Source organism: Lycium barbarum, chromosome 5 (assembly GCF_019175385.1).
Source record: "Lycium barbarum isolate Lr01 chromosome 5, ASM1917538v2, whole genome shotgun sequence".
In the NCBI taxonomy this organism is placed as follows: Eukaryota; Viridiplantae; Streptophyta; class Magnoliopsida; order Solanales; family Solanaceae; genus Lycium; species Lycium barbarum.
The window spans coordinates 59,914,238-59,986,326 of NC_083341.1; the positions used below are offsets into that span (position 1 = coordinate 59,914,238).

General features: G+C 40.8%; 1 protein-coding gene across 1 annotated transcript; it reads left to right on the forward strand.

The window, feature by feature from the left end:
- The first annotated feature begins 14,919 nt into the window (after positions 1-14,919).
- LOC132640882 (glucan endo-1,3-beta-glucosidase 6-like) lies at positions 14,920-24,374 on the forward strand. The gene is made up of 2 exons (XM_060357680.1): positions 14,920-15,837; positions 22,994-24,374. Exons 1-2 carry the CDS (start codon positions 15,491-15,493, stop codon positions 24,096-24,098), a joined length of 1,452 nt encoding a protein of 483 aa, XP_060213663.1. The 5' UTR covers positions 14,920-15,490; the 3' UTR covers positions 24,099-24,374.
- The last annotated feature ends 47,715 nt before the right edge of the window (positions 24,375-72,089 follow it).

Sequence of the window (72,089 nt, forward strand, 5' to 3'; positions counted from 1 at the left end):
CAAGTATTTCAACTCTCAAATACCTTAAACAACATAGAAATATCATAAATCTTACCTTAGATGTCGTAGGGACAAGCCTTGGTTGATAATACTCCACTTGAGCAAAAACCCTAGTTCATCTCCAATGAGATTTCTTGACTTGTATGATCTTTAATGGGTTTTCTTACACTTGATTCACTTGGTTTATGTCGTTGATCACTAATAATCCTTGAATTCTTGTGGAATAAGTGTAGAGAGATATTTTAGAGAGAAGGGGTGAAGTGTGGAAATGAAATAATAAACTTGGTCCCCTTTTTAATAACCCAAAATCTGATCTGGAATGAACAGTCGTCGAAAGTGCAACAGTGGTCGTAAACTCAGTTTACATTCCGTATTCCAGTTTACGGGCCATATTTCGTGGACGTATTAAATCATAACAGAACCAGAAAGTCAGGCTGAGACATGGTGATTTACGAACACAGTTTACGGGCCGTATTTCAGTTTACGGTCCGTATTTCAACCATTCAAGCATTTGACAGAAAGTTGAAGTTTTGGAAGTTGAAATACGACCTAGCAGTTTACGACCCGTAAACTACTTTACGGTCCGTCTTTCATTTTATGATAAACTGGCCAAAGTGCAAATCTGTAACTTTCCATATTTTCAGAACCTATAGTTAGTCATTATAGAGCATAACCTATCTCTTATTACAATTGCCTTTGGAATCTTACTTAGGGTCGTCAAACGTCGTTCCCTTCTTATTAAAACATCGTACACGTTATGCCATTTGTTAGCCTATCCACTGTACGTTCGCGGGGAAATTTTCAAGGTGTAACAATGTGACTTGAAATGTGATACAAAAATACCCACAGTATAATATGAAGACAATGCTGCATGCATAGCTTAATTAAAAGGAGGCTTCATAAAAGGAGAAAGAAGGAAGCACATTTCACTAAAGTTATTCTTCAGATATGATCTCCAGAAAAATGGTGATATTAATGTCCAACAAATTCGTTCAAGTGACAATCCTGCATATTTGTTCACCAAATCTTTCCCAACATCAACTCTTGAGAAAATGATATTCAAGATTGGAATGCGAAGACTCCGATAGCTGAATTTTGTTCTTCATCAGGGGGAGTGAAATACGTGTTGTACTCTTTTCCCCTTAACCAAGGTTTTGTCCCATTGAATTTTTGTTGGTAAGGTTTTTAATGAGGCGGCTCTCAAAACATATTAATAGATATGTGTACTCTTTTTCCTTCATTAGGACCCTTTCCCACAAGATTTTTCCTAATAGGGTTTTAACAAGGCACATCATCTAATTAATGGTCATCCAAGGGAGAGTGTTGTGGATTGAATGTCCACCAAGTAAACTTGGATGGCAAGAAAACTTGGCCACCAAGTTTTCTTGGGCCCAAAGCAATTCCTATTTTCCTCTTATAAATAAGAGGTCCATTTTTAGAAATTATATAGACATTGAAATCTCTTTTAAGTTCAAAAGCTGAATAATATATTAGTCTCTCTCTGTATACTTATTTTGGTGTATTTACTTTATATTCTTTATTTTATAACTGTTTACCCCGAATTTGGATAATCAATTGAATTTATAAATGAGGTATAGGATATGTGGTTGAGCTTTAATCTATTTTGATTAAGAGTAAATGGACTAGGATCAGCTATGAGTAATCTGAATAGTAATTGATGGTTTGCAACAAATGCGTATATTAAATAATATATGGTACTGTTTGATTGAACAAATCTAAAGAAGAACACAATAAATCCGGACCAAAATCAGGTAATAAGAGGGAGAGTTTTATATATTTTGCTATTACAAATGTTCTAGATCTGAAGAAGCTAACCCTTAAAAGTAGGGTAATGGCCCCTATTTATAGTTTTTGCCTTATGCGCCTCATACAACATAAAGCCCTTTTGAATAAAGAAAAACCCTAAAAGGATAAGGTTGGTCGTACGGTCTGACACCCGTACGATTGGCAGTACAATGTGGAAGAACGGTCTTGACGCGTGGTAATTGTGTAACGGATTACCCGGACCAATGGCCACGAACGATCAACCGAGCCAACGATCATGGTCAACTCAGCTATGGAGAAACCGTACCAAACAATGTTCTTCGCTTTCTTCAGTTCAAGCACTCCTCCGGTCCCGAAAGAAAGTCTTCATGCTCGTGCTTGCTTCTTTCTTCCCTCGGTCTTCCGTCTTACCGGTTTAGCGTATTTCCAATTTTTACCGTATACAGATAGTCCCCACACTTTCCGGACCGTAGTTTTACCGGAATAACGGGAAGTGGATGAATCAAAAAATCGGTGGTTCCATATGCTTGTTCTCATCTTTTCATTTTGGCGGGAACAGTTGCGTCACGTCCCTCTGTCATCAGTCACGTGTCTCGCACTGAATGGTCAGCTCTGATAACCGCCGTAACGCACGTCGGTTCAAGTCACTTCTCATTAATTATGGGACACGTGGCACTCTCCGATTGGCTGGGATCTACAACCGCCTCGATGCCATGTCTATATAATGTCTTCTTCAACTTCACTTTTTCATTTTACGATCCATTCTATTTCATCATCTTCATTTCTTCTAATCACCTTTCATCTCATATTTCTCGTTGATTCATTTCTTGTATTACGTAAAAGGAAACAACTTTGCCAACTTCTTCACTTAGCCATTTTTGTTGAGTGTGCTGCTGCTTCTTCTTACTCTACCATTTTGAATTTTTTCTTCACTGCTCCCTTACTCCATTTTCTTCCTTTTAGAATTTGCTAAATCTCCTTCATAACTTTCAAATGTCTGCTAACACCGAAACCACTTCCCATGATGTTCCCTCGGTTTCATCTCAAGGAACCGAGCCAACTTCTCAACCTAAGGGAAAAATCACCTTCGAGCCCACTGCTTTGGATATTGTTCCGTCCAAACCCAATTATAACAAAGATTTCGAGGTTGAGAAACCTTCTCTGGTTTCCGATAGAGGGTATGATATGAGACGATATCCCTCGTCCATTACTGAGGACAAACTCGATCTAGTCCGGGCTGATTGCGGATGGGATAACCGTCCAGTTCAATTTTTTGCCCCCGAACCAAATGAATCAGTCACCGACCATCGGGAGGGCTTCTTATACGTTTACACTTACCCTTTCACCCTCAAGATCGACCCCCCGATCAATCCAGTCATTTTGGAGATGTGCCGGACTTACAATGTTACCCTGGCCCGGATTGGTCCGATTGTCTGGAGGACCGTGGCCTGCCTCCGGCTGTTGGCCAATAATTCGAGAAAGGAGTTCACACTTGCTCACTTCATCCGGTTATACTCCCCGAGGTTATTCCGTGGAGGTGTAATAAAGCTTGCTAAGCAGAGCCGGAACCCTATCTTTTCGAACATGGACGAAGATAGAGACCGGGGTTGGCTGGAGCGTTACGTCCGGGTGAGGACCGCGGACGTTATCCCGGCCAACTACATGCCCTTTCCGGAGAGATGGAATGACAACCGTAAGTCTCAGTTCTTTTAATGGTTGCTTTCGAATGCTTTATCAAACATTAGCCTTTTCACATTCTCACTACTTGTCCTCTTCTTTATACCAGCCGTGGCGTGGATACCTCCGGCCGTCCGGAACATTAACGAATGGGTTAACGCTCTACTTAGTCAACATACCCACGAAGCACGGACATGGGGGCTCCTGTCGCGTGGCCGATGGGTTGCCCAGAACCACAGTAATACTTTGCTTCCTCCATCCGTATTTATTGCATCTTCTACCCTTCCCTTTTGTAACACCTTCGGTTTTCAAGTTTACCCAAGGGCTCGGTAGACCCAAGACTGGAGTCACTGGCTGAACCCGCTACGTCGGCACCCGAGTTCGATTCAGCGGGTACATCCCGCATCATTGCAGCCGCCAATAAGAGAAAAAGGCCCTCGAACAAGGGGCAGAAGCCGAAGAAGAGGGCGAGGAGCATCGTTCGGACTCTTAGAGATGAAACAGAGCCCGAGCTCCTCGTTCGGAGGATCGGTGTGACCCCTTCCGTTGCCTCTATTCCGGAGGAGGCTACCATCGTTTCATCACTCCCGTCAGCCAGGGAAGTACCTTCAGCTCCGGCGTTACACATAGGTGGGGAAGAAATTCATTACTCGACTCCTCTAAGGTCGATTGAATTCGTCGATATTTCAGGTGATGCTTCCTCTTAAAAAACCCCCCTGCAAAGGACAAGGAGACCCGAGAAGGCACCAGCTGCCGAAGCCGGTCAAAGGGCTGAACCGGTCCCCGAGGTTGAAGTTCCAGCGGATGTCAGTCCACTGCCTTGCTATGAGACTGCTGCAACCTCTGAGATCCCTACCTTTGCCGAAGCTGCTGAGGCCGTTCCGAGTTCTCCAACCCCAGCTTCAAGGTTGGATGATTTTGATGACATGTTCTTGGACGCTCCTCCTGCTACCGGGAAAGCTGCCGGTTTTGGACATGTTCCTATTCCTCGGGCCACGAGGGCATCTAGCCGGTCCACTGAGACCGGTGCTAGGGATAGCTTGGTGCGCACCTTCCCGGCCCCGAGCATGGAACCTAGGAGGACAAGATCGGTTGTGATCACTGTTCCCGACGACTGCAGCTTTTTGTCTCGTCTGGTGGGCTTTGCAAGCTACCTGAGGCCCCTTGTCTCGGACTCGGACAAATGGAAGATGAACAGAGTCCCCTGGAAGTGTCTCATTAATGAGGGTATGCACGTGGGCAATCGAGTAAGTTTATCATCCATCCTTTACATAATTCATTGAGAATTTTAGTTTCTCGTTTATTCGAGTTTTGACTTGCTTCTTTTACAGAGTGTGGTGCTCGTTAACGAAACCTTCGTCCGTGCTCAGCAAGAGGTTGACGATATCAAGGGCCAACTGCATGCCCAAGGTCGAGAAACGGAGAAATTTCAGCACCTTCTGCGGGTGAAGGAGGATGAGTTGAACCGAGCAGTTACTTTTTCCAACCTCCAACCTGAGCTCGATGCGACAAAGGCCGAAAACCTTTGATTAAAGGGTGAGCTGGCCGAGATGGTCGAAAAGAACCGGCTTCTAGAAGCGGACAAAGTCGGCCTTAGCCAGGACAACGCTCGTTTTTCCTCAAGGCTTGGTGAGCTCGAAACCACCATCTCTCAACTCCGGGGGGAGCTGGACTCGGTCAAGTCCGATGCCACGAGCATGGCCGAGAGGCATCGACTGCTCGAATCTGAGAGTGCCATGTACAAAGAGCGGATGAGGGTGTTTTAGCAGAAAGCAGAGGACAAGGCCCGGGTATGTGATGAGCTGAAAACCGAGCTCGAAGACACGACTCATGCTAATGACCTTCTCAAGACTGAGCTCGAGTCGGCCACTCAAGTCCAAAGGGTCTTCGAGGAAGATCGGGATGAACTGATGGCAAAATTAGCCCAGGCTGAGGCCGATTTGGCAGAAGCCCTTCGGAGCGTGGAGGCTGCCGAGGCTCATACTATGATATCTGTGGAGTATGAACGGTGGAAGTCTCGGAGGATCACCCTTGAGCAAGCCGGGCATGGTTTTGCGGATCTTCCGGCCCTGATACTCGAAGGTAAAAGGGTCGAGGAAGAAGCTAAAAGAGCTCTCAATGTTGACTCCGACGACTCCGAGCGGACAGTGTCCGAACACTCCAGATCCAGCCACACCGAATAGACCTGGGCCTGTACTTAGCCTTTGTTTTTTGCTTTTGTAAGGGTTTCCGGTGTAAAAACCTTTGTACAAATGGAAGATACATTTTTCTTTTCTTTATTCTTTTGTTTGAATGTTTGTTATGACTTTTGCCCGAATTGTCGGTCCGTTTTAAGGACATGCAGACTCGGAGTCATTATTTCGGACTGCGCCTAAATATCGACTTTTCTCTTCGTCCGGTACGTTTTGTCCGGGAATTTGATGAAGTTTTTTGCCCGTGGGACTTATCTAATGCTTTGTGAATTCAGACGTCTCCGAATCACGATCGGCATTTTTTTAAGGCCGGTATTTTTCATCTATTTTTTAGGGCCGGTATTTTTTTACAGCCTTAGAAAAATTTGATGTAGCAGTCCCCGTTCGAGGGAGTTTAAACATTTTGGCTCGGTTCATTGTGACCTTGTTGCCTTTGTCAAATTTCAACCGTAGTGCCCGGAATAGGGTATATGAATGAAGCGATGCCGAAACAAGGTGATAATCACCGGGGTAGGGTGTTTTAACAAAAAGATATCCGAAATATCGTAATCCGAATTTTCGATAATTTTTGTATTGCAAGTTTTTTGTACATGCATGATATGAGAATTTGTTTCCTTCTGCTTTTGCCGTAGCAAATACTAAATGGACACGATTCATTCTGATCGTTTGGTCCTTACATCGAAACCTAATGCAGAAGGTCCGGTCTTAGTTTTGCCGTAGCAAATATTGTGTGGACACGATTCATTTTGATCATTTGGTCCTTACATCGAAACCTAATGTAGAAGGTCTGGTTTTGATTTGTTAAGTTCCTCCGTTTTCCACTAACCGGGGTGAACCTCGATGTGGATACAATAGTCCCCTAGTGCTTATCCGAGCTGCAAGACCGAGTAAGCGCTATTAAGTCCCCACTTGTAGGGTGTGACCCCGAGTTTCCGGGTGTTTGTCCTTGTCTTTGTCAAGTAACACGTTGTACTCGTTGCCTCATTAAAAACCTTGTCGAAAAACCCATTTTGGGACAAAACCGTACTAAGAAAAAGAGTGCAACACGCATTTTCAAACCTAGATCCTAACCTTATCCGGCACTTCCTGCAAAAAAGAAAAAGGTTAATAGATAAACACGAGGTGTTTGTACCTTAGCAGTAGTATCTCTTCAAATGAGCCACATTCCAGTTATTGCGCAACTGTTGCCCGTCCATAGATTCCAGCTGATACGATCCTTTGCCCGTTACCTCGGTTATCTTGTACGGTCCTTCCCAGTTCGGACCCAATTTTCCTTCGTTGGGGTTCTTGGTGTTCAAGGTAACTTTCCGAAGCACCAAGTCCCCAACTTGGAAATGCCAAAAATTGGCTCTCCGATTGTAGTATCTTTCCATTCTTTGCTTCTGGGCTGCTATACGGACCAACGCGCTTTCGCGAAGTTCATCCGTGAGATCGTGTTTTACGGCCATGGCCTCCTCGTTTGACTCCTCGGTGGTATACCTAAACCGGAGAGTCGGTTCACCAACTTTTACAGGGATGAGGGCTTCGGCCCCGTAGATCAACGAGAAAGGTGTTTCTCCCGTGATTGATTTCGATGTGGTTCTGTAAGCCCACAATACCTCCGGTAGTACTTCCCTCCAGTGATGCTTTGACGCTTCAAGTCTTTTCCTCAGATTTTGAATTATCGTTTTGTTCGTGGATTCCGCCTGTCCGTTCGCACACGGGTGATAGGGAGTTGATACGATTTTCTTGATCTTTAGCCCTTCAAGGAAACCATTGACTTTGTCGCCCACGAACTAAGGACCATTATCACAAGTTATCTCGGCAGGGATGCCGAAACGACAAATAATGTGGTCCCATATGAAGTCAATGACTTCCTTTTCTCTAATTTTTTTCGAAGGCCTGCGCTTCAACCCATTTGGAGAAATAGCCCATCATAAACAAAATAAAACGGGCTTTACCTGGTGCCCATGGCAATGGACCAACAATGTTCATTCCCCACTTCATGAAAGGCCAAGGTGACACCACCGAATGCAGCAACTCCCCGGGCTGATAAATCATCGGAGCATGTCTTTGACACCCATCACACTTCCGGATAAAATTCTTCGAATCTTCCTCCATCCGGTTCCAGTAGTAACTGGCTCTGACGATTATTCAAACCAAGGCTTCTGGACCGGAGTGGTTGCCGCAGGTCCCCTCGTGCACTTCTCTTAAAACATACTCCGCTTCGTCGGGACCCAAACACTTGGCCAGGGGTCCGAAGAAAGATCGTCGATACAATTGACCATATACCAAGCAAAAATGCACAACTTTTGTCCTTAATGATCGTGATTCTTTTGGGTTATTCGGGAGCTTTCCATCTCGCAAGTAGTCGATGTATTTGTTGCACCAATCCCAAGTTAAACCCATTGTGTTTATTTCAACATGTCCATTTTCTATCGCCGAATTCATCAAGTGCACGGTAGTCCCGGGGTTGATTTCTTCCCCTTCGACCGAAGATCCCAAATTGGCCAATGCATCGGCTTCGCTGTTCTGCTCCCTCGGTACATGCTGCATGGTCCATTCTTTAAACCGGTGTAGTATCACTTGGATTTTTTCCAGATACCTCTGCATCCGTTCGTCCTTGACCTCGAAGACGCCGTTCACCTGGTTAACGACCAAAAGAGAATCGCACTTTGCCTCGATTATTTCGGCCCCCATACTCCGGGCTAATTCCAAACCTGCAATCATAGCCTCATACTCGGCTTCATTATTAGTCAATTTAACAGTTCTAATGGATTGTCGAATGGCATCCTCGGCCGGGGTTTTAAGGACGATTCCTAGCCCGGAACCTTTGAGGTTCGAGGCTCCGTCCGTGTGTAGCGACCAAATACCCGAAGCTTTCCCCGAGGTTAGCAGAAGTTCTTTCTCAACCTCGGGGACCATAGCCGGGGTGAAGTCCGCCACAAAATCGGCCAAGATCTGGGACTTGATGGCCATCCGATGCTTGTATTAGATATCATATCTGTTAATTTCTACGGCCCATTTAGTTAGTCTACCCGATAATTCCGGTTTGTGCATGATGTTTTTTAAGGGGTAAGTAGTCACTACACATATCGGATGGTATTGAAAGTAAGGCTTGAGCTTTCTAAAAGCACTTACCAAGGCCAATGCCAACTTTTCCAAGTGGGGATAACGGGTCTCCGCATCCCCCAAAGTTCTACTCACATAATATATAGGGAACTGCGTACCTGCTTCTTCTCGGACCAAAATGCCACTTACCGCTACCTCGGAGACAGCAAGGTAGAGAAAAATCTGCTCGTCCGCTTTTGGTGTGTGCAATAGCGGTGGGCTGGACAAGTACCCTTTTAATTCTTGTAAAGCTCTTTGACACTCCGGTGTCCAAACGAAGTCGTTCTTCTTCCTCAGTAAGGAGAAAAAACGGTGACTCTTGTCCGAGGACCTCGATATGAAACGACTCAGCGCCGCTATCCTTCCGATGAGCCTCTGCACTCCTTTGACGTTATTCACCACCTCAATATCCTCGATGGCTTTGATCTTGTCCGGGTTGATTTCAATCCCCCGGTTTGACACCATGAAACCCAAAAATTTACCAGACCGGACACCGAAGGCACATTTTTCGGGGTTAAGCTTCATGTTATCCTTGCGGAGTACATCGAAGGTTTCCTGCAAATGCTTTAAATGGTCCTCTGTTTCCAGGGACTTGACCACCATGTCATTAATATAAACTTCTATTGTTTTCCCTATTTGTTCTACGAAAATTCCATTAACTAGGCGTTGGTAAGTTGCACCGGCATTTTTTAATCCAAAAGACATGACATTGTAACAGTAAGTCCCATATCGGGTAATAAAGGACTTTTTCTTTTGATCCTCTGGGTGCATCCGGATTTGGTTATACCCGGAGTAAGCATCGAGAAAACTTAACATCTCATGCCCGGCCGTTGCATCGATCATTCTGTCGATGTGAGGCTACGGAAATGAATCCTTCGGGCATGCTTTGTTTAGATCTTTATAATCAACACACATTCGAAATTTATTACCTTTTTTCGGCACCACTACTACGTTGGCTAGCCAATCCGGGTATTTTACCTCCCGGATAGAGCCTATTTTTAAAAGCTTCGTTACCTCATCCTTTACGAAGGCGTGTTTTGCCTTTGCCATGGGCATTCTTTTTTGCATCACCGGGGGAAACCTCCCGTCTAAGCTGAGCTTGTGAGTTGTTACTTCCGGTGGCACACCTATCATACCTATATAGGACCAAGCGAAGCAATCGGCATTAGCTATAAGAAATTTAATTAAGTTGTCCCTGAGCTCCGAGGTTAACCCCGTGCCCAGGTATACCTTTCTGTCCGGTAGACATACGGACAAGGTGATCTGCTCCAACTCCTCAACTGTTGACTTGGTCGTATCCGAGTCATCCGGCATGACGAATGATCTGGGTACACCGAAACCATCCTCTTCATATCCCGGGTCCAACCCCGTGTGCTTTAGTTGCTATTTGGCGTCCTTTCCCCCGGTTGAATCTTCTTCCTTTTGATCCGATTTTTTGGACTGAGGCGTCTCTTCCTCGACCGTGAACATCTCCCTTGCAGCGGGATGTTCACCTCGGATGGTTTTTATCACCTCCGTGGTCGGGAATTTCAGCAACTGATGTAATGTCGATGGCACGACCCTCATGTTGTGTATCCAAGGCCTACCCAGCAATGCATTATACTTCATATCTCCTTCGATTACATAGAACACTGTTTGCTGGATAGTACCATCAATGTTAACCGACAAAGAGATCTCCCCCTTCGTGGTTTCGCTCGCCATGTTGAACCCGCTAAGCACCCGGGCTACCGGTACGATCTGATCGAGCAGCCTTAGCTGTTCGACCACTCTCCACCGGATGATGTTGGCCGAGCTACCTGGGTCAATCAAAATACGTTTAACCTGGGTTTTAAAAATAAGTATAGAGATTACCAATGCATCATTGTGCGGTTGAATGATGCCTTCTGCATCCTCGTTGCTAAAAGAGATAGAACCCTCGGGTAAATAATCCTGGCTGCGCTTCTCACGCACAATAGAAACCTTGGTTCGTTTCATCACCGACCCTCATGGGGTATCGGTACCCCTGATTATCATGTTGATTATATGCTGAGGTTCTACTGGTTCGACCCGTTTATGGGTCTCCCTTTCCTTATAGTGGCCTTTGGCTCGTTCACTTAGCAATTCTCGGAGATGACCATTCTTTAGTAACCGAGCCACCTCCTCTCTTAGCTGGCGACAATCCTCAGTTCTGTGCCCATGGGTTCCATGATATTCACACATCACGTTCGGGTCCCGTTGGCCTGGGTCTGACCTTAGTGGTCTCGGCCATCTTACATCTGCAATACGGCCAATAGCCGAGACGAGGCCCGAAGTATTGACATTGAAGTTGTACTCCAATATCCTCGGCAAGTCTTTGTTGCTGGCCGAGCTTCCGACATCGTTCCTGAATGATAGACATCGACTGTTCGACGGGCGCTCGGCCCTTTTATCACCTCGCCCGAAGAAATGACTCGGGCCAACCCTAGATTTTTCCGACCTGAAGCTTGGTTTTGCCGAATGAGAGTATGGCTGATACCTTTCCCTCGATGGTCTAGCCTCCGGTTCGTAATTCTTTCGCGATCTCTCCGAGATTTTGTTCATGTTTACGGGCCCCGAGGGAAGCTCGAGTTGGTCATCCTCTACCCGAATCTTTGACTCGTATCGGTTGTGGACATCCGCCCAGGTCACAGCCTCGTATTCCAACAAGTTTTCCTTTAGTTTGAATGAGGCCGTCGAGCTCCGAGGATTGAGCCCTTTGGTGAAGGCTTGGGCAGCCCATTCCTCCGGAACCAGAGGGAGCTCCATTCGTTCCCTTTGGAATCGGTTGACAAATTCACGCAATAACTCGTCATCCCTTTGGGCTATACGGAAAATATCCGCCTTACGGGCCTGTACCTCTTTGGCACCGGCGTGAGCTTTTACGAACGCATCGACGAGCATTTCGAAAGAAGTGATTGAATTCTCGGGCAGATGGTCGTACCAAGTCAATGCTCCTTTTAACAGAGTTTCCCCGAACTTTTTCAGCAACACGGATTCAATTTCATTTTCTTCCATATCATTGCCTTTTATAGCGCAGGTGTATGAGGTCACGTGTTCGTGAGGGTCCGTTGTGCCGTCATATTTCTGGATATCCGGCATCTTGAACCTCTTCGGGATTAATTTTGGAGCCACACTCGGAGGAAAAGGCCTTTGGATGTACCTCTTCGAATCCAGCCCTTTCAAAATAGGCGGAGCCCCCGGGATTTGATCCACCCAAGAGTTGTATGTTTCCACCCTCTTTTTGGTCGAGTCTACCCGCTTCACCAATGTTTCGAGCATTCTTAGAACTTCGGTGGATGAACCATCTCCGGATCCATTGCTCTCAACCATTCGCGTCTGGTCCCTTCTGGGTTCAGCAACACCTTTCTCCCTTTCCGGGGTCGTTTTATCACTTTTGTTTTGCAACTAGGCTATTGCGATTCCTTGTTCGGCAATCGCTGCTCTCTGTTCCTGCAACATTTCAAAAATTAAACGTAAGTCAATATTATCATCCGGGGTATCCGGTACTTTCCGGCCTTGAGTCCGGGACAAAGTAATTGAATTGTGAGTATCTAAAGGATCGGGGGCCGGAGGGGCGGCATTCTCTTGATTCACGGTGTTTTGCTGGTTAAGGCTCTCCCTCAAATTAACGGGGTTCAGATCGGCGGGATTTGCTGGTAATCCTTGTGGCCCATTGTCTTCATTTCCGGCCACAATCTTGTTGTTGTTGACGTGACCAGATTGTCCACTGTTAGCCATTTGGTCCGTTTTCACAGAGACGAACAAAAGATTTTTTCGATTCTGACGGGTAAGATAGAAACCAAGATCAAAGACCACTATTATCCTAGCCCCACGGTGGGCGCCAAACTGTTTACCCCAAATTTGGATAATCAATTGAATTTATAAATGAGGTATAGGATATGTGGTTGAGCTTTAATCTATTTTGATTAAGAGTAAATGGACTAGGATCAGCTATGAGTAATCTGAATAGTAATTGATGGTTTGCAACAAATGCGTATGTTAAATAATATATGGTACTATTTGATTGAACAAATCTAAAAAAGAACACAATAAATCCGGACCAAAATCAGGTAATAAGAAGGAGAGGTTCATATATTTTGCTATTACAAATGTTCTAGATCTGAAGAAGCTAACCCTTAAAAGTAGGGTAATGACCCCCTATTTATAGTTTTTCCCTTATGGGCCTCATACAACATAAAGCCCTTTTGAATAAAGAAAAACCCTAAAAGGATAAGGTTGGTCGTACGGTCTGACACCCGTACGATTGGCAGTACAATGTGGCAGAACGGTCTTGACGCGTGGCAATTGTGTAACGGATTACCCGGACCAACGACCACGATCAACCGGGCCAACGACCACGATCAACCGAGCCAACGATCACGGTCAACTCAGCTATGGAGAAACTGGACCAAACAATGTTCTTTGCTTTCTTCGGTTCAAGTACTCCTCCGGTCCCGAAAGAGAGTCTTCATGCTCGTGCTTGCTTCTTTCTTCCCTCGGTCTTCGGTCTTCGGTCTTACCGGTTTAGCGTATATCCAATTTTTACCGTATACAATAATAATAATAATAATAATAAAAAGAATGAAATAGTTAGTGCAAGACAAACATGGACTAGCCATTCACGATCCGCCGTTAAACGTGATGTAGCCAGCCGACTTGAAAGCGAAGTGTAGGAAAAGAACAAAAATAACGGCGTTAGTTCACCGTGAGACACGTCATAAGTAGGGCTTTGCACGCTGTTTTTTTTGCAGAAAATGCCACTACTTTTCAGACAAAAAGTCATTTATCTTGAAAAATGTCTCTTTCTTCTCCTTGCCCTTTTTCCTTTATTTTCTTTCTCAAGGGTACTTGTATTTTGCAGTTATTATATATATATATATATATATATATATATATATCTGTGTGTGTGTGAGCACACTTTGCGATTATTTGCTGCTGTTTATTTATACCTTTGGTAATTGTTTTTTTCCCATCTCTTGTACTGGTCATTTTATTATTAGTGAAATGTTTATCACTTCAAAAAATAAGAAGATATTAATCTGCTTTTAATTTTAGCCTTATTACTTTAAGAAGGCAGATATCATTAATTATTCCTTTAAGGGAGAAATAAAAATAATTTTGTTAAATATTCCTTATGATTACACTATAATATGATTTTCTAAATGATTTTTAAGAAGTATAATAGGAACATACAAAAACAACGGATGGAGTATAATAATGTACTAATATGAATACATGATATGTGTGCTCAGGGTGTGTACTTTTTTTTTTTTTTTATCACGATTTTTTGAAGTGTAGAGAAGATTTTAATGTGTACTTTATATATGCACCCATTTATTCTTGATGACAACATTTTAGTATATCGATGGCAGATTTTATAAATATGACTATCTAATTTATTAAAGTCCAAAGTCCCAAACCGCAACCACAACGTGATATATCTGTCCTTATTCGCCACATCTTTTTAGTATATCGATGACAAAACGTACGCAAGTTTGATATAACTATGTGTATTCCAAAAAAAAAAAAACGTAGCTTTTAATATATTTCAACTAAAGTTTCTACTCGGTTGATTGGGGCAGTAATCTGGAATATAATATCGAGTGATCTCCATTTTCATACGGTAATTGAAGTCAAATTGAAACAAACTAGGTGCTCACTTTCGATATTAAATTGGAATTTCATTTATTCATTATTTGCCTATTGATATTAGCTAATGCTGGTACAAATTTTATATAAAAACTTTAGTGTAGTAAGTATTATTTATTCTATATAGGAGGTGAGATTTATCTTATTTTGAAGCAGATTATGTGAGATTTATCTTATTCTGAACCTGATATAATCATGAGATAATCTATTACATATAAATAAACAAAAAGATATGATGGTGAAGAGGGGCGGAGTCAAGTGTAACCGAGGGAGTTCATCCGAATCCCCTCGGCAGAAAATTATAGTGTATATAGAAGGTTAATTTTTTTTTTAATGTATATATGGTAGGTGTTGAATCCTCTTGGCTTCTTCGTATGTTTACTTCTTCATATTTTTTAACCCCCTTATAGAAAATCCTGGCGCCGCCACTTATGGTGAACCACTATTTCCCTCCTGATTCTTGAAAAAGACAACTCTTTTAGAACAAACATGAAATGAGACCGTCCCGACCTTTGTCTCTGCTTTTATTATTCACCCCAGATCACCCTAACAAGTACATGTGCATTTTAGCTCACTCTATCTCTCTCTCATAAGTCATATCTATGTTTCACCTTCATTAACTGGAAAAAATATCTAGTAGTATGCTTATTCATTCCATTATGTTTATGACTACTCACTTGGGCCATTCCCTATTCTTATAGATAAGCCTCATTTGTTTGCCTTTTTACAAGGAAAAAAAAAGGTTCTTTTTAGCTTCAAAAATTGTTGAAACATTACTCAGCTTTGGTATCTTTCTTCTTGCCTTTATTACCCCTTTTCTTGATTTATTCCCTCTTCCACTTCTCTCTCTCCTTGTTCGCTAAAATTTCTAACTTTTTTCTCTTTTCCATTCTGTTCTTGATAGTAGTGGAATTACTCTATGCACTTCTTGTATTGTTTGAAACTACTTTTGAGCTGTAAACAAGAATCTTTTTCATTGCTGTCTCAGATTTTCTTTTTTTTTGAGCTTACAGCTCATTTTAGTTGTAGAACAATAGTTCATACTCTTTAGTTTAGTTAATAGAAAAGGAAGGACTGAACTGTTTCTTTATTTTGAAGAAATGGGGTTGTTTTCATTTTCAAGATTATTATTTGGGGTGTTATTTGTTGTAGCGTTGTTATTGTTTTCACCAGTAGTGAGTGGGATAGGTGCAAACTGGGGAACTCAGTCAACACATAGGTTGCCACCTGAAATAGTGGTGAGGTTGCTTAAAGATAATGGGATCCAAAAGGTTAAACTATTTGATGCTGATTATGAAACACTTAAAGCTTTGGGTAAATCTGGTCTTGAAGTTATGGTTGGTATTCCTAATGACATGCTTTCTACTTTGGGTAGCTTGAAAGCTGCTGAGAAATGGGTTTCTAAAAATGTTTCTGTCCACATCTCTAACAACAAAGTCAACATCAGGTGAATATCACTTTACTTGCTCATTTTTACTGTAAAGTTTTGTTCTTTTAAGTTTTATTTGAAGTTCTGTTTCTATTTTCTTTTGCCTGGATTTGCTGTTTAGATGTGTTTTTGGTTAACCATGAAAAACTGGGGCCTGTCTTTGGACTATGGAGGTGTATGGAAAGTTTTGATTTTTAAGATTATTTCATTAATCAATCACCAAGATGGTGCCAAAAGAATCTACATAGTGAGTGGTTGATTCAACCACTGTTGTAGTCAAGTTAATGAAGTTATCTCTGTTATATATACACACTGGTGGTCTATCTTTACACCAAAAAGAATATATGAAACAAGATTGTTATAGTACATCTAATATCATCTCACTGGTATGCAAAAAATTCCTATTACTTAAAATCAAATTTGCCTAAAGATACACTTCTCTGAATTGCCTTGTTCTCCTTGCAGTCTTTTTCCAGATAGTGACTTGTCTCTGATACTGTCCTAGGCGATTCACGGTCGTAGGCATCACCATGTAAAGTTGAACAAAAGAAAGTAGAAGACTTCAAAGTTGTCTTTTGAAGTATTTTCACTTTTCCTTTTTCAGTTAGTGACACTGATAACATTTTTGACTACTTGAGCGATATGAGGTTCTTGTGATATGACTTGCCTATTTATTACACAGGAAGTGTCCGGTTAAGCATACTTCTCCTTCACAGGGAGTCAAATTAGTTGATTCTTTCTAGTGCCAGCTGTTGAATCGGTAGGTTCCTTAGTGATTTGAAATATGGTGTGTACACCAACCTTAAGCAAAAGCTCATTCTGAAACTTCAGGAACTAAGACAAGCTTATCGCAGGCGTATGAGAAGGGTTGCACTTGAAGAAAAGCCATTGTTAAGTTCTGGGAACAAGAAATTATCTTGGTTTTAAAAGGTTAGATCATTCTTGGCTAGAAATAATCTAGAAAGACAAGTTTAAGATCCTAACTGGTACCTGCAGAATCAGTGGAGCCGTACTACGATATCACATACCTTTGTTAAACAGATATATGTTGGATTCGCTCTGATTGAGAACATTGCGTTCTGTCTGAGCTTGGGTAGTTAGTGATTGCGAAGCAAAATGGATTAAGACTTGCAGGAAAGTGTAGACGAACCCAATATATTTCTAGGGCAAGCTGTGGGTAGACTAGAGTGCCTATGTATGTTCATATATAAACTTTATGGACATGATCAGAGTCATCAGACAACTAGCAGACATCTTTCAAAGTGTTTGGGCGAGTATTAGCATGTACAGCATCCTAAGATGGTAGACTTGTAAGCGCGTAAGGAATAAGTTACTATACAATCAGGCTTGTCACCCCTGTGAGCCATGAATTCATTTCGAAGTATCTTGTAGTTGCAGTGAAAGTCTTATTAAAATAATAGAAGGTGGAAGAAAATCATACATAGACGACCCACTGAACATGCTAAAAGGTGTCATCTAGAAACTTAACTTAGGGGCTTGACCTATCGTACGCTTTATGTTGTCGAAATTTGCCTATTGGACATGCCTTGGTGACATGGCTGGTTGCGTGTCTCCCGCCCAAAGTTCAGTGCGTTTTACCCAAAAAATGGTTACCTTGGGCAGAGTTGATTTCCAGCCATCTTTTCAACTCTTTACTTCTCTAGATTCTAAGCCCATCGCTCTTTTTCTTTTTCAAACACCAACATTCCTTGCTGGGAAAAAAGGCAACTCTCACCCTTATCGGAAAAAAATGGTGTTGTTGGAAAGATGAAGCTTTGGCGGATTCTTCTCTACTGGTCAACTCCTCCCCCCTCGCCCTTTGCTATCTCTTTTGTTTTCAGATCTTGAATTACTTTTGCTGATATTGACTTTTTATTGTTCATTTTCCACATCAATAATGACTAACGTTCACGCTCTTTAGTTTGCTTATATTTGTCAAATATGCATTTAATAAACATATTCTTGGCTACATAAGGTGTTCAATCCGTTGAATTCGTGTATGTATTCAACCTAATGGAAACAAGATTTTTGGCCAACTTCATGGGTTATTGAAGGATTTCTGCTTTCATGCTGACAACACAGATAGGGACTCGTAATCTTTGCTCGCATATGTTGAATAAAGAAGGTTCAAGTTTGCTAAATGTTTAACTTGATGGAGTTAGTTGGAAGTGACCAAAATGCTAATATTTTTTTATCCCAAAAACTATGGAGCTTGCTGGTGTTAAATTAGGTGCTCATGGCTTGCTTTAGGGTTTTGGTTCCTTGTTCCCAATATTATTTTTCATCATCCATTGCTTGTGATCCTTTTTGAGCATAGAAAGAGCAAAATAGATATGTTGAAAATTGTGACTGTAATAGCCCAAATATTTTGGGGTGTGTTAACATATTTGACAAAAAAATTAGTTATCTATTGTGGGTTGTTGCCCCAGTCGATCAATATGGGAGGAAAGGGGCCTTTGTAGTCCACATTAGGAGATCAAGTAAAAACTAGCAGTAGCTGGTACATAATACAGAGAAAGGAACCAAGAAAAAGAAGGGAAAGAGAAGCATATCACAGGTCAGACCCTTGCCGCAAACGTTGTAGCAGACAAAAGCTCGATATTTAAGTGGAGAAGAGTAGAGGAGCGAGCCCATTGTCCATCGAGTTTGAAACCATGCGTCAATCGGCCCTTGGGAATTTCTCGACTATTAAAAAAAGGGAAATAGAAGCTATGTTGCTCGGACTCGGTGTCGAGTGTCGGATACGGGTACGGATCTAGAGGTCGGATTCAGCATAATCTAAATTTTAAGATTCGGGGGTACGGATCCAGGTGCGGATACGGGTGCGGGAATTCGGCTAAAATAATTCAAAATTATAAGAAAAATAACTAAATCTATGCCTAGAAATAAAAAACAAAAATAATTTTTTATAGTTATGTTTCATTTATAATTAAATATTAATTTTTAATTAACTTGAAACTCTTCTAGATACAATAAGTGTCCACTCTTCAAGAGCTCTCCGTTTCTTTCAATTTGGCCTCAAGTTTTTTCTCAGATTGGTCCATGGATTTGGTCAAAGTATCCAATGTCGTTTGACCAGATCCGACACGAATCCGGTGTCGGTGTCGGTGTCGTGTCGTGTCTGACACGGGTGCGGCAACAAAAGTGAAGGGTCCGAGCAACATAGAATAGAAGTGGGCGAAAGAAGAAGAGGAGAAGAAAATAATTAGTTCTAATCATAACAATTCGAAGTATGATTCTTTTATCCAAAAAAAAATAAAAAATCGAAGTATGATTCTAACACTTCTTTTGAAGTTTGGAAGCATGATTCTATCACTATTTTGGGTTAATATACATTGATCTCCACAATATTTATTCTTCAAAACTTGAGATTTGACTTGGAAACTCATGGTTTAGCCATAAAACGCCAAATTAGGAATTTGAGGAAATGACCACTTTAAGGATCACAACGATGAATCTTACCATAGAGTTGGGATTAGAAGGCTATCGGTAACCTAGACTTGTATTGGTCTATTGGGTCCATTGGTTTGCTAACATTTGATTAAGGGTTGATTTAGACATTGATCGAGATCCAAAGTTAGGAGATGAGTTAAATAAATTTATTTGATGTTGTTAAACAATTTTTTGTGTAGATTGTCGTTTGACTGAGATTGAGCACGACAGAGATTGTAGGTACATGCTTAGGTCAAAGTTAAGGTACGTTAAGATCTTAATCCCTGATTGTTCGGTTCTCCTAAACTAGCATGCCAAATGATTTTGACTGTGCATTCATGATTTGAAGTGTTTTAATGTATATGTTGGGAGGAGCATGTGCTGGCGGTAAGATGTTTTTGGAAACCAGTTGAGATTGACTATGCAAACGTGCATGCATCATGCATAACATTTTTGGTACCAAATACTAACTATACACCTTCATAGCAAATGAAAGATTAAGTATAACAAATAAAAAAAGATTTAGGTATGACGAATTATCCTTTCGTCCCAATTTATGTGGCACCCTTTCTTTTTTATTCTGTCCCAAAAAAGAATATCATCTTTCTACTATAAGAAACAACTATACTATAGAATTCCTCTTTTACCCTTAAATGATTTATAACCACACAAATATCTAAGGTATGTTTTAGACCATAAATTTCAAAAGTCTTTTTTTTTTCCTTAAACTTTGTGCCTAGTCAAGGTGCCACATAAATTTGGACGGAGGGAGTAGTATATGTCAATTGGTTTTACAAAACCATCTTATTGCCAGCACACGCTTGTTCCCACATATACATGGTAGCTAGTACAAGTTTCCAAATCATTTATGCATGATCAATACCAGTTGACAAATTTAGTGAAAACAAGCAATCATGGGTTAAGGTTGGATCTTGGTCGAAGTCAATTCTCGGTATTAGTTTGTCAAACCAACAAATTCTATATAGTTACGGTTAACCCATAGCCTTCTTATGCTAATTCTATGGTTAGATTTGTCATTAGGACCCTTAAGCTTAAAGTGCTCAATTCCCAATTTGGTGTTTTAGGGCTAATCTCATGAATTTGTAAGTCAAATATCATGTTTTGATGACTAAACCTTGTAGAAATCAATTTATATTAACCTGAAATAGTGGTAGGAATCATACCTTGAATTGCTATGACCAACCTTAACCCTTATCTTTCTTTCTTTCCCTCCTTTTACTATGTTCTTTTCTCTACTTTGTGTACAGAGGTCCCTTTCCTTCCCTTATTCAGTGTAACATATGACTAACATTAGACAACTAACTAGTTTGTTTATTTTTATTTTTTTGGGTCAAACATACCTCTGCGCTCCCCCCACCCATATCTACGATATTACAATGATCATTTCATTTAGACGTTTAAACGATTAGAAAACATTTTTCAAAAATGATCCTCGTGTTGGGAAAAGAAAGTCTTTTTTTGATACATGAATTATCTTAGTTCATGTATAAGAAATTAATTGTGATGCATGTATTCTAGTTTGTTTATGAACTAGGGAAGATGAAAGTTGCTCATGAACTAGGTAAGATACAAGGATATCTAAAATTAAATTAAGTACATATACTAGACTAGGTACATGCTAGAAGAAAATATATAAATACCTATGTAGTTTATTTATTTTATTTAAGTTAAGCTGATGGAAGAATATATTCCCCACTTATCTTCAAAGAGAATGATTGATTATGTAAGTTAAGTTGGTGGACTAATATATTCCCCACTTGTCTTCAAGAGAGAATTTGAGTGATTGAGAGTGCTTCTCCTCCCCCGATTTCCCAACAAACATATCTGTATATAATTAATTCTGTCTTCAACATGCCCCTCTACGTGAGGGTTTGATTTTCTTTCATGAGCCAAGCACGTGAAAATCTTTTTAATAGTTGGTGACGATAGAGACATAAACTCAAGAGCTCACTTATCTGATACCATCTTTGAAGTGTATGACCATTTCATCTAAAAGTTTAGACAGTTAGAGCGCACACTCTATTTACTTAATTATGTCTAAATCTCGGAAACAACAACTTCGAACAAAATAGCCAAGCGAAATAAACAAGGTCTAACCATCAATGCCTGGATAGCCTCTAAACGGATTTCTATTGTAATATTGAACAATTGGTTCCACTTCACGTGCAACTAGAAGCTACACATTTCTTCAATCAATTAACATCATGAGCAAATGTTGTATGCAAATTCAAAGTGGAGAAACTACTTGAATTTTTTTAAGGTTGTCGTATCGTATATGTTTGGCTCGAATGAAGAATGAATGGCAATCAACTGATGCTTGGGGGTTTAACTCGTGATCTTGGAAAGTGAAAATGCTGATCAGCTTGTTGCAGATGTAACTTAACTCACAATGAGAAACTGACGCTTTTTGTACCCAGTAATAGTGGACCTTAACTCACAATGAGAAACTTAGATTTTGTGTTCCCAGCAGGAGTTGACCCTCTTACACAGATTTCTACACTCCGGATACAGGTGTCCTCTTGAGGTTCTAATCATTTTTAATTTATGCCATCCTATAAAACACACTGATGTTCAAGTCATGATTAAATGGTCGTGTAGGACTTACCCTGGGGCTTTGTTCAAGTGGCAAATGTTGAGTGATTTCTGACTTGGGTCACAGGTTTGAGCCTAAAGCCATGTGAACTAGGTTTGGTATTTAACCGAGAAGGGTAGAGGAGCAGAACCATTATCCCGAGTTTTCAAAGCTTCTGTTGGTCCTAAGAGTTGGTCCCAAACGTATTTCTCGGTCATAAATAAATTATATGTGGGACTTTAGAAGTAGGTTCTCGTAAAATCTGAGGGGTCTGCACATCATTTCATGATGTGGCATTCACAAGTTGCATGAGTAACAGCGATCCATAATCCTTTAAGTCGCTTCCTTTCTTCTTGATGAGTTTCAAATTCTGAGGCAAATATTGGTTGGAACTTGGTAGTCAAAACCAGTCTAAGATACAATGTATGGAAGTCTAGAGTTTGACTAAAATTAGATGGACACTGACAGTTTCCAATTTTCCTTTTCTTTATTATATAATTAGCTGTATATTGCTAATTATCCGCAACTCTGAAGCAAATCAGCATTCCCTATCAGATTTTCTAGTTGGAGAATAACCCAACTTGATTTTGTTGCTCTAATATGACCTAATGATCTGTCGGATCTATAATAATGTGGGTCGTTTTTTGTTGTTTCTGCAACACAAATCAAGGTGGCTGCAATGTCATTCTTTTTTGTATTGGTTTGATGTGACTGTTTTGCTACACATCGTCTGTGAAAACATCAGCTATGCAGCTACAACTGTCTTTGTCAATTTGAGTTTTCCTTGAATTCATCTTTTCATGTACAAAGTAGTCTTACCTTATTCGAATCATCTGAGTAGGGCTTCACTGGTTTCCGAGAAAATTCCTTCCTCATGAGAGTGAGCTGAGCTGCTGCTTCTTCTTCTTCTTCTTCTTTTTTTTTTTTTTTTTTGGGAGAATGGTAACATGAGTGAGCTGAGTTTTTGACTAATCATTGTTGCCGACATGATTATTTTCCTCTGCTGTTCTTCTCTATATTCTTCTGTATGTTGTCTGTTACCGGGAGCCTGATATAGAATAAGCTTTCATCGACCAAGTAAATGTTAAATTTTTTCATTTAATAAGCTAGACAAAATGTTTACGCGCATCGCTTTTGACGTTGTTGTAGGTATGTTGCAGTTGGAAATGAACCTTATTTGACAACCTACAACGGAACTTACCTTAAAACAACTTTTCCTGCTATGCAAAATATCCAAACTGCACTCGTAAAAGCTGGCCTCGGTAATCAAGTAAAGGTTACTTGTCCCCTCAATGCAGATGTTTATGAGAGCGCAAATAGCTTGCCATCAGGTGGTGATTTTCGAGCTGATATCCATGGCTATGTGAGCCAACTTGTCAAGTTCTTAAGTGACAATGGTTGTCCTTTTACTATCAATATCTATCCATTCATAAGTCTTTATATTGACTCCGACTTCCCCGTTGAATATGCTTTCTTTGATGGAAATGCAACACCTCTAAATGATGGTGGGACAATGTACACCAACATGTTTGATGCAAATCACGACACTCTTGTGTGGGCTTTACAGAAGAACGGGTTTGGGAACGTCCCTATAATTATTGGAGAAATTGGTTGGCCCACTGATGGTGACCGCAATGCTAATGCACAACTCGCACAGCGATTCAACCAAGGATTCATGCAGCATATATCAGCAGGAAAAGGCACCCCTATGAGGCCTGGGCCTGTTGATGCCTATCTGTTTAGTTTAATTGACGAAGATGCTAAGAGTGTTCGACCTGGAAATTTTGAACGTCACTGGGGAATACTTACGTATGATGGACTACCCAAGTACATCCTGAATCTTGGGACCACCAATTCGGGGTCCTTAGTTCCAGCTAGAAATGTGAAGTATTTGGAGAGGAAATGGTGTGTGCTTAAGCCCAATGCTAAGGTTGATGATCCCCAGATTGCACCTAGCATGAGCTATGCTTGTGGACTTGCTGACTGCACGAGCCTCGGGTATCAGACATCTTGTGGAGGTTTGGATGCACGAGGAAATATTTCATATGCATTCAACAGCTACTACCAGATAAACAATCAGCTTGATGATGCTTGCAAGTTCCAAGGCCTCGGGACTGTCACTAAGTCAGATCCATCAACTGGTACATGTAGGTTCGGGCTCATGATACAACCATACTATGGAGGTGCAGAACGAAAACATGGCTATACTAGGACAGCGTTGGCTCTGATTCTGTTTCTGTGGACAATTCTGTAACAAGTTCTCTTTTCGGGCTATTTAGTTTGCGTTACAAATTATTATTATTGACCCTGCTATGTAGCATCACCAAAATTAACATTTTTTCTTCCAGTTGACAGCAAACATTGATATTCATTCGAAACTTCTGATGATGAAGTTAATGTTTGCGTCTGATTTTGAACATGATGAGCTACATGCAGGGGTGAACACATGATGATTTAGCAAGTACTATGTGTCGGTAATTTGACATGCTGCTCAGATCTGATATATGAATTATGTCCATGTTTTCTGGAACTTGAGGCCTTGGTGTTCCCAACTGTTTTCATGTTCACCGGTTTGGCTATTTTGTTCATTCAAGCATTTCTTTTGATTGTGTATTTGCTGTGACTGCAAACATTGTCAGGAAAACACCTGAAAAATATTTTCTTGTAACATGTTTTCTGGTATTTGATTGGTGAGTGAAAAGTATCTACAGGGAAATCATTTAAAGTATCTACCGGGAAACCATTTATTAAATAAAAATGTTTCTTTTTGATGAGAAATTTCTGAAGGCCAGTTGTACACGGTTCAAAACTTGGCGATGGTTTTCCCCCTCTATCCTCCTCCACTTAAATATTACACTTCTATCTGCAGTAGAGTTCGCCTCATGATGTGCGCCTAAATGCACACATCACAAGTTGTATTCTTTCCACTAGACCAAAAGTCCTTTGGGTGTGTGGGGGGATGAATAGTGTTTTGATGTTATTTTTGAGAGATTCATGATAATTTAACTGTTTGGTTGGAGTTGTGGTATGATCATGAAGGTACCGAGTTGAGATAGTTGTGAAGAAAGATATTTTTACCCCGAAGTGAGGAAAGTCAGCTTCTTCCTTTTTTGTGGGAAAAGGAAAGTATTTTCTCGCAACCAAAATCCAAAAAATGACTTACTTTCTCAGAAAATATTTTCCATCATACCAAACCCATGTCAAAACTGCATTGCTAGTAGCGTACTCTGATTTCAATCTTGTTATTTGTTTCAACTCACAAGGATTGTGTACAAACCTCGTCCTAAATAAATCTTTCAACTAAGTCCGGTTTATGTGAAAGCATACCTCTTTCCTGGGATTATCTTTGAGCTAGTCAACACTTCTTAGAGCTTTCCAAATAAGCATTAATGTTACATTTTAAAATTGAACCAAAGGTAATTTGCTGTACATGATCACTAGTCTTGATCCTGTTTTGGGCCTCCACGTTAGCTACTAGTTCATACCAAATGCCTATTTGCTGATGACTGATTGAGAGAATATCATTCTTCATGTGAGTTTAGAGTGTTTTAGTAGGCGTTTGGCCATGAAAACCAAATATTTTTCACTTTATTTGGAATTTTGAAGTTGGAGTCGAAGATGGAGTTGTGTTTGGTTATAGTTTATGCAAAGAATATTTGTTTGTTTGAATGTACTGAAAGTTCCAAGAGAGATCCTATGGAGATGTTTGGAGGTTAAAGGTGTACCTGTGACGTACATTAGAGTGAACAAGGACATGTATGAGGGAGCCAAAACCAGGGTAAGGACAGTAGGAGGAGACTCAGAGCACTTCCTAGTTGTGATGGAGTTGCATCAAGGATCAGCTCTTAGTCCGTTTTTATTTGCCTTGGTGATGGATGGATTGACGCGACAAATTCAAGGTGAGGTGCCATGGTGTATGCTTTTCGTGGACGACATAGTCCTGATCGACGAGACTTGTAGTGGAGTTAACGCTAAGCTGGAGGGTTGGAGACATACCTTGGAGTCTAAAGGGTTTAAGCTGAGTAGGACCAAGACAGAGTACTTGGAGTGCAAGTTCAGTGAAGCACCTCAGGAGGTTGGCGTGGAAGTTAGGCTTGGTACCCAGGCCATCCAGAAGAAAAGTAGTTTCAAGTATCTTGGGTCTATCATGCAAGGCAGCAGGGAGATTGACGAGGATGTCACACATCGTATTAGGGCAGGGTGGATGAAATGGAGGCTCGCTTCCGGAGTGCTATGTGACAAGAAAGTGCCACCACAACTTAAGGGCAAGTTCTACAAAGTGGTGGTTAGACCGACTATGTTGTATGGGGCGGAGTGTTGGCCAGTTAAGATCTCTCACGTCCAAAAGATGAAAGTTGCCGAGATGAGAATGTTGAGATGGATGTGTGGGCACACCAGGAGTGACAGGATTAGGAATGAGGCTATTCGGGACAAGGTGGGAGTGGCCTCGGTGGAAGACAAGATGCGGGAAGCGAGACTGAGATGGTTTGGGCATGTGAAGAGGAGAGACACGGATGCCCCAGTGCGGAGGTGTGAGAGGTTGGCCATGGATGGTTTCAGAAGAGGTAGGGGTAGGCCGAAGAAATATTGGGGAGAGGTGATTAGACAGGACATGGCGCAGTTACAGCTTAGCGAGGACATGACCTTAGATAGGAGGGTGTGGAGGACCCACATTAGGGTAGAAGGCTAGTAGATAATCTCGTTATCCTTCCTTATTAGTAGGCGCATTATCGCAGTATAATTTCTTGTGCTCTTATTTCTGCTATTATCTGTTATTTCCTGTATTTTGATTATTCTATCTTATCTGTGTCGCTTTCGTTATTTGCATTTACATATCGCTTTGAATTTCTTAGCCTTATCTGACCTCTTTTTATGCTTTTTATTGAGCCGAGGGTCTTTCGGAAACAGCCGTCCTACCTTGGTAGGAGTAAGGTCTGCGTACACTCTACCCTCCCCAGACCCCACGGTGTGGGATCCCATTGGGTTGTTGTTGTTGTTGTAATGTACTGAAAGTGAAAAACCGGCGTTAATGAAAAATGGTATGGATGAGTCATTTTGGTAACGGGCGATGGCATAAATGAGCAAAACTATTGATGAGTGGTATAAATGAGCCATTTTCGATAGTTCGATGGCATAAATGAGCCAAACTATTGATAAGTGGCATAAATGAGTTATTTTCGATAGGTCGATGGTATATTTAAGCCTTTTTCGTATATACTATGAGTTGATTCCTCTTATTTTCTGTATGTATCTACTTTTTTATACTTTAACACCTCTTAGTAAAATTTTTGGTTCCGTCGACACTGACACTATACGTATGTTCTAATGTTTTTGAACGGTTTAACGTCTCTTCCTTTAAGACAGAGGGACCATACGAAAACAAAGTAAACATGTTAAATTTGCATTGCTAGAGTTGCGGATATAGAGTATTGTTATCGGGTCATCTGAACTCAGTACTTTCTGTTTACCCTTTAAAAAGGTAACAATTAAATTTATCAATGGTTTAAAGGATATGCGATTTGATTTGCTATAGTAAAGGAAAAAATGACAATAACGAAATACAGATTATGATTAAAAGAACAAGGAATAGCCTTCCAATTGGATGTATAATTCGGCCAGAGACTTGAACTTAGCTCGGACCAAACTATGAGTGCTCTTCTTATTTGATATTTTGGTAAAGCTTAGAGAATAAGTTAAAGAGTATCTAATCGTGTAGATGATGGTAAATAAGATGATGTTGAGGGTTTACTCCCCTCCTCATTTATAAAACAAGAATTTACTTTCAACTAGGTAACTAAATCAATTGAAGATAAGGATCCCCGAAATCACGGGATTGACAACTGTCATTGCGTCGTGCGGAGTGAAATCCGCAATGGGCCGGATTTCCCGCAATGTTGCCAATTGCTGGTGTGCTCCTCGAGAATCGTTAGGTCTGAATGTCTCTATCCAGTTTGGCCGAGCTCTACTATCCGTTGCTCCTTTATCCAAATTCAGATTGTCGATCCTTAGGTCGGGGCTACCGACCCCGGTTTTGACTGTATACAGATAGTCCCTCAATTTTCCGGAGGGAAGTATTAACTTCGAGAAATGGATTCGGATAAAGCCGAGTAGGCCGTACCCAGCCGCCTTGGAAAAGACATTCCCATCAAATTTTTGCACTCTGACCGATGTCAATTCATCATCACTACAGCCGCCTAATCAGTATCGATAATCTGCCCCTTGTCAGAACTTTTCAACCCTTCAAATTTTTGTACTCCCCATTATATAAAGCACATATATTTTCTGTTTGCCATGCACTTTGAACCTAAACCTTAAACCTCATCTTTTAAAAAATCCTTGCTTGCAACTGCCAAGTTCTTCATTCTCTTCCGAGTTCTGAACCTTTCTTAAACCCTTATTTTTCACCGCTTGACACTACGCTTTCTTCTTAGTCATGACTTCTCTACCGTAGCTAACTTGAAGTGCGGACCATCCTTCGTCGCCGCCAAATTCACCGCCCTTGTCAGCGATGGGAGCGACCAGCCTTGAGAAGGAGTTGGAGTTTCTTGCTACGGACATTCTCCCCGCCGGTTTCAAGTATGCGAACGATTGTAAAATATCTTCTCACCTTGACTCTGTGGAGAAATTCGAATCTTTTATCGACGCTGCCACCATCCCCGTAGTTTGGAATGATTGTAACCTTGGTGCGGATGTCGACACTCGCCCTGTTGAAAGCGGGGTGAGGATCAACCATCATGTTGCTAGTTATTCGATGGTCTATACCTACCTTTTTGTTATTGAGTTCTCTCTTCCCATTCCCCAAGTGGTTGAGGACTTCTGTCGCCGATACCGCGTTTGTATTGGCCAAATTGCTCCACAAATTTAGAGGCTCGTATATTGTTTCAAAATTTTGGCCAACATAGCCGGGGTTTCTTTTACCCTCGACCATCTGATCCATATCTATGTGCCCCGGGTAATCCGAGGGGGCATAGTTCATTTGCTCCCCCGTGGAACCCGAGGCCTCATAGATCCGGAAGATGACTGTGATAGGGATGGCTACATCGGTTCGTAATGATTCGCATGGACCAACTCCACCGTTCCCTGTCCGTAGACTTTCTAGTAATATGGAATGCTACCCCGAATCCGGTCGAACCTGAGCTTGTTATCACTATCTTTGAATGGGTAGTTGCACTTTTAGGAACCTCTCGTGACGTGGGCCGTTCTTGGAGGAGCATGGCACTCGAAGGGTGGAAAGGCAAGAATCATGGTAATTTTCAATCTGTTCGTGGAATTCCTTACGTCTGTTTTTCCGTTCTTGACTCTAACTTCGACTCTTCGATTTTCAGGGCTCCCGACGAAAAGGTCTTCAAAAGGAAAAAACATCATAAAAGAGGGTGCCGAGGATGTCATTGAAGGAAGGAATACTACGGCTGCGTCGACGAAAGCATCCAGATAGAGAGTCCCTGCAAACACCTCGACTTTTCCCTCAGGGATAGGCTCTCGGGTCAGATCGCGACATATCTTGCAGACTCTAAGAGAAATTACTTGTGATGGACCACCCCCGATGATTGTTCTTGATGAGGAGGATCTATCGGAACAAAACAGCCCTGGTTCGGCTGTCCCAAAGGATAATCCCGAGGCCAATTAGCTAATGCACAATACTGTAGAAGTACCAGAGGGTATAGGCCGAAGTTCTCAACATTTGGTTCACTATACCGATTCGGACTTCCTTTCCGTTTTTAGTTTAGGACCATAAATTAGGCCTTTTAGTTTTGTAGAACAGATGTAACCGAGGAAATCAGACATTCGTTATAAAAATTAGTAGAAACTTCTTTGGGGTTGACCCGCGATTATTTGGTCCATGAATATTTTCACCAGCTTTCATCGAATTCAGTTGGCTTTTACCCTCCGTTTGAATTTTTCTCTTCGTTTATGCCTTCGTTATGTCGAACTTATGGATACCTTATCCTATAAGTTTCGAAATAATGCGGGAAAAGTCAAAACTTCTTATCAACCGTCATGTCCATCTGACTTCGGCCACGTGTGGCTTCTCTATTGGATGAACCGTCGGTTATCTGATCAATGCGTTTTCGTCATCATGACTCCTCATTTATAAATAGCCCAAAACTCATCCAGTTTTACTATTTACAACTTGCAAAACTTACTCTTTGCTTTTAATTTGTTTCCTTCATCTAAGAAGTAAAGAACGTTGCCGGAATCTTCAATTCTTTTGCCGGAATCACCATATTATCCATCAGAATCTTTGTCTTTCCTCACCGGAATCTTCATCTCACTCGCCGGAAACTTCATCCAGTTCTTGAATTTTCCCTTTTCTTCAAACCTTCATAAGGTTTTCCTTTTTTCTTCTTTTACCAAGTTTTTCTTCCATTTCTTCTTCTTTCTTCACAAATGGCCCTGAGTCCGGCATCTTCGTCCCATGAAGCCTCTTCAGTGGGATCTCCCCAGTCGATCGAAACTCAGATTAAAGTTCCATACGAACCCCGGGGTAAGGCTGTCATCCCTACAACGTACCACTTCGACTCCGAATTTGCGGTAAAAAAGCCCCCGAAAGGTAACAATGCCGACCGGGATTATGACGTCCGACACTATCCCTCCGCGATCGACGCTTCTATCATTCCTAAGGTCCGTTCGGAATGCGGTTGGAGGTACCGTCCCGAAGAGATCGTAATCCCGGGCCCTGATGACGACATCACCACTTATGTGGAAGGGTATTCCTCCGTTTATACTTACCCTTTCACCTTCAAACTTAAACCTCCGATTAATGAGGTCATTCTCGATATGTGTAAGACATATAACTTGTGTCTTGCACAAATCGGGTCGAACATTTGGCGGATCGTTACATGCATCCGTTTTTTGGCCAACAACGTCAATCACCCATTTACTTTACATCATTTGATCCGTCTTTATTCCCTCGGATTTTTCGCGGAGGGATTGTGAAGCTTACAAAACGTGGTAAGTACCTGATCCTCTTTAGCGTGGATGAAACAAAATATCGCGATTGGCTTGAACGCTTTGTTCGGGTCAAGACTGAGAAGATTATTCCTCGAGAATATCTTTCTTTCCCTGAGAAGTGGAGCAAAGCCCGTAAGTTCTCTTGGTGTCTCTTATTCCTGTTTCTTGTAAGTAACTTAATTTCCTAACTTACCTTTCCTCCTTTCCTTTTTAAGCCAAAATATGGCTACCGAATACCATACCCAATTTTGAGAAGTGGGTGGACGACATAATGGCACAATATCCTCACGAGATCCGTACTTGGAGAGACCTCTCCGCGGGCCAGTAGGAAGCAAAGAACCACGGTGAGCCTTCTGTTTATCTTTTGCGCCCTTTTTGGCCTTGCCCCTTTAACCCTTATTGGTGATTAATCATGTGTCATTATGCAGGCCTGAAGAGGGGTAAAGTCACTTTGAGGCCCGAGCCCTCGGATGCTCCCCCGACGATTGAAAATATGTTTGATCTGACCAGTGTAGATCAGGTCGTTGTTGAGGCTTCGAGGAGCAAAAAACGGAGTAGTTCTTCAAAGCCTTTGTCTTCAACGGGCAAGAAAAAGAAAAAAATTGTTCAGACTCGGACGTTAAAAGACGTTCCCGAGAATGATGTTCTTTTAAAAATTATCGTCTCAGCAACAGCCGCCGCCACTGGCGCTAGTGTAAATGACCCCTCGGTCGACATGACGGTGGGTGATATGACCAGGGTAGCCGGTTAGACTGCTGAGGGTAATTATGAGCAGCCCTCCACTTTGCCAGACCTCGGTCCAACGGGGGCTACAATCCCAGAAAATACCATTTTGATAGAGGACGGTCTGCCTTCGTCTGAAGCAGCCAGAACTACCCCTTCCCTTAACCTCGAGCAGGAGGAATTCGAAGGTATGTTCGATGCTGATGCCTCTCCTCCTACTGCCATTGCAGATCCTACGGGATTTAACTTGCCTATTCCTCAAGGGCCAAGAAAACCTTTGAGGGCAACCGAATCAGGTTCTCCCCTCACCTCGTCGATACTTTTCCAGCCCCAAGCACTAAACCGAACGAGACAAGGTCCATCGTAGTTACCATTCCTAAGGACACGCACTTCACATCTCGGCCGGTTGGAATTGCCAGTTATCTTTGGCCCTTTGCGTCCGATGAGGACTGAGAAAAGATGGATTGAGTCTCGTGGAAATGTATCTTTAATGAGAGTATGCACTCAGCTAATCGGGTATGTTCAATATCCTTGAGTTTAATTTTATCCTGTGAGTCGTACTTACGCCTAATCTAAGTTCTTTTTTCTCAGTCTGTCCTTTTGCAGCATAAAGGCTTCCGTCGATGTACGAGGGAGAATACCGGGCTGCGCAACCATCTCGAAGATGTTCGGGAACAGCTGGATGCATAAGATCGAGAGATCGAAAAGTTCAAAATCCTATTGCAGTAGAAGGAGGATCAACTGCTATCAGTGGGTGACCCCTCGGTTCTCAAGGCCGACCTTACGGCTGCCAAAGAAGGCATGGTTAAGGCCGAAACTTGGCAGACCTGCTTGCAAAGTACATTATTCTTTCAGTGGATAAGCGGAAGATCGAGGCAGTACTTAACGAGGAGGCGGCCACCGATGCTAATTTGTGGCGAGAGCTTGATGCTGCCAAAGCTGAGATTGTCCATCTTGATGCCGAGTATGATCATGAAAAAGATCGCTCTAGGGTATTTCAAGAGAAGTACGATGTCCAAGCCAATTCTGCGGAGGGTCTCAAAGAACAACTCGAAGGGCCAACTGAGACCTGAGTGTGCTCTCGCAGGAGAATGCCGGGCTGTTGACCCAAATTCAGCAAGCCTTGTCCGAGCAAGACCGGATTCAGGTCCAAGCTAAAGATGATGTCGAGGCTGCCACTTTCCATTCTACCTTGCGGGCCGAGCACATGAAATAGAAAACCCGAGTGCTTACTTTGAAAGAAGTTCAGCGCGGCATTGAGGACATAGGCACAAAGATAGCTCAAGCCAAGGAAGCAGAGGCTCGGACATAGGATACGTGTATGGAATGTTCAATTGGGTGATAGACCTGCTGTATGCTACTTCGGGGTTAACTAGGACCTGGAAAAGCCTCACTGCTGACTGGTGGAGGGGGAAAAACCATGGTAATATAACGGATCCTACGCTATCACTTTCTCACATAAGCCTCTCCCTACTTTCTTATGAATTTCTTCCAACATTGCACAGGTATCCCCGCAAGGCAGTCGTTTGCTTGGAAGATCCCTTCAAGTAAGACCGCCTTTTCCAACATCATGATTGTTTCCACCTGAAACTCAAGCGACCGGAAGCGCAGGGCGCGTAGCCCTTCGCAACCTGTTGGGACTTCGGCTGAGGGGATAGGCTCCCGAGTGAGGACTCGGTGCCGCCTTCTTGAAGTATGGAGGGAAGTGCAGGTCAGCCACAGGGTGGTGAATTTTGACGACGAGGATGAACTCCACCCTGCAGAGCCTTTTGAACTCAACCGGGAACGTGCCAGTCCTGAATCACTGGAAACACACCTTGAAATCGGTAATCTCGGGGAGAGCTCTAGCTAGCCTGGATCCCTTGGTGAAAACTTGAGAACAATACTGGCACAGCTTGTGGAGCAAACCTTTACGATTTATGCCACTGCCACTACTGCCATGGCTGAAGCGGGGAAAATATTGGCCCAGAGGTCAACGGCTGGGAGAACCGCCAACTTCACCTTGACGTAGAGACTCTCCGGATAAGGTGCCGCGAATCGAAATCCTTAAACCATTCCTTGCTGCTGAGCTATAACGAGGTGAAGCAGAAGCTGTAAAAGAAGGACGGGGCCCTTCAGGCCAAGGATGCTGACCATCAGAACCTTCAAGTAAGGGTCCGTCACCTGGAGGGTGAGTTGAAGGTTGCTCGGGATTAATTGAAATGTTTTGCGGCTTCTCGAGCCCGGCTCCGAGCACGATGGGCGAGGCTGCAGCAGCGTCAGGTTTCCAAACAGCAAAAAGCCAACTTGGATCGTGATTTGGCTATTCTAAAGTCCCACAGGGATGCCTTTCAAGATGCTTTGGACAATAAGCTAGACCTTTCCGATGCCTTGCTGGTTGCTGATGTGGATTTTGTGGCTGCCTAATTCGCTATGGAAAACTTTTGATATCTGAGGACAGTAGCTCCGACAATGAGGAACCGGGGACCCTCCCTATGTCCAGGGTGATCCGTCCTCACCCTAAGAATTATAAACTTCTCGAACCTGCGCGCTCATGTTGTAATTTTGATATTGCTTATTTCAGACAAACGTTTTTAGTTTGGTTAACTTATGAAGTCGAGCCTGTCGGCTTTACTTCTTTTGCTTTTTTCCCTTGGGTGCTACTGGCCCAAAGGTAACTTTAATGAAATGCACTTATCATTACTACTTTATTTTTGCTTTATTGTTTTCTCGGCCCAGGCTTAGCAGTTCTTACTTCAAAGGGACATATCTGCACCGAATATCCACAAAGTCTTGGAAGAGCCAGTCGTCTAGTTTTTCCTCTTACTATTTCAAACTGTAACCCCTTTGCGAGGCATATAACAAACATGCCCAGTTAACACGCCCAAATTTTTTTCATTCAGCTGCTATTGTGTTCGAACTTTAACCTTTCTTTCCTTTTAAAATTTGTGGAAGAATTTTATTAATAAGAGAGGGCCCTTATTTCTCAGTGCTTTAGAAAAGGACATCTCCAATTCGTTTTGGCATAGGTTTTCTGTATGCGTAAATTTGCATCCGCTTAATTTACTTGATTTTCGTGGCAAAGATTTTTCAAAGGAAAATTTTATTTATTCCCATAAATTTTATGTAGGCTACAAACACAAACACGGCTGCCATCTAGTGTGGTCGGTCCGATTAGATGTTCGTTTCTGTATCCGGGCAATCCCTGGTTCTGACTGTAGCCTTAAATGACTTTTCTTGTTTGATGCATGTGCATAGCCCCCCCAGTGTTTTGGAGTAAAGGATGAAATTCCATGCACTGGTGAATGCCTCTGGCCAAACATTTAGATTACCGAACGGCACTGCCTCATTAAAAACCTTGCCGGAAAAACCCAGTTAGGACAAAAAAGAGTGCAGCACCGGTAGTAACGGTCTCACTGGTCAGACATAGTACCTTTTAAGGAAGCTGACGTTCCAATTGCTTGGGATTTTGTCTCCATTGCTATCCTCCAGCTGGTACGTTCCCTTGCCTGCATGCCGACCACCTTGTAGGGACCTTCCCAATTTGGCCCAAGCTTCCCCAGGATTGGCATCTCGGGTATTTTGCGTCACCTTCCGAAGTACCAAGTATTTTGCGTCACCTTCCGAAGTACCAAGTATTTTGCGTCACCTTCCCAAAGTGCCGGAGGTTGGCTTGACGGTTGTAGTAACGTTCCATCCGCTGCTTTTTGGGAGATCATCCGAACATACACTAGGTTCCTGCATTGTTCCAGCAAATCCAACTGTACCAACATTGCTTCCGTATTAGGTTCTTGTTGTGCCCGATCGTACGTTGGACTGGGAGAGAGAAAAGAGTTTCTCCAGTGCTCGATTGCGCCGCCCAAGTACCTCCGGAAGCTTGGACGACCAAGAATCCTTGGCGTCCTCCAACTTTGTTTCAAACTCTGGATGACCGTTTTGTTTGTCGACCCTGCATGACCATTCCCACTGGGGTGATACGGAAAAGAAGTTATACCCCTGATGTTCAAATCCTTCAGGAACTTAGTGACCTTGTCACAAGCTATCTCCTTCGGGATTCCTAACTGACAGATTATGTGCTGCCAAATGAAGTCGATTGCTTCCTTTTCCTAGATCTTCTTGTTCACTGCCACCTCGACCCATTTAGAGAAATAGTCGATTACCATCAGCACAAAACGCACCTGACTAGGTCCTGTTAGAAATGGCCCGACTATGTCCATCCCCGACTTCATGAATGACCAAGGGGACATTACCGGATAGAGCTCCTCACCTGGCTGGCGTAGCATTTGAGCATACCACTGACATTTATCTCATTTACGGAAGAAAGCCTTTTCATCCTCCTCCATTCTAGGCCAGTAGTATCCAGCCCGGAGCAACTTCTTAGTGAGCAACTCCGCACTCAAATGATTACCGCAGATGCCTTCATGGACCTCTCGCATCACATAATCAAACTCTGCTGGCCCTATACATCTTGCCATTGGACTGAAGAAACACCTCCGGTAGAGCAAACCATCGATAATGCAATATCGAGCTGCCTTAGCTCGTAGGGCCCGTGGTGCATTTGGATCCTCTGACAACTTTCCGTGATTAAGATAGTTCAGAAATTCATTCTGCCAATCCCGAACCAGGCTTGTAGAGTTGATCTCATCATAACTCGTCGGGTCTAGTGACGAATGTAACAATTGGACCACTGACTCAAAACTCAAACCCCGAAGAGCCCAAATTGGCAAGCGCATTTGCTTCTATATTCTCTTGTCTAGGCATGTGAACCACAGTCCATTCTTGAAATCGAGCAAGCAATTTTAGCACCTTATCAAGGTACCGTAACATGCACTCCTATTTAGCTTCGAACACCCCATCCACTTGATTTACTACCAAAAAGGAGTTACACTTTGCCTTGATGACTTCCGCATTGAGTCCACGGTCCAGCTCAAGATCTACAATCAAATCTTCGTACTCCACTTCATTGTTAGTTAGAGGCATGCTACTAATCGCTTGTCTCAAAATTTCTCCCGTTGGAGTGTGGAGGACCACACCCAGGCTCATTCCTTTTACGTTGGATGCCCCATTGGTGTATAGCTTCTATACTCCGGGGGCAGCCCTTGGCACCAAGAAAGCTTTCTTTTTGGCTTGGGTAGTTACACCTGGGCTAAAATTAGCCACAAAGTATGCTAGGACTTGTGATTTGATCGCAGTACGGGGCTTATATTCAATATCGAATTCACTTAACTCAACCGGCTATTTCGCCAGCCGCCCTAATAACTCGGGCTTGACATACATTCCATAAAGGTAAAGTGGCCACTACGGCAATTGGGTGGCACTAGAAATATGGCCGGAGTTTTCGCGAAGCCATTACTAGAGAAAAAGGCAGTCTTTCCAAGAGAGGGTACCGCGTTTCGGCCCCCGACATAACTCAACTTACATAATAGACAGGAAATTGTGTACATTGGTCCTCTCGTACTAGGACAGCACTTACCATTACTTCCGATACGGCCAAGTAAACCAAGAACAACTCCTCGGCTTTTGGCTTTGACATGAGCGTAGGGGAGGACAGTTATGCATTGAGATCTCGCCGCGCCTACGGGCACTCCGGTGTCCACTTTAAGACGTTCTTCTTTTTTAGCAAAGAGAAAAACTTGTGGCATTTCTTTGAAGACCTAGATATAAACTTGCTAAGCGAGGCTATGCAGCCAGTTAACCGTTGTACCGCCTTGACATCCTCTAGCATATTCAGAATGTCCTCAATTTCCTTTATCTTCTTCGGGTTTATTTCAATCCCCTTTTGAGAGACAAGAACACCCAGAAACTTCCCAGATCCGACCCCAAACACGCATTTCTCCGGATTCAGCTTCATGTTGTACTGCCTCAGGACCTCAAATGTCTCCTGCAAATGACTTATATGGTCCCCATATGAAGACTCTTGACCAACATATCATCAATATAAACTTCCATTGTTTTTCTTAGTTTTTGTTAGAACATTTTGTTCACAAGCCACTGGTAAGTGGCTCCAGATTATGTAATTGCTATTCCTCAGGTACGATTGGACTTTGACTTGCTGCAGGCTCCTCAATTGCAAACATCTCTCTCGACGCTGGTTGCTCGCCCCAGATCTGCATGACCCTCTTTGGGTTAGGAAACTTAAGCAGCAAATGCAATGTTGAGCAGACTATCTTCATGTCATGGAGCCATGGCCTCCCAAATATCGTATTAAATTACATGTCGCTGTCGATTTTGTTACCTTGGTGACTCCTCCGGCTTCTACGGGAAAGTCTATCTCACATTTAGTTGTTTCGCTGGACATATTTGAAGCCAGTAAGGGTTCTTGCTGCCGGTATGATTTTCTCCACTAGACCCATCTCCTTTACTACTTTCCAGTGGAGAATATTAGCTAAGCTCCCCGGATCAACCATCACACGCTTCACTCGACAACTGCCAATGATCACTGTGATGGCCAAGGCGTTATTATGAGGTAAAGTGATGCCCATTGCGTCTTCATTAGAGAAAGTAACCAGCTCTTTTTTCGGGAAATCCTGAGTTCTTTTTTCCCATGTTACCGAGATCTTCATCTTCTTAGAAGAGGTGAAACTAGTCCCAGCGATCATAGATCCACCAAAAATCACGTTATTTACGTGCGGCGGAGCGCCTGGTGCACCCTTCTTTTCATCGGTTCTGGATCTACTATAGTTATTTTCACCCTTTCACTGAGATATTCCTGCAGATGACCCCTGGAAAGAATGTTGGCTACTTCTTCCTGAAGGTGTCTGTAATCTGTGGTCTTATGCCTTGGGGTCCCATGGAACTCACACCAAATCGTCTGATCTCTCGTGCTAGAATCTGATCGCAACAGCCTAGGGGAACGTGATGTCGGATGGGACCTCAGCACGGACACCATTTGAGCTTTGCTGATGGTGAAGTTATAATCTAAAAGCTTTGGATATTCTAACCCCTTTGGTGCAGCCCCGAAAGGATTATTCTTAGGTTGCAGCCCGCAGCCGTTCTTTTCGGGGTTCTCCGTGTTGTTCACATGTGGTGGCTCCATCAATCAATTGCCTGACCCGCCACCAGAAACTTCCGGGGGAGGATACGGTTGGAATCGATTCTTCAATGAATTCTGCTCTAGCCCTAAACTTTTATCCATCTTGGCAGAGGGATTTAATAAGGAAGCCCCCAGCAAGTCATCTTCGACCTGAATCTTCTATTCATATCTGTTGTGCACGTCCTACCAGGTAGTAGCCTGAAACTCTAAGAGATTCTCTTTGAGTTTTCGGGAAGCATCCAAACATAAGGGGTTTAATCATTTAGTGAAGGCCTCAGCTGCCCACTCATCTGGTACAATAGGCAAAAGTATACGTTCCTTCTGGAATCATGTACCAAGTCACGGCGGCGCTCAGATTCTCCCTGTGTGATGCGGAAGATGTCGGCCTTCCTGGTTTTAACCTTTCTAGCACCGGCATGAGACTTGATGAATGCATTGGCCAGCATGGCGAAAGAAGTGGCAGTTAGGCATACTATATCACAGCTCTCCGGGAGAGAGTCTCGCTAATTTTTTTATCAGAACAGACTCGATCTCCTTCTTCTTCAGGTCGTTGCTTTACCGCCATTGTGTAAGCCATGATATGTTCCTGTGTATCCGTCGTCCCATCATACTTGGGGATATCGGGCATTTTGAACCTTTTCGGGATCAACTCCGGAGCAGGTTCAGGTTTGTACGCCCGTGTAATGTACTTTCTTTGATCGGGTCCCTCTATGATTGGGGGAGCCCTCGGGATTTGGCTCAACCACCTTTGGAACTCCTTAACATTCTTCTTGGCCTGCTAGGAAGTTTGATCTATCTTTCCAGTGATTTCTCTCATGAACCGCTTGACTTCATCCTGGAAAAGGTCGCCGGAAGCAAACTCCACAAACTCACTGCCGGAGGCATCTCCGTTCCTCCCTGTGGTTTATCCGTTTCCATTGGTGGCAGTATCTCCCCCGGTTGGGGTGGCAGGGGTTCCCGTAGGATCCGCGACACAGCCTACGGACTGGTCACAAGGGACGCGATGGTTTGCCTAATCTGACTCATCTCTTCTCTTAACAAGAAATATTGTTCCCGCATGACCTGCATTGCCTCTACGTCGGTCTCGTTTGTAGGAATGCCATCATAGGTGGTACCACTGTTTTGCTCCACTCCTACTGCTTCGGCATTGGGATCCCGAGGATGCTCACCGTTCAATGGCGCCTGGATGGGCGAGCCATCCGATTTTAGCGGAAGGTTGTCCGTATTGTGTGCAGTACTCGTGTTGTCATTTAGTCTTGCCATACCTGAAACGGATACTTAGGAAAACAAGAAAAGTAAAGAAAAATTAGTAAGACAAACGATGGCCACAATGACAACAACAACTATCTAGGCCCCACGGTGGGTGCCAAACTATTTACTAGAAAAATGGTTAAGTTGAATTTGTGTTCGTGGTCAAGGACACGCGGATCAAAATGACCATTAAATCAATATAAGATGCAAGTAAATTGAATGTAAACGAAATAAAGCAAAGTAAAGTTGAGAATAGCTTGAGCCTCGATCGAGCCCGGTTCTAGTTCCTCCGGCCAAGCTTGTAACTAAACACTTAGTAAAATAATAAAGAACTTAAGAAATGAAGCAATTGTCGATAAGTGGAGTGTATTCCTCTTGAGTTTCATGTCTTTACAATGAGATTGATAATCTCTATTTATACTTGGAGCTAGGGGAACACGTTCCATGTATGACGCCCCTGCTCATAATGAGTATTAATTGAGTAATAATAATGAGCAATAAAGAGGACCATTAAGCCTAATAAAACCGATATATAACGTTCAACTTGATCCGTAATGGCAGCCCATTGAGCTTTCTTTCGGAGCTACTCTAGCAGTCTACTGGACCAAATGGTTCCTCCTGTGCAAAGGCATTTCCGCCTGTGACACTCAATGCTGACTCAGCTTTGACTTATTCCAGAAGCAACGTGGCCTAACGATACAGGTCCAATTGTGTTTCACGAATTTATCCCATTACAGTTTCATTAATCTGTAAACAGCAAGATAACTTCATGACCTTTTGCCTTTTGTAGCAGTTTTGTTCTTTTAGAAACATAGACGTGAATTGACAAATATTAGAATAATGAGAGAATTTCTTTTTAGAATGGAAGATTCAACATTGTTGTTTGTAGAACTAATAATGTTGAATTGCATGGTTGTCATTGAGTAAACCACCTAAATCCCTTAGAACTTCGTGTTAGTAGACAAGAAACAATTATTATCTTGATAGCTAATTATGTTTTTTTCTATCTTTCCCATTTTATCCCATATAATGATATCCTAACAAATGTGTAATTGTTAATTGAAATATGTGTTTTGATACCTTTATATAGGAAGTATTCCATGTGTTGGATATTTTTAGAACTCTATTAACGTGTAGATGATGATTTTAGAACATCAAAAGCTTTATTCTTTGCTAAAGCAACATGTTAGAAGGAAGTAAACCTTAATCTTTATCAGTATTTGTAGCTTGTTGGTGATTATTTGTTGCTTGTAGCTGAAATTTTACAGTCACATTATACAGTTTGTGAAAAATCCTGTGTACCTGAAGATAACTTAATATTCTTTCAAACTTTGGTCAAAAAGGGGATGGAGGGGATGTAGCTTTCACTCATATGTAACTTTATCTTAATTGAAGGAGAGTCCAGGCTGTATAACATCTGGTGGGGGACCTTTCAATTGTATGTGCTGAATCTATTCTGTCTTCACCAGAATGTACATAAAAATCCACATGGAGAGTCTGACAGTAGATTGAATTGCATCTCTTTTCAGAATTGAATAGTGATGAACTGAAGAGTAGATTAGTAGGTGAAAGTAGTTATTGTGCTGACAACATTGTACATGCATAGTCTGCTGTCTAGTTGCTGCATTCTTATGTATCTCTATTGTGTTTGGTGGTGCTAAAGCACTAATTAAAAGCATTTTAGTTACCCACCATAGCATTTCTGCTTAAATAGGATTCCCCCATTAGAGGGGGCCATTTTTATTGGTGGTCTAGAAGTAAGTAAATGACCTTGATGCTTAATATATCAAACATTCATTCTTACAAGTTTTCAGCTCCCCAAATGGCTTCAATGGATCAGCATGATATCATTGTAGGCTTTGGTGCATTCGTTTTCATGCCGAATAACCGATATACAAGGAGTGCTAACCTTCTCTGTGGTGGAACGGTAAGATAAAAAGCGCAAAGCATGAAGTTAAAGATGTGATACTTCAACTACATGAAGTCTCTTGTGCCACTTAATTAAATAAGTAGTTTATAGCAGGTTGATTTTTATGTTTTCTAGGCGTAGAGACAATAGCAGGTTGTTTTGTACGTAATTGTTGTACTAAATATAAACCTAGAGGTAATAGTTACAGCCGCTAGCCAAATATACACTAATTATGTATATTATATGTACATATATAAGTTAATATAAAAAAGTTTATACATTTACCGGTTATTCTTTTGGTGGGTGTCTAAACAATGTAAAAATCCCTAGAAATAAACTATCGAATCCTATGGGCATAATTAGTATGACCCTGCTTACGAATATTGTACTTAAATTGAGAATGGTTCAATTTTAACGACTAGCATGCATGTTAGAGAAACCTTATTTTGTTTATAAAAAAAGATGCTTATGTAGGAACCAATTGTACACTGCCACTTAATTCAACATACATCAAGCTATTACTATATCTTTTTTTTGCAAATGTATGGTATAGGAAACGTTAGTTTTATAACAGAGTTATGTTGATAAAGCTTAATTAACAACACAGGATCGCAAGTAAATCATTAGATAGAAATATAAATTCTAGATGAATGGTAAAGGTTGTTTATTGTTTCTTCTCAGAGATGGGGTAGAAAAGAAAACAAGTGTTGCATCTGACTTAGGGACCATATCCTTAAATCATTAGTTTAAGTGCCTTTTCAGGTTTAAACGGTACATTTTTCAATAAGTCTTCATCAGACACCAAGAAAAGGCCAATTGATTTCTACTTATTTAAAGTAAGCCCCATATTAATTTATATTTACTTTATAAGTCCAAATATCTTAATACTTTATTAAATCATAAAATGGACTCCTTTAATGATAGAATATCTATGTATAATTTATTGATATGTGAGTCCATAAAATAGAAAATTACTAACAATCTCCCACTTTGGACCACATATATATTTCCGAACAAGCATACATAGATAAAACTTTAGTGTGCACAAACTTTTGCTATCTTAATTGAAATATCTCAAACAATCTGGTCCACTGGTAATATCAATATAGGATCAAAGCGGTTTTCGTAACATATATTCGTAACTAAACTCATCAATGGTCACATAAATTAGTAAATACAAATGACATAGATCAAACACAAAAATTACATGTAAAGTGATCTAAGTCATGTCTATTTCCAATTGGTCCTACTTTATGACTTGAATAGTCCATAATCACTTTCTTATACCTCATGCAAAACCACAATATAAAGTCGATATCATTAATTTCGGAGTTATTAATGAACACATGAAATTCATAAATTTCATTTGTATAGAAAATAAACTTTAACATGTTAAAAAACATAATAAAATAACAAACTCCCACTAAACTGTCTCATCAAAGAGTCTAACAACATCCATACAAGTGACATGCTCATGAAGTACTTTAGGTGGCAAACCCTTAGTGATCAAATCCGCAATCATTGAGGTTGTACTAATATGCTCAATCAATATAAGACGACTCTGAACTCTTTCCTTCACAACTAGACATTTAAAGTCTATGTGTTCTGGCTTTGATGAACTTCAGTTGTTCTTTGAATATAACTCAGCAGATTTATTATCATAATAAATTTTCAATGGTCTTTCTATGTCATTGACTATCTGCATTCCGGTGGTAAAATTCTGTAGCAATACTCCCTGATTTGATGCTTCATAGCAGACTATAAGTTCTGCTTCCATGGTAGAAGAAGCTATCAATGTTTGTTTCTCACTCTTCCAAGAAATAGCTCATCCAACCAATATGAAAATATAACTTGATGTAGATCTCCTACTATTAAGACATCCAACAAAATCTAAATCAGAATACCCCATGATCTCCAAGTGATCCGACTTTTAATAAGTGAGCATGTAATCTTTAGTTCTTTGAAGATACCTCATAACCCGTTTTACTGCTTTTCAATGATCCATTCCGGGGTTATTGAAGATTAATATCAATGTGCCTCTGAATTGTGTGTTTTGTAATGATCCAGTTGAAACTTTTGATCATTTGTTCTTCAACTGCCCTGTTACAAGAGGAATATGGCAAAGACTACTGGTTTGGCTTGTCATGCAGAGGACTATAGGTGATTGGGGTGCAGAGTTGACTTGGGTATGCAAGCAGGCAAGAGGCAAGAATGGAAGAGGGGAGATCATCAACAGTTTTTTTTGCTATGACCATTGCATCCATCTAGAGGGAAAGAAATGGACTCAGGTTTCATCAAAGCTGCTTCAACTGTGAAAAACTATGCAGGGAAATTGCTTTGCATACACATATTCAAGGAAGAGCTCTCAAGAGATGGCAACATCATTTGGCAGTCCTCAATTCAATAATTTAGGAGAACATACTCTTTCTCAGTTTTGCATTTTTCTGTGTATTGTCTGTAGCAGAGGTGTCATAAGATTCTGAATAGAATACATGTTGTACTGATACTAGCTTATTGAGTTGTAATAGATAGTTTGCTGCTTTATGCTGCCAATTATTGGCTTGTCTGTTTAAACTTGAGGAGATAGGTGCTCAACACCTATCCTGTTTTGTAACTCTCATTTTGGTATAAATAAAAATTGTTTATTCACCAAAACAACGATCCATTCCAGGGTTACTTAAATATCTACCCAATATACCCACTATGTACACTATATTCAGATGCGTAAAAACTTGTGTATACCTGAGACTTCCCACTGCTGATGCATATGAGATTTTGTCCATCTATTTCTTCTCTATATCCAATTTTGGACATTGGCGCAAACTAAATTTATCACCATCTGTCACAGACGTATCTCCTGCTGCACAATTTTGCATTCCAAATCTATTGAGCACCTTATCACTATAAATCTTTTGCGATAGTCCAAGAATGCATCTAGTAATCTCTTTATGAATTTGTATACCCAAAACAAAGGACGCCTCACCAAGATCTTTCGTTTCAAATTTAATGGATAGAAATTTTTTTGTTTCATGCAACAAACCTATACCACTACTTTCCAATAGTATGTCATTAACATATAGCACGAGAATAATAAATTTCTTCAACTAGACTTAAGATATATTGTAACACTCCGTAAATTCAGGGTAGGTGTGAATGTGTTAAATGAGCGTTAATGTGACATGTATTCATATGAAGTCACAATATTAGTGTTGCTGATAGGTTAAAACCAATATTTCAAGCTACACCTACCATAGTTGTTTAGGAACTGTGGAAGAGAAGTGTTACACCTCAGAAAATTTCATGTCATTGTCTAGTGAATAGGCTAACGCATGGTAAGGATTATACGATGTTTCTATAAGTAAGAAAGGTTATTTAACGGTTTTAATTAAGATTCCAAAGACGTTGGAAGTAAGAGAAGAAAGTTCGTTAAAGAAGATTGCGCACACGTTGTATTTTGAAGAAGGATGTGTAAAGTATCGAGTTAATGTCGACTTGATGATGTCTTAAAGAAGAGTTATAAAGCTCCTTAGATTGGTAATGAAGTGTTAAACAACTGTCAAGAAGGTTCCATAAGGATTGGAGATCAAACGGACGACGGAAACAATTTATGAGAAATTGGGTTATACGACTGCTTATACGATCCGTATAAGGGTCCTTATAACACCCAACAGGAAGATGTTTTCTCTGATGGTGAACCACGGACACTTATACGGACCGTACAATGTTATACAGAGAGTATAAGTGGGCCGTATAATACTCGACGGGCTGAATAAGTTACAAGTATAAATACATGTTCCCACTCTTATTTTCTCATTATTTCCACTTCTCCATCTCTATCAAGACTTCTAGAGGGTTCTACACGTTTCATTTTCAAGAATACAAAGGAAATCAAAGGTTCATATCCTAAATTCAAGTGAATCAAGTGCAAAAAGCTCACTAGGGTTCATCCAAGGGAAGAAATCCCTTTGGAAGTGGAATTAGGGTTTTCCTCAAGTGGAGTATTGCTATCCAAAACTCATTCCTACTCAATCAAAGGTAAGTTTTATGATCATTCCATGTTGTTTAAAGTATTGAGACGTTGAAAGACTTGGATTATGGAAGGAAGTAGGAAATGGGTTATAAACATGAAAATAGTGACATTGTTGAGTAGTAGATTAATATGAAACACGATTATTGATATGATGTGATTGTAATTATGTTATGAATGATGTTCAAGAAAGCATCTAGTACAATCTCTATGAATTTGTATACCCAAAACAAAGGACGCCTCACCAAGATCTTTCGTTTCAAATTTAATGGATAGAAATTTTTTTGTTTCATGCAATAAACCTATACCACAACTTTCCAATAGTATGTCATTAACATATAGCACGAGAATAATAAATTTCTCCAACTGGACTTAAGATATATTGTAACACTCCGTAAATTCAGGGTAGGTGTGAATGTGTTAAATGAGCGTTAATGTGACATGTATTCATATGAAGTCACAATATTAGTGTTGCTGATAGGTTAAAACCAATATTTCAAGCTACACCTACCATAGTTGTTTAGGAACTGTGGAAGAGAAGTGTTACACCTCAGAAAATTTCATGTCATTGCCTAGTGAATAGGCTAACGCAGGGTAAGGAGTATACGATGTTTCTATAAGTAAGAAAGGTTATTTAACGGTTTTAATTAAGATTCCAAAGACGTTGGAAGTAAGAGAAGAAAGTTCGTTAAAGAAGGTTGCGCACACGTTGTATTTTGAAGAAGGATGTGTAAAGTATCGAGTTAATGGCGACTTGATGATGTCTTAAAGAAGAGTTATAAAGCTCCTTAGATTGGTAATGAAGTGTTAAACAACTGTCAAGAAGGTTCCATAAGGATTGGAGATCAAACGGACGACAGAAACAATTTATGAGAAATGGGGTTATACGACTGCTTATACGGTCCGTATAACATTATACGGTCCGTATAAGGGTCCTTATTGTTATATCCCGTGTTTTCGCATAATTGAAAATCGTGAAAATAATTAAGACTTGTATGTTATAAGGAAATAATTTGATTTTAGTTAACATGACTTTGTTGGTTGCGAAATTGTTGGTGTAAATACATTGGGGAAGGCCGAGGGTAAGTTTGGAATTTCGGAAATTAGTTTCGGGAATTACAAAACGAGCCTTCAACGAATTGGGCCAAGAGAAATTGGAACAAAAATTTAGGCCCAAAGATCATGGGGTGGCCGGCCACAAGGCTTGGCCCAAGCCTCTTATTAAGTGGTCATATGATTTTCACATGACCCTTAGTTGGATATATATCAAAGTTTCCTTTGGAATTATCAAGATAAAAATCATAACTCCACTTTGAGCTAAAATCTCCATTCGGCCGAGAACCCCATTTCCCAACCAAAAAATTCTCTAGCCCTTGTGTTTGATCCAAAAATCTTGGTTTTCCCATATTAGTAGGGTACTCAAGACGCTCTTCAACGGGGTACAATTAGTTTGGTGAAAGGAGCGCGTTTGCGACAAGTCGGAAATTCAAGAAAAGGTAAGAATTTTACCCTTTTAATGTTATGGAATTGGTATGAATATGATAAGGATTGAGAATAGACGAGAACCTCGTAGTTTTGATGTATGTATGAAACCGTGGGTGTGTGTGTGTGTAGTTGTTATAGCCCGTATATTGTACGTTTGGAAATTCCAAAGTCGTCGTGGAAAGTTAAGGGCGAGACCATTTTCGAAAATTATTTTAATGCACAAGTTGGTTATAAATATTATTTATGAACATTGGTAGTATGGAAATATTGAGAAAGGTTAAGGGCAAAAAGGAGAAATTGCAAAATGGTAAATGGTAATATTGAGGAAAGTCGAGGGGCTTAAGTGTATATACATAGGTAAATGGTGGACAAAATAAAAATAAGACATATGGATAAAGCTTATGAGATAAGCTAAGTGGTCATCCTTTTATTTAAGAAAATTTCAAGAAAATGGAGGAAAACTCTAGGCAAAGAAAGAAAGGGAGGCATGTGGTTATTTCATATTAAGTGGGGGCTAATTGTAAATAATAAAAACACATGGGGCCAAAGCTTTCATAAGAAGACAATTAGTCTTCTTTGACCAATATGGGAAAAATTCAAGATAAAAGGAAGAAATTCCTAGAGAATTCTAGAGAAAGAGGGCATGTGCCCCTCACATGATATATATATATATATATATATATATATATATATATATATATATATATATATGATCATTAGTCATATTCTCACAAGAAAAGAAGACTTGGAAAAAATGAATGAAGAAGGGATGAAGAAAGGGGGGATTTCGGCCAAGGGTGGCCAAATGGAGCCATGGAAATTGATCAAAATAAATTATTTTCTTCTAGTATTTCCTCCAAATGGAAGGTCCTCATCAACATGGAGTAATTGTTGAAGCAAGTAGAAGACTTTTTGATGTCATATACCAACCCTAAACCAAGTGGGAAGTTGAAGAAAAAAAAGGTAAGGTTTCATCTCTTTTATATGTTATAAATGGTTTGTGCATGTTGTTGAATGTGGAAATGATGGAAATTCATGAAGTATTGCATGTTCAAGTTTGGCCGTGTGTTGGGTGTAAGGTGTAGGAATAGCGAATTTAATGTATTTAGCATGATTATGTGTTGTTGTAATGTGTTGTAATGTGTAGAAAAGAATGGAAATTCATGAAAACCTATGGATTGTGTTGTGGCCGAATGGAATAGGGTTTGGAAAGTTATGGTAACTTGATGTTGTTTGACATTTTAGATGCCGTCGTTATGGATTCTATAACGAGAAGTGTAAGTTTAATGACTTAAAATAATGTTATGTTGGTTATGGGATGATTTGGAAATTTATGTGAATTTTATAAAATTTTTGTATTTAGGAGGATTGTATTGTTAAGGTGTGGGGTGATGGTGTAAGTTATGAATTTTGAGGAAAAGAATGTGTTTGGTGTAGCTCTCGGGTTGGGAGGCAATTTCGGGTGAGTTGGAGCCTTGTTTGAGTTGCTCGAAATATTGTGTGAATTGAATTTGATATCGAAGTATTGCTAGAATAATTGTTGGCATTGTTGTTGTATTCATTAAGTTGAAAGGTTTCGGGTAAGGTTGGGTGTTGGTTTGGACATTTTGAATTACTTGTCGATATTGCTATTATGATGGGTAATATTGTTGTTGATATTGTGGCCGGGTCAAATTCCCGGATTGTTGTTGTTGATTTGGGGCCGAGCCGTATTCTCGGGGATGGTGCATTTACAGGGGAAATGCTGCCGAAATTTCGGCAGACAAAGTGTTACTTTAAAGAATCAACTTCTAAAGGCTCTAATCAAGTTTTGGTAAACATGACCAATTTGTAGATTTTGGCGGATTTGGAACGTGAATTTGGAGTCGCATAAGAAGCAGAAAAGGTATGTAAGGCTTCACCCTTCTTTCTATGGCATGTCTTAGACGGAATATGTTGGATATGAGCCTCGGGAATAACTCTACCCTCCGGAATCCGCGCCTAAAGTTTTCTCTTTTTCAATCAGTAGAATTGAACTAAAAAGTGTGCAAAATGTTGGAAGAATTTCCTAAACCTCTAGAACCCGCATAAATAGGACCCGACTACCCTAAAACCCTCACAAGTAACGCCATGACATGTAACATATGTAAATTTGGTACGCCGCCTCATTTGACCCGAGGTGGGCCCATGGTCCCCGGATTTTCCTTATTGTTCCGTTTGATCTATTTTGAAGCAGAATCCAAAGAAAACTGTTGATCCTTATCCCGTTCACCGAGTGACAAGTACTGTAACTATGCTAACGAGGATACTTCTATGATGACAATGATAATGATGATGTTAAGAAAGGGAATATGCCTATGATAAGTATGACAAATATGATTCCATGACTAAGACGATGAATATGATCTTATAATGATAACGATGTAGTCCAAGACGAGAAAATGCCTACGGTAGATGTGTTGGCAAAATGTTCTGCTATGAAAAGGAAAATATGGAAACGTTAAATTAATTCTTGATATCTCAACTCTATTACAGGTAATGACTACTCTAAAGGTCCTAGGTATATGAAACTGTACCCTATGACCCTATTTGATGTTTTCCTCATAATGACACTTTTCATTGGTAGTCTCGCCTCACAATACTCGTTCCTTCAAGCTGAGACAAAGCGACTATGGTTGTTCCATAATGTAATCGGAGGCTACCGACCTTCCGTCACTCCGATGGACACACGACTTTCTTTGAGCTCTCATGCATGCCAATGGTATGACATATGTATATGAATGTGAATATGTATATGTATATGTATATGTATATGGGGAAAAAGGGGAAGGGCCACTGTTATATCACCACCTGATTCAGCTGGATTTCGTCCCGGACGCGGGATGCCCGGACGCGGGATATGGGAGAGCCGGATACGGCGTCTGTATATGTGATATATATATATAATATGTTGGGACACTGTTGGGGAGGGGGGTGGGAGAGCCGATGTACTCGGCGTCTGTGGATGTAAATAAAGGACACCGTTTTCTGAAATGTTCTGTTTCCTGTACATGTAAATAAGAAGTACTGTTTTTCTGAAAAAGGGACTAAGCATGCATGGCATCTGCCTGAACGGCATTCATATGTACAGGTTACTTCTGTCCCAAGATAAGCTCCATATGTCTATTCCGTTATTATTCATACGGTATATTCCTTTATTATGTCACTATTCATGCCTTACATACTCAGTACATTACTCGTACTGACCCCTCTTATTCGGGGGCTGCGTTCATGCCACGCAGGTACACCCAGACGTATTAAAGCCGTTATAGAAGATGTTCCAGCGGAGTTGGCAGGCTCTACTTGTTCAGGAGTGCTGCCGAGTCAGAGTATCTGAGCCATGATGTTTGTTTGATGTTAGAGACTTTGCAGGCAGAGTCGTGGGTATAGAGTGTCGATAATATGCTATATCATAAAGTCCATGTGATTGCAGATTCTGTTTGACTTGAGTACGATGGAAAAAAAAATCTCTTGAAAGTTTTACTATGTTTTCCATTTTTTTATTGATATAAGAGTCTAAGGAAGTTAAGTATGTAACAAAAGTCAGCGGGTTCGCTCGGCTCCAGATATGGGGTCGGGTGCCCATCACACCCTAGTAAAGTCGGGGTGTGACAGTAGTGAAGTGGCCGTGAGCCACAAGGTGTGTAAGGCAAGGTGAAATTGATTTTGTTTAAGTTGATTAGTTGCCTCGTTGTGACATTTAGGACGTAAATGAGTGTTTAACGAATTGAGTAGGTGTTGAAAATGATTGCGGATTATTATGGGAAAGTATACAATTTCGGTATATTTGTGTATATCATTGTATAATTATGATATTAAGGCTTTAAATGTGACTTATGGTTATTGTTAATGAATTTGGAATGAAACAATGTAAGTTGGAATGTTCGTCGGAATATTTGATGTTTCGGGCGAAATATGGAAAGTAACGAACTTCTTGAAATTATGTATAGTGTTTGGAACCTAATTGGGATGTGCTTGAATAACCTTGAATGGGTGAATGAATACAATAAGGTGAACATTAGTTTGGTATTGTGAAGTTGAATGAAAGTTGTCAACTTATATAGTAAGGAAGAATATTGAAGTTAAAGTGCTTTAGTTGTGGTTTGTGTTGTTTGTGATGTTTGGGTTGTTGTTGTTGATGTATTTTGAGCCGAGCTAAGTCTCGGGGGTGTTAGATATATAGGGGAAATGCTGCCGAAATTTCGGTAGTCAAAAAAATGAAGTTAATGGGATTTTTAAGCTTAAGAATCTCTAATAGGTAACTTTGACCATTTGCAGATTCTGGACGAATCGGGATTTGAGTTTGGGGTGAGCATAAGACGTTTTTAAGGTATGTAAAGCTTCCCACTTCTTCTTTTGGCATGTCTTAGTATGTTAGGTTGATATCGAAACCCCGGGAGCATTTCCGCTCCTCGAAATCCGATCTATAGAATGGCTACTATTCATTCAATTCGATTGAAGCCTAATGACTCTATTTTGGCTAGAAAGCAATCAAACGTCCGAAACTTATGAAAATGCAATCGGATTACTTTGAAATCTTTATGTATGATCTTATATACCTGAAATGTTCATAAATTATGTTCGCCACCTCGACTTGACCCGAGGTGGGCCCGCTAACCCCGAGATGCCTTATTTGTCCTACTAGGCTCTTTTTTTTTGATAAGCTTCGATAAAGAATCTTCGAATTTGGAATTTATCCTTTATGAAATAATGTTTTGAACACCATGAGATACTAAGTTATGTTTTGAGCCATATGTACCACTTTGGAAATATTTTGTGAAATAGACTTTCGTACTAATTAATTATTTGACTATTTTGGTTAATGAATTGACTTATGAAGTAATCAAGTTTTGAAAGGCTATTTTGATATACAAATTGCATTGTTTGCTCACGACTCCGCTCGTGCCTTATTATGACTTCGTTCACCGGTTCCCGGGCCGGTTATGATTCGTGCGCTCTATGATGATTCCGCCGTATGCTGTGTTACGGTTCCCCGAGGCCTCGCCATAGGGCCGGGTTTCGTTTGGCGTTATGCTGTGATATGGCTGTGATGTGATACGCTCATATGTGTGTGCTCGGGGATGTACGGAGATTTGAACCTTCTGGTGTTATGCTGTGTGTGGCACCAGCGTCGGAGTGGTGACCACGTTCCTGAGCTTTGCATGATTTTGTTTGCATTATGTATATACGATTTTGATAAACATTTTGATATACTGTTCGGCATTTCTCTCTTTGGTATTCTGTTCGCTTTCAGTTGCGGCCTATAATTTTGTACTCCATGCTTTACATGCTCAGTACATCTTTCGTACTGACCCCCTTCCTTCGGGGGGCTGCGTTTCATGCCCGCAGGTACAGACGCCGGTGATCCACCACTGTAGGCTCCACTTCTGCTATTTCGGAGTACTCCCTTGATTCGGAGTCCACTTTTGGTATATATATCTTTCGCCACGTATATATATTTCTGTATATCTGACTATTTGGGTACGGCGGGGCCCTGTCCTGTCATACGATTCTGTCGGTCAGTTTAGAGGTCTGTGGACATGTTTGTGGGTTATGGTCTTTCTGTATGGTTATGTGTATATGTTGTTTGGGCGATTCCATACGCCGAGGCGGCCGGTCCGCATATGTTTGTGCATTGCTTTGATTAGCCCTGTGTGGCCTCTGTTGGTGTTTGCTGTGTACAGGGTTATTCTGGATAGTCCGAAAAACAAAGGAAACTCTGCCGAAATTTTTCTGGAAATTATCTGAATTTGGAATATAGTCTTGTCGGCTTCTGCTATATATTTGAATGCATTCGATAGATGGGTTTGGGTGCCCAAATCGGGCACTAGTCACGGCCTACGGGGCTGGGTCGTGACAAAAGTGGTATCAGAGCAGTTTGTCCTCGGAATGTCTACAGGCCGTGTCTCGTAGAGTCTTGTTTATCGATGTGTTGTGCACCACATCTATAAACAGGAGGCTACAGGGAATTTAGGGTGTTACTTTTCTTTGGAATCTTAGATCGTGCGATAGAGCTGTGCTATTAGGACGATTCTGATCTGATTCGTTATTGTGTTTCCAGTGATGCCTCCGAAGAAGGCAACGGCGGCCCAGAAGGGCAAGGCGAGGATGGGAGAGACCAGTCAGGCACAACGAGCTACCCGGGCTCGTGTTTATGATTTGCCTGAGGTCGTGCCTCATTCTGAGGGGTCCGCTACACCACCATTGGTACAGCCTGGAGCAGGTCCTTCAGCAGCTCCAGAGGCCCGAGTACCCGCTCCCGAGACTCCAGCTCCTCAGCCAGGGGCGGAGGACAGGACCCTGAGGGAGGCTGTACAGTTGCTGACCACATTGGTAGCGGGGCAGGCTCGCAGACGCGGGCGGAGGGACGATGATGATGATGACAGGCGTGACAGCCTGCGGGTTCGAGAGTTCTTATTGTGTGGCCCTCCAGAGTTTTTCGGGTCTAAGCCCGATGAGGACCCCCATGACTTTATTCGGGGGATGCGGCGCTCACTAGACTTGGTCAGGGCTTCAGAGACCGAGTCGGTCGAGTTGGCCTCGCATAGACTTCGGGATGTTGCTGCTCACTGGTATGAGTCCTGGGAGCCATCTAGGGGCGAGGGTGCTCCTCCAGCTACTTGGGACGAGTTTGTGACTGCTTTCACCCGCCACTTTCTGCCCCCAGAGTTGCGACGGGCGCGGGCTGATCGATTTTTACATCTGCAGCAGAGGGGTCGGAGCGTTCGTGAGTATAATATGGAATTTATTTCCCTGGCCCGGTATGCACCTGCCGTAGTAGCAGATATGTCCGATCGGATGCACAGATATGTTATGGGGTTGGATCGCTATTTGATCGACGGCTGTATGGCAGTGTCATTGCAGACAGATATGGATATTGCCCGACTTCAGGCTTATTCGCTGGGTATGGAGGACCGTCACAGGTCTGATTATTCTAGCAGAGATCGGGACAGGAGGCCGCCCAAGAGGGCTAGGTCCGCGGGATATTCTGGAGATTCTCGAGGCGGACAACCTCAGCAGCAGCAGACAGGCAGACAGCTTCCTCCGTCCGGCCGGAGTACTCAGTCAGGTGGCAGGAGATTTGATAGTGCAGGACCGTCTGGGGCTGGTCAGAGCTCTAGGGCGGCAGGTTCACAGGTATCTAGAGGCCCCAGCCAGGCCAGACCACCCAGGCCCCGTTGTTCTCATTGCGGGAAGTCTCATCCTGGGGAGTGCTATCGAGCTACTGGAGCTTGTTTTTCGTGCGGTGGTCAGGGCCATTTTATGCGAGATTGTCCGTTGGCTAGCGGTTCTGGTAGTGTGGCTCAGCCGATAGGGTCAGCCGCCGGTTCATCATCTGCTCCATCTGTTGTACGCCCTGCAGGGCGAGGTGCGCCAACACCGGCGGGACGCGGTCGAGGCCGCGGTGGTGTTTCAGGTTCTAGCGATCCCTCGAACCGCATATACGCATTGGCCAGCCGCCAGGATCAGGAGGCTTCGCCGAATGTCGTCACAGGTACATTACTGGTTTTCTACAGATCTGTATATGCATTGATTGACCCTGGTTCTACTTTATCGTATATTTCCCCGCTTGTTGCTAGTAAAATTGGGATAGTGTCTGAGCCTATAGAGCCATTTGAGGTAGCCACACCGGTTGGGGACTTTGTTATAGCGAGACAGGTTTATAGGGATTGTTCTGTGACTATTTATGATCGTTGCACCAAAGCTGATTTGATAGAATTAGATATGCTGGAATTCAACGTTATTATGGGTATGGACTGGTTATCTTCCTGTTATGCTAATGTTGACTGCCAGAAGAAAGTAGTCCGTTTTCAGTTTCCAGGGGAACCAGTTATAGAGTGGTTCGGATCTACAGCATCGCCGAGGGGTAAGTTTATTTCATACCTCAAGGCTAAGAAAATGATCCAGAAGGGTTATATCTATCATTTGGTTCGTGTGCACGATACTGCAGCTGAGATACCTACCCTTCAGTCTGTTCCGGTCGTTAGCGAGTTCCCAGATGTATTTCCTGACGAGCTTCCTGGCCTTCCGCCTGAGCGGGAGATTGATTTTACTATAGAGTTGATGCCGGATACGCAGCCTATATCTATTCCTCCGTACAGAATGGCGCCGGCTGAATTGAAGGAGTTGAAGGAGCAGCTGAAAGATTTGTTAGATAAGGGCTTTATTAGACGCAGCACATCACCCTGGGGAGCGCCGGTATTATTTGTGAGAAAGAAAGATGGGTCACTGCGGATGTGTATTGATTATCAGCAACTGAATAAGGTGACTATAAAGAATAAATATCCCCTCCCCCGGATTGATGATTTGTTTGATCAGTTGCAGGGTGCTAAATGTTTTTCGAAGGTAGATCTGCTCTCAGGTTATCATCAGGTGCGAGTGCGAGAATCAGATATCCCGAAGACTGCTTTCAGGACCCGGTACGGGCATTATGAATTCAGAGTTATGTCTTTCGGGTTGACTAATGCTCCAGCGGTATTTATGGATCTCATGAATCGGGTATTTCGGCCTTTCTTGGATATGTTTGTTATTGTGTTCATTGACGATATTCTGATTTACTCGCGATCAGCCGAGGAGCATTCGGATCATTTGAGGACGGTACTTGGTATTCTCCGTCAGCAGAAATTATATACTAAATTCTCCAAATGTGAATTTTGGTTAACTTCTGTGGCATTCTTGGGCCATATTGTCGGCGCAGACGGTATTCGGGTCGATACGCAGAAGATTGAGGCTGTGCAGAATTGGCCCAGGCCTACTACACCGACAGAGGTGCGCAGTTTTCTGGGATTAGCCGGGTATTATCGCAGGTTCGTGGAGAATTTTTCTTCTATTGCAGCACCACTGACGAAGCTTACTCAGAAAGCAGTGAAATTTTTGTGGACCGATGCCTGCGAGCGCAGCTTCCAGATGTTGAAAGAAAAGTTAGTTTCAGCACCAGTTTTGACTCTTCCACAGGGATCAGATGGGTATGTTGTCTATTGTGACGCCTCTGGTATTAGGATAGGTGGTGTGTTGATGCAGCACGGTCGAGTCATAGCCTATGCTTCCCGGCAGCTCAGACCGCACGAGAAGAATTATCCCACTCATGATCTTGAGTTGGCCGCGGTGATTCATGCTTTGAAGATTTGGCGGCATTATTTATATGGGGTCCATGTCGATATTTATACGGACCATAAGAGTCTCCAGTATATTTTTAAGCAGAAAGAATTGAATTTGCGGCAGAGAAGATGGCTTGAGTTGCTGAAGGATTATGACGTTGATATTCTGTACCATCCGGGGAAAGCCAATGTGGTAGCGGATGCACTTAGCCGCAAGTCTATGGGCAGCTTGGCTGATGTGCCATCTGGTAAGAAAGATTTGGTTCGTGATATTCATCAGCTGGCCAGCCTTGGAGTTCGTTTGGCAGATTCTGGAGATTCTGGGATTTCTGTTCGTGCAGTTGCTGAGTCATCTGTCATACAGGAGGTTAAGCAGCGTCAGTTCGAAGATCCTATTCTGATTCAGTACAGAGATGTGGCCCTTAGTAAAGCAAAAACTCCGTTCGAAATTTCGCCTGAAGGGGTATTATTATATGACGTCAGACTCTGTGTACCGGACGTTGCGGGCTTACGGCGACAGATTATGGGCGAGGCACATAATGCACGGTATTCTGTTCATCCTGGTTCCACTAAGATGTATCATGATCTCAGGTGTTTGTAATGGTGGGACGGTATGAAGAAAAATATTGCCGAGTTTGTTAGTCAGTGTCCGAATTGCCAGCAAGTTAAGATTGAACATCAGAAGCCTGGTGGATTATTACAGGAGATGGAAATTCCAGCCTGGAAGTGGGAGATGATTAATATGGATTTCGTTGTTGGGTTACCGCGCACTCCACGCAGGTATGATTCTATTTGGGTTATTGTTGACAGATTAACGAAATCAGCCCACTTTCTCCCAGTCCGGACTACTTATTCGGTTGAGGATTATGCTAGATTATATATCAGAGAGATAGTCAGACTTCACGGAGTCCCTGTATCTATTATTACTGACCGAGGTGCCCAGTTCACGGCAAATTTCTAGAGGTCATTTCAGGAGGGATTAGGGACTCAGGTGAGCCTCAGTACAACCTTTCATCCTCAGTCCGACGGGCAGGCCGAGCACACTATTCAGACGCTGGAAGATATGTTACGGGCCTGCGTTATTGATTTCAGGGGCAGCTGGGATGATCATCTGCCGCTTATTGAGTTTGCCTATAATAACAGTTATCACTCCAGCATTCAGATGGCACCTTATGAAGCCCTTTATGGCAGAAAATGCAGATCTCCTATTGGTTGGTTCGACGTGGGCGAGACTAAGTTAATCGGGCCAGATGTGATCCAGGAAGCAGTATATAAGGTAAAGCTTATTCGGGAGCGATTATTGGCTGCACAGAGTCGACAGAAAGCATATGCAGACAGACGACGTCGACCACTAGAGTTCCAGATTGGCGACTGGGTATTTCTGATGGTGTCGCCTATGAAGGGTGTTATGAGATTCGGTAAAAAGGGTAAGTTAAGCCCGCGGTATATCGGGCCGTATCAGATCATTCGGAAGATAGGCGAGGTCGCCTATGAGCTAGACTTACCATCCGATTTGGAGGCCGTACACCCGGTATTTCATGTGTCTATGCTGCGGAAATGTATTGGTGATCCTTCCAGGATATTCCCAGTGGGTGATATTCAGGTAACGGAGCATTTATCTTATGAAGAGCAGCCTGTAACTATTCTGGATCGGCAGGTCAGGAGACTACGCACTAAGGAAGTGCCTTCTGTTAAAGTCCTGTGGCACAACAACAATCGGGAAGAGATGACTTGGGAGGCGGAGGACGAGATGAAGAAGAAATACTCCCACTTGTTTCCTGCACCCACAGGTAATTTAAACCTTCGAATTTGTTGTATTGATTGACGAATGAATTGTGTGTGCTAACTATAAAGGGAGACTCCCCCGTTATATTATAAGACTAATTTAACATTCGGGGACGAATGTTCTTAAGGGGGGAGAATGTTATATCCCGTGTTTTCGCATAATTGGAAATCGTGAAAATAATTAAGACTTGCATGTTATAAGGAAATAATTTGATTTTAGTTAACATGACTTTGTTGGTTGCAAAATTGTTGGTGTAAATACATTGGGGAAGGCCGAGGGTAAGTTTGGAATTTTGGAAATTAGTTTCGGGAATTACAATACGAGCCTTCAACGAATTGGGCCAAGAGAAATTGGAACAAAAATTTAGGCCCAAAGATCATGGGGTGGCCGGCCACAAGGCTTGGCCCAAGCCTCTTATTAAGTGGTCATGTGATTTTCACATGACCCTTAGTTGGATATATATCAAAGTTGCCTTTGGAATTATCAAGATAAAAATCATAACTCTACTTTGAGCTAAAAGCTCCATTCGGCCGAGAACCCCATTTCCCAACCAAAAAATTCTCTAGCCCTTGTGTTTGATCCAAAAATCTTGGTTTTCCCATATTTGTAGGGTACTCAAGACGCTCTTCAACGGGGTACAATTAGTTTGGTGAAAGGAGCGCGTTTGCGACAAGTCAGAAATTCAAGAAAAGGTAAGAATTTTACCCTTTTAATGTTATGGAATTGGTATGAATATGGTAAGGATTGAGAATAGACGAGAACCTCGTAGTTTTGATGTATGTATGAAACCGTGGGTGTGTGTGTGTGTAGTGAAGTGGCCGTGAGCCACAAGGTGTGTAAGGCAAGGTGAAATTGATTTTGTTTAAGTTGATTAGTTGCCTCGTTGTGACATTTAGGACGTAAATGAGTGTTTAACGAATTGAGTTGGTGTTGAAAATGATTGCGGATTATTATGGGAAAGTATACAATTTCGGTATATTTGTGTATATCATTGTATAATTATGATATTAAGGCTTTAAATGTGACTTATGGTTATTGTTAATGAATTTGGAATGAAACAATGTAAGTTGGAATGTTCGTCGGAATTTTTGATGTTTCGGGCGAAATATGGAAAGTAACGAACTTCTTGAAATTATGTATAGTGTTTGGAACCTAATTGGGATGTGCTTGAATAACCTTGAATGGGTGAATGAATACAATAAGGTGAACATTAGTTTGGTATTGTGAAGTTGAATGAAAGTTGTCAACTTATATAGTAAGGAAGAATATTGAAGTTAAAGTGCTTTAGTTGTGGTTTGTGTTGTTTGTGATGTTTGGGTTGTTGTTGTTGATGTATTTTGAGCTGAGCTAAGTCTTGGGGGTGTTAGATATATAGGGGAAATGCTGCCGAAATTTCGGTAGGCAAAAAAATGAAGTTAATGGGATTTTTAAGCTTAAGAATCTCTAATAGGTAACTTTGACCATTTGCAGATTCTGGACGAATCTGCATTTGAGTTTGGGGTGAGCATAAGACGTTTTTAAGGTATGTAAAGCTTCCCACTTCTTCTTTTGGCATGTCTTAGTATGATAGGTTGATATCGGAACCCCGGGAGCATTTCCGCTCCTCGAAATCCGATCTATAGAATGGCTACTATTCATTCAATTCGATTGAAGCCTAATGACTCTATTTTAGCTAGAAAGCAATCAAACGTCCGAAACTTATGAAAATGCAATCGGATTACTTTGAAATCTTTATGTATGATCTTATAGACCCGAAATGTTCATAAATTATGTTCGCCACCTCGACTTGACCCGAGGTGGGCCCGCTAACCCCGAGATGCCTTATTTGTCCTACTAGGCTCTTTTTTTTTATAAGCTTCGATAAAGAATCTTCGAATTTGGAATTTATCCTTTATGAAATAATATTTTGAACACCATGAGATACTAAGTTATGTTTTGAGCCATATGTACCACTTTGGAAATATTTTGTGAAATAGACTTTCGTACTAATTAATTATTTGACTATTTTGGTTAATGAATTGACTTATGAAGTAATCAAGTTTTGAAAGGCTATTTTGATATACAAATTGCATTGTTTGCTCACGACTCCGCTCGTGCCTTATTATGACTTCGTTCACCGGTTCCCGGGCCGGTTATGATTCGTGCGCTCTATGATGATTCGGCCGTATGCTGTGTTACGGTTCCCCGAGGCCTCGCCATAGGGCTGGGTTTCGTTTGGAGTTATACTGTGATATGGCTGTGATGTGATACGCTCATATGTGTGTGCTCGGGGATGTACGGAGATTTGAACCTTCTGGTGTTATGCTGTGTGTGGCACCAGCGTCGGAGTGGTGACCACGTTCCTGAGCTTTGCATGATTTTGTTTGCATTATGTATATACGATTTTGATAAACATTTTGATATACTGTTCGGCATTTCTCTCTTTGGTATTCTGTTCGCTTTCAGTTGCGGCCTATATTTTTGTACTCCATGCTTTACATGCTCAGTACATCTTTCGTACTGACCCCCTTCCTTCGGGGGACTGCGTTTCATGCCCGCAGGTACAGACGCCGGTGATCCACCACTGTAGGCTCCACTTCTGCTATTTCGGAGTACTCCCTTGATTCGGAGTCCACTTTTGGTATATATATCTTTCGCCACGTATATATATTTCTGTATATATGACTATTTAGGTACGGCGGGGCCCTGTCCCGTCATACGATTCTGTCGGTCAGTTTAGAGGTCTGTGGACATGTTTGTGGGTTATGGTCTTTCTGTATGGTTATGTGTATATGTTGTTTGGGCGATTCCATACGCCGAGGCGGCCGGTCCGCATATGTTTGTGCATTGCTTTGATTAGCCCTGTGTGGCCTCTGTTGGTGTTTGCTGTGTACAGGGTTATTCTGGATAGTCCGAAAAACAAAGGAAACTCTGCCGAAATTTTTCTGGAAATTATCTGAATTTGGAATATAGTCTTGTCGGCTTCTGCTATATATTTGAATGCATTCGATAGATGGGTTTGGGTGCCCAAATCGGGCACTAGTCACGGCCTACGGGGCTGGGTCGTGACACTTATAACACCCAACAGGAAGATGTTTTCTCTGATGGTGAACCATGGACACTTATACGGACCGTACAATGTTATACGGACAGTATAAGTGGGCCGTATAATACTCGACGGGCTGAATAAGTTACAAGTATAAATACATGTTCCCACTCTTATTTTCTCATTATTTCCACTTCTCCAACTCTCTCAAGACTTCTAGAAGGTTCTACACGTTTCATTTTCAAGAATACAAAGGAAATCCAAGGTTCATATCCTAAATTCAAGTGAATCAAGTGCAAAAGGCTCACTAGGGTTCATCCAAGGGAAGAAATCCCTTTGGAAGTGGAATTAGGGTTTTCCTCAAGTGGAGTATTGCTATCCAAAACTCATTCCTACTCAATCAAAGGTAAGTTTTATGATCATTCCATGTTGTTTAAAGTATTGAGATGTTGAAAGACTTGGATTATGGAAGGAAGTAGGAAATGGGTTATAAACATGAAAATAGTGACATTGTTGAGTAGTAGATTAATATGAAACACGATTATTGATATGTTGTGATTGTAATTATGTTATGAATGATGTTCAAGAAAGCATCTAGTACAATCTCTATGAATTTGTATACCCAAAACAAAGGACGCCTCACCAAGATCTTTCATTTCAAATTTAATGGATAGAAATTTTTTTGTTTCATGCAATAAACCTATACCACTACGTTCCAATAGTATGTCATTAACATATTGCACGAGAATAATAAATTTCTCCAACTGGACTTAAGATATATTGTAACACTCCGTAAATTCAGGGTAGGTGTGAATGTGTTAAATGAGCGTTAATGTGACATGTATTCATATGAAGTCACAATATTAGTGTTGCTGATAGGTTAAAACCAATATTTCAAGCTACACCTACCATAGTTGTTTAGGAACTGTGGAAGAGAAGTGTTACACCTCAGAAAATTTCATGTCATTGCCTAGTGAATAGGCTAACACAGGGTAAGGAGTATACGATGTTTCTATAAGTAAGAAAGGTTATTTAACGGTTTTAATTAAGATTCCAAAGACGTTGGAAGTAAGAGAAGAAAGTTCGTTAAAGAAGGTTGCGCACACGTTGTATTTTGAAGAAGGATGTGTAAAGTATCGAGTTAATGTCGACTTGATGATGTCTTAAAGAAGAGTTATAAAACTCCTTAGATTGGTAATGAAGTGTTAAACAACTGTCAAGAAGGTTCCATAAGGATTGGAGATCAAACGGACGACGGAAACAATTTATGAGAAATGGGGTTATACGACTGCTTATACGGTCCGTATAACATTATACGGTCCGTATAAGGGTCCTTATAACACCCAACGGGATGATGTTTTCTCTGATGGTGAACCACGGACAATTATACGGACCGTACAATGTTATACGGACAGTATAAGTGGGCCATATAATACTCGACGGGCTGAATAAGTTACAAGTATAAATACATGTTCCCACTCTTATTTTCTCATTATTTCCACTTCTCCATCTCTCTCAAGACTTCTAGAGGGTTCTACACGTTTCATTTTCAAGAATACAAAGGAAATCAAAGGTTCATATCCTAAATTCAAGTGAATCAAGTGCAAAAGGCTCACTAGGGTTCATCCAAGGGATGAAATCCCTTTGGAAGTGGAATTAGGGTTTTCCTCAAGTGGAGTATTGCTATCCAAAACTCATTCCTACTCAATCAAAGGTAAGTTTTATGATCATTCCATGTTGTTTAAAGTATTGAGATGTTGAAAGACTTGGATTATGGAAGGAAGTAGGAAATGGGTTATAAACATGAAAATAGTGACATTGTGGAGTAGTAGATTAATATGAAACACGATTATTGATATGTTGTGATTGTAATTATGTTATGAATGATGTTCAAGAAAGCATCTAGTACAATCTCTATGAATTTGTATACCCAAAACAAAGGACGCCTCACCAAGATCTTTCGTTTCAAATTTAATGGATAGAATTTTTTTGTTTCATGCAATAAACCTATACCACTACGTTCAAATAGTATGTCATTAACATATAGCACGAGAATAATAAATTTCTCCAACTGGACTTAAGATATATTGTAACACTCCGTAAATTCAAGGTAGGTGTGAATGTGTTAAATGAGCGTTAATGTGACATGTATTCATATGAAGTCACAATATTAGTGTTGCTGATAGGTTAAAACCAATATTTCAAGCTACACCTACCATAGTTGTTTAGGGACTGTGGAAGAGAAGTGTTACACCTCAGAAAATTTCATGTCATTGCCTAGTGAATAGGCTAACGCAGGGTAAGGAGTATACGATGTTTCTATAAGTAAGAAAGGTTATTTAACGGTTTTAATTAAGATTCCAAAGACGTTGGAAGTAAGAGAAGAAAGTTCGTTAAAGAAGGTTGCGCACATGTTGTATTTTGAAGAAGGATGTGTAAAGTATCGAGTTAATCTCGACTTGATGATGTCTTAAAGAAGAGTTATAAAGCTCCTTAGATTGGTAATGAAGTGTTAAACAACTGTCAAGAAGGTTCCATAAGGATTGGAGATCAAATGGACGACGGAAACAATTTATGAGAAATGGGGTTATACGACTGCTTATACGGTCCGTATAACATTATACGGTCCGTATAAGGGTCCTTATAACACCCAACAGGAAGATGTTTTCTCTGATGGTGAACCACAGACACTTATATGGACCGTACAATGTTATACGGACAGTATAAGTGGGCCGTATATTACTCGACGGGCTGAATAAGTTACAAGTATAAATACATGTTCCCACTTTTATTTTCTCATTATTTCCACTTCTCCATCTCTCTCAAGACTTCTAGAGGGTTCTACACGTTTCATTTTCAAGAATACAAAGGAAATCAAAGGTTCATATCCTAAATTCAAGTGAATCAAGTGCAAAAAGCTCACTAGGGTTCATCCAAGGGAAGAAATCCCTTTGGAAGTGGAATTAGGGTTTTCCTCAAGTGGAGTATTGCTATCCAAAACTCATTCCTACTCAATCAAAGGTAAGTTTTATGATCATTCCATGTTGTTTAAAGTATTGAGATGTTGAAAGACTTGGATTATGGAAGGAAGTAGGAAATGGGTTATAAACATGAAAATAGTGACATTGTGGAGTAGTAGATTAATATGAAACACGATTATTGATATGTTGTGATTGTAATTATGTTATGAATGATGTTCAAGAAAGCATCAAGTACAATCTCTATGAATTTTTATACCCAAAACAAAGGACGCCTCACCAAGATCTTTCGTTTCAAATTTAATGGATAGAATTTTTTTTGTTTCATGCAATAAACCTATACCACTACGTTCCAATAGTATGTCATTAACATATAGCATGAGAATAATAAATTTCTCCAACTGGACTTAAGATATATTGTAACACTCCGTAAATTCAGGGTAAGTGTGAATGTGTTAAATGAGCGTTAATGTGACATGTATTCATATGAAGTCACAATATTAGTGTTGCTGATAGGTTAAAACCAATATTTCAAGCTACACCTACCATAGTTGTTTAGGAACTGTGGAAGAGAAGTGTTACACCTCAGAAAATTTCATGTCATTGCCTAGTGAATAGGCTAATGCAGGGTAAGGAGTATACGATGTTTCTATAAGTAAGAAAGGTTATTTAACGGTTTTAATTAAGATTCCAAAGACGTTGGAAGTAAGAGAAGAAAGTTCGTTAAAGAAGGTTGCGCACACGTTGTATTTTTAAGAAGGATGTGTAAAGTATCGAGTTAATGTCGACTTGATGATGTCTTAAAGAAGAGTTATAAAGCTCCTTAGATTGGTAATGAAGTGTTAAACAACTGTCAAGAAGGTTCCATAAGGATTGGAGATCAAACGGACGACGGAAACAATTTATGAGAAATGGGGTTATACGACTGCTTATACGGTCCGTATAACATTATACGGTCCGTATAAGGGTCCTTATAACACCCAACAGGAAGATGTTTTCTCTGATGGTGAACCACGGACACTTATACGGACCGTACAATGTTATACGGACAGTATAAGTGGGCCGTATAATACTCGACGGGCTGAATAAGTTACAAGTATAAATACATGTTCCCACTCTTATTTTCTCATTATTTCCACTTCTCCATCTCTCTCAATACTTCTAGAGGGTTCTACACGTTTCATTTTCAAGAATACAAAGGAAATCAAAGGTTCATATCCTAAATTCAAGTGAATCAAGTGCAAAAATCTCACTAGGGTTCATCCAAGGGAAGAAATCCCTTTGGAAGTGGAATTAGGGTTTTCCTGAAGTGGAGTATTGCTATCCAAAACTCATTCCTACTCAATCAAAGGTAAGTTTTATGATCATTCCATGTTGTTTAAAGTATTGAGATGTTGAAAGACTTGGATTATGGAAGGAAGTAGGAAATGGGTTATAAACATGAAAATAGTGACATTGTGGAGTAGTAGATTAATATGAAACACGATTATTGATATGTTGTGATTGTAATTATGTTATGAATGATGTTCAAGAAAGCATCTAGTACAATCTCTATGAATTTGTATCCCCAAAACAAAGGACGCCTCACCAAGATCTTTCGTTTCAAATTTAATGGATAGAATTTTTTTGTTTCATGCAATAAACCTATACCACTACGTTCAAATAGTATGTCATTAACATATAGCACGAGAATAATAAATTTCTCCAACTGGACTTAAGATATATTGTAACACTCCGTAAATTCAGGGTAGGTGTGAATGTGTTAAATGAGCGTTAATGTGACATGTATTCATATGAAGTCACAATATTAGTGTTGCTGATAGGTTAAAACCAATATTTCAAGCTACACCTACCATAGTTGTTTAGGGACTGTGGAAGAGAAGTGTTACACCTCAGAAAATTTCATGTCATTGCCTAGTGAATAGGCTAACGCAGGGTAAGGAGTATACAATGTTTCTATAAGTAAGAAAGGTTATTTAACGGTTTTAATTAAGATTCCAAAGACGTTGGAAGTAAGAGAAGAAAGTTCGTTAAAGAAGGTTGCGCACATGTTGTATTTTGAAGAAGGATGTGTAAAGTATCGAGTTAATGTCGACTTGATGATGTCTTAAAGAAGAGTTATAAAGCTCCTTAGATTGGTAATGAAGTGTTAAACAACTGTCAAGAAGGTTCCATAAGGATTGGAGATCAAATGGACGACGGAAACAATTTATGAGAAATGGGGTTATACGACTGCTTATACGGTCCGTATAACATTATACGGTCCGTATAAGGGTCCTTATAACACCCAACAGGAAGATGTGTTCTCTGATGGTGAACCACAGACACTTATACGGACCGTACAATGTTATACAGACAGTATAAGTGGGCCGTATAATACTCGACGGGCTGAATAAGTTACAAGTATAAATACATGTTCCCACTTTTATTTTCTCATTATTTCCACTTCTCCATCTCTCTCAAGACTTCTAGAGGGTTCTACACGTTTCAATTTCAAGAATACAAAGGAAATCAAAGGTTCATATCCTAAATTCAACTGAATCAAGTGCACAAATCTCACTAGGGTTCATCCAAGGGAAGAAATCCCTTTGGAAGTGGAATTAGGGTTTTCCTCAAGTGGAGTATTGCTATCCAAAACTCATTCCTACTCAATCAAAGGTAAGTTTTATGATCATTCCATGTTGTTTAAAGTATTGAGATGTTGAAAGACTTGGATTATGGAAGGAAGTAGGAAATGGGTTATAAACATGAAAATAGTGACATTGTTGAGTAGTAGATTAATATGAAACACGATTATTGATATGATGTGATTGTAATTATGTTATGAATGATGTTCAAGAAAGCATCAAGTACAATCTCTATGAATTTTTATACCCAAAACAAAGGACGCCTCACCAAGATCTTTCGTTTCAAATTTAATGGATAGAATTTTTTTTGTTTCATGCAATAAACCTATACCACTACGTTCCAATAGTATGTCATTAACATATAGCATGAGAATAATAAATTTCTCCAACTGGACTTAAGATATATTGTAACACTCCGTAAATTCAGGGTAAGTGTGAATGTGTTAAATGAGCGTTAATGTGACATGTATTCATATGAAGTCACAATATTAGTGTTGCTGATAGGTTAAAACCAATATTTCAAGCTACACCTACCATAGTTGTTTAGGAACTGTGGAAGAGAAGTGTTACACCTCAGAAAATTTCATGTCATTGCCTAGTGAATAGGCTAACGCAGGGTAAGGAGTATACGATGTTTCTATAAGTAAGAAAGGTTATTTAACGGTTTTAATTAAGATTCCAAAGACGTTGGAAGTAAGAGAAGAAAGTTCGTTAAAGAAGGTTGCGCACACGTTGTATTTTTAAGAAGGATGTGTAAAGTATCGAGTTAATGTCGACTTGATGATGTCTTAAAGAAGAGTTATAAAGCTCCTTAGATTGGTAATGAAGTGTTAAACAACTGTCAAGAAGGTTCCATAAGGATTGGAGATCAAACGGACGACGGAAACAATTTATGAGAAATGGGGTTATACGACTGCTTATACGGTCCGTATAACATTATACGGTCCGTATAAGGGTCCTTATAACACCCAACAGGAAGAAGTTTTCTCTGATGGTGAACCACAGACACTTATACGGACCGTACAATGTTATACGGACAGTACAAGTGGGCCGTATAATACTCGACGGGCTGAATAAGTTACAAGTATAAATACATGTTCCCACTCTTATTTTCTCATTATTTCCACTTCTCCATCTCTCTCAAGACTTCTAGAGGGTTCTACACGTTTCATTTTCAAGAATACAAAGGAAATCAAAGGTTCATATCCTAAATTCAAGTGAATCAAGTGCAAAAATCTCACTAGGGTTCATCCAAGGGAAGAAATCCCTTTGGAAGTGGAATTAGGGTTTTCCTCAAGTGGAGTATTGCTATCCAAAACTCATTCCTACTCAATCAAAGGTAAGTTTTATGATCATTCCATGTTGTTTAAAGTATTGAGATGTTGAAAGACTTGGATTATGGAAGGAAGTAGGAAATATGTTATAAACATGAAAATAGTGACATTGTTGAGTAGTAGATTAATATGAAACACGATTATTGATATGTTGTGATTGTAATTATGTTATGAATGATGTTCAAGAAAGCATCTAGTACAATCTCTATGAATTTGTATACCCAAAACAAAGGACGCCTCACCAAGATCTTTCGTTTCAAATTTAATGGATAGAATTTTTTTGTTTCATGCAATAAACCTATACCACTACGTTCAAATAGTATGTCATTAACATATAGCACGAGAATAATAAATTTCTCCAACTGGACTTAAGATATATTGTAACACTCCGTAAATTCAGGGTAGGTGTGAATGTGTTAAATGAGCGTTAATGTGACATGTATTCATATGAAGTCACAATATTAGTGTTGCTGATAGGTTAAAACCAATATTTCAAGCTACACCTACCATAGTTGTTTAGGGACTGTGGAAGAGAAGTGTTACACCTCAGAAAATTTCATGTCATTGCCTAGTGAATAGGCTAACGCAGGGTAAGGAGTATACGATGTTTCTATAAGTAAGAAAGGTTATTTAACGGTTTTAATTAAGATTCCAAAGACGTTGGAAGTAAGAGAAGAAAGTTCGTTAAAGAAGGTTGCGCTCATGTTGTATTTTGAAGAAGGATGTGTAAAGTATCGAGTTAATGTCGACTTGATGATGTCTTAAAGAAGAGTTATAAAGCTCCTTAGATTGGTAATGAAGTGTTAAACAACTGTCAAGAAGGTTCCATAAGGATTGGAGATCAAATGGACGACGGAAACAATTTATGAGAAATGGGGCTATACGACTGCTTATACGGTCCGTATAACATTATACGGTCCGTATAAGGGTCCTTATAACACCCAACAGGAAGATGTTTTCTCTGATGGTGAACCACAGACACTTATACGGACCGTACAATGTTATACAGACAGTATAAGTGGGCCGTATAATACTCGACGGGCTGAATAAGTTACAAGTATAAATACATGTTCCCACTTTTATTTTCTCATTATTTCCACTTCTCCATCTCTCTCAAGACTTCTAGAGGGTTCTACACGTTTCATTTTCAATAATACAAAGGAAATCAAAGGTTCATATCCTAAATTCAAGTGAATCAAGTGCAAAAATCTCACTAGGGTTCATCCAAGGGAAGAAATCCCTTTGGAAGTGGAATTAGGGTTTTCCTCAAGTGGAGTATTGCTATCCAAAACTCATTCCTACTCAATCAAAGGTAAGTTTTATGATCATTCCATGTTGTTTAAAGTATTGAGATGTTGAAAGACTTGGATTATGGAAGGAATAGGAAATGGGTTATAAACATGAAAATAGTGACATTGTTGAGTAGTAGATTAATATGAAACACGATTATTGATATGTTGTGATTGTAATTATGTTATGAATGATGTTCAAGAAAGCATCTAGTACAATCTCTATGAATTTGTATACCCAAAACAAAGGACGCCTCACCAAGATCTTTCGTTTCAAATTTAATGGATTGAAATTTTTTTGTTTCATGCAATAAACCTATACCACTACGTTCCAATAGTATGTCATTAACATATAGCACGAGAATAATAAATTTCTCCAACTGGACTTAAGATATATTGTAACACTTCGTAAATTCAGGGTAGGTGTGAATGTGTTAAATGAGCGTTAATGTGACATGTATTCATATGAAGTCACAATATTAGTGTTGTTGATAGGTTAAAACCAATATTTCAAGCTACACCTACCATAGTTGTTTAGGAACTGTGGAAGAGAAGTGTTACACCTCAGAAAATTTCATGTCATTGCCTAGTGAATAGGCTAACGCAGGGTAAGGAGTATACGATGTTTCTATAAGTAAGAAAGGTTATTTAACGGTTTTAATTAAGATTCCAAAGACGTTGGAAGTAAGAGAAGAAAGTTCGTTAAAGAAGGTTGCGCACACGTTGTATTTTGAAGAAGGATGTGTAAAGTATCGAGTTAATGTCGACTTGATGATGTCTTAAAGAAGAGTTATAAAGCTCCTTAGATTGGTAATGAAGTGTTAAACAACTGTCAAGAAGGTTCCATAAGGATTGGAGATCAAACGGACGACGGAAACAATTTATGAGAAATGGGGTTATACGACTGCTTATACGGTCCGTATAACATTATACGGTCCGTATAACATTATACGGTCCGTATAAGGGTCCTTATAACACCCAACAGGAAGATGTTTTCTCTGATGGTGAACCACAGACACTTATACGGACCGTACAATGTTATACGGACAGTATAAGTGGGCCGTATAATACTCGACGGGCTGAATAAGTTACAAGTATAAATACATGTTCCCACTTTTATTTTCTCATTATTTCCACTTCTCCATCTCTCTCAAGACTTCTAGAGGGTTCTACACGTTTCATTTTCAAGAATACAAAGGAAATCAAAGGTTCATATCCTAAATTCAAGTGAATCAAGTGCAAAAACCTCACTAGGGTTCATCCAAGGGAAGAAATCCCTTTGGAAGTGGAATTAGGGTTTTCCTCAAGTGGAGTATTGCTATCCAAAACTCATTCCTACTCAATCAAAGGTAAGTTTTATGATCATTCCATGTTGTTTAAAGTATTGAGATGTTGAAAGACTTGGATTATGGAAGGAAGTAGGAAATGGGTTATAAACATGAAAATAGTGACATTGTTGAGTAGTAGATTAATATGAAACACGATTATTGATATGTTGTGATTGTAATTATGTTATGAATGATGTTAAGAACATAGGAGAAACATTAGATGAGGATGAATTTAATGTTGTATTATGATCATGATTATGGATGACCTTGAGAGGGAGTTGTGGGAGTTGGATAATGATGAACTTGACAAGTTATTGATTAAGATATTATGAATGTTATCATTAATGATTGGGAGTTGATATATAATATGGAGAAAGTTGTATAAACAAAGGAGATGATGCCCAATTTTCTCTAGCTTTAGTTCAAGCGTGTTTACGTTATCAATTATCTAATATTAGTATGAACTCTCTTGAAGGTAGAAACGTGAATATTGGAGAGGAACGTTCAAGTGATAGAGTAGATAAACAAAAAAGGTATGTGAGGCTAGTCCCTTCCTTTCTAAGGCATGAATCTTATGACATGATTTTCCTTTATTCTCCATGACCTTCTTACATTCCAGAAATTATGAGTCTATGTTCATGAAGTGCCTCATATGAGATAAAGATAAGAGATACGTTATGAGTATGATAATGATGATGATGAGCTTAAGTCTAAAGATTCTAAAGTTCATGATATGATGCTTCTACAAGCTAATGATCCTAATTATGATTAATTGATATCGTTCTTTGTGCTACACTCACCTTATATGCTAATTCCTTCAAGGTGAGGCAGAATGCTTATGAAACTCCATAATGGAATCGGGGGTTCACGACCTGATGTCACCTCGATAAAGTATAGTTATCTTTGAGTTCCTATGAATGCATTATGATGAGTACATAATGATGATATTACACCGTGCCTATATGGCCGGGCAGACACCGCTAAGGCGGGCAGCGTATACCCCATGTCTAGATGGCATAGGCAGACACCACTAGTGGGCGGCATGAGATGGTTACCTCGAACGCGGGAGGCCTGGACGCGGGCTAATGATTATCACACCGTACCTATATGGTCGGGCAGATTATATATGTATATGCATACATGACATGATGATGTTTATGAAGTAAGTTAGCATGCATTATTTCCTTCTTAAGTGACAGTCAGTTATAGGTTGTTCTCCATTTGATGCCTTCTTATTTATTGATATGTCGTTATTGCTTATGCCTTACATACTCAGTATAATGTTCGTACTGACATCCTTTTCTTTGGACGCTGTGTTCATGCCCACAGGTAGATAGGGAGGCGACCCAGATTCATAGGAGCTGACCAGCTGATTTACGAGAGCACTCCATTATTTCGGAGGT

What these genes read in the sequence shown, in the direction of transcription:
- LOC132640882 (XM_060357680.1), top strand. Translation starts at nt 15,491, where the DNA reads ATGGGGTTGTTTTCATTTTCAAGATTATTATTTGGGGTGTTATTTGTT. An exon ending in AACAACAAAGTCAACATCAG is followed by an intron (nt 15,838 to 22,993) that starts GTGAATATCACT and finishes ACGTTGTTGTAG; the next exon opens with GTATGTTGCAGTTGGAAATG.